At 38.2% G+C, this 72089-nt stretch overlaps 1 protein-coding gene across 1 annotated transcript; it reads left to right on the top strand.

Annotated features, from left to right (window-relative positions):
• The first annotated feature begins 23707 nt into the window (after positions 1-23707).
• LOC127872947 (uncharacterized) lies at positions 23708-69043 on the top strand. Its single transcript, XM_052416467.1, has 14 exons — positions 23708-23854; positions 35071-35317; positions 41360-41482; positions 42726-42845; positions 51307-51429; positions 52338-52460; positions 54917-55128; positions 55476-55521; positions 56230-56363; positions 58914-59039; positions 59445-59559; positions 61271-61405; positions 63209-63334; positions 64455-69043. Exons 1-14 carry the CDS (start codon positions 23804-23806, stop codon positions 64610-64612), a joined length of 1839 nt encoding a protein of 612 aa, XP_052272427.1. The 5' UTR covers positions 23708-23803; the 3' UTR covers positions 64613-69043.
• The last annotated feature ends 3046 nt before the right edge of the window (positions 69044-72089 follow it).

Here is a 72089-nt window from a genome sequence, read left to right as displayed (position 1 = left end):
TATCTAGGCGAGACATTTAAATAAAGATTGTTTGAATTTACTAAGATAGTTACACAATGAATGCAATTTTCAAAATGAATTATTATGTTAGTCATTCTTAATAAAATTGCAACATTGTTAATGTTTGATTAAACAAGTGTTTGTAAAGAAACAACTTCTTATCAAAGCACGTGACTTAAAGGGCAATTTAATAGAGCAGAGACTTTGATTGAAAATATGCCCTACAATATGTTTGTTTGTGTTTGTTTGTAGCTATGTGTTTGGAATGTTAAAAGTTATCAACACTTATTTCCGTGATTTATCGTCTGAAAGTTAACTTACTTACAATGACATGTGTACTCATTTAGCGGTATATTAACTTTTCCAGTCAAACATATGCATACAACTTTGTTATGCTATGTTTAGGCAACTGTTTTTCTCGTTTTTACTCTTTTTAAAGGAAGTCTCTTCTTAGCGAAAATCCAGTTAAATTAGAAAGTGTCATCCCTGATAAGCCTGTGCAGTCCCGCTAATCTGGGACTACACGTTACGCACATGCATGAAGTCAATTTTTCCCACATCGAGACTGTTCAGGCTAATCTAGGACGGCACTGTACGCATGAGGCAGCACATGCTAATATAGGACGGCACTGTACGCATGAGGCAGCACATGCTAATCTAGGACGGCACTGTACGCATGAGGCAGCACATGCTAATCTAGGACGGCACTGTACGCATGAGGCAGCACATGCTAATCTAGGACGGCACTGTACGCATGAGGCAGCACATGCTAATCTAGGACGGCACTGTACGCATGAGGCAGCACATGCTAATCTAGGACGGCACTGTACGCATGAGGCAGCACATGCTAATCTAGGACGGCATTGTACGCATGAGGCAGCACATGCTAATATAGGACGGCAATGTACGCATGAGGCAGCACATGCTAATATAGGACGGCACTGTACGCATGAGGCAGCACATGCTAATCTAGGACGGCACTGTACGCATGAGGCAGCACATGCTAATCTAGGACGACACTGTACGCATGAGGCTGCACATGCTAATATAGAACGGCACTGTACGCACGAGGCAACACATGCTAATATAGGACGGCACTGTACGCACGAGGCAGCACATGCTAATATAGGACGGCACTGTACGCACGAGGCAGCACATGCTTATATAGGACGGCACTGTACGCATGAGGCAGCACATGCTAATCTAGGACGGCACTGTACGCACGAGGCTGCACATGCTAATATAGGACGACACTGTACGCATGAGGCAGCACATGCTAATATAGGACGGCACTGTACGCATGAGGCAGCACATGCTAATATAGGACGGCACTGTACGCACGAGGCAGCACATGCTAATATAGGACGGCACTGTACGCACGAGGCAGCACATGCTAATATAGGACGGCACTGTACGCACGAGGCTGCACATGCTAATATAGGACGGCACTGTACGCATGAGGCAGCACATGCTAATATAGGACGGCACTGTACGCATGAGGCAGCACATGCTATTATAGGACGGCACTGTACGCACGAGGCAGCACATGCTAATATAGGACGGCACTGTACGCACGAGGCAGCACATGCTAATATAGGACGGCACTGTACGCATGAGGCAGCACATGCTAATCTAGGACGGCACTGTACGCACGAGGCTGCACATGCTAATATAGGACGACACTGTACGCATGAGGCAGCACATGCTAATATAGGACGGCACTGTACGCATGAGGCAGCACATGCTTATATAGGACGGCACTGTACGCATGAGGCAGCACATGCTAATATAGGACGGCACTGTACGCATGAGGCAGCACATGCTAATATAGGACGGCACTGTACGCATGAGGCAGCACATGCTAATATAGTACGGCACTGTACGCATGAGGCAGCACATGCTAATATAGGACGGCACTGTACGCATGAGGCAGCACAGGCTAATCTAGGACGGCACTGTACGCACGAGGCAGCACATGCTAATAGAGGACGGCACTGTACGCATGAGGCAGCACAGGCTAATCTAGGACGGCACTGTACGCATGATGCTGCACAGGCTAATCTAGGACGGCACTGTACGCATGAGGCAGCACATGCTAATATAGGACGACACTGTACACATGAGGCAGCACATGCTAATCTAGGACGGCACTGTACGCAAGAGGCAGCACATGTTAATATAGGACGGCACTGTACGCATGAGGCAGCACAGGCTAATCTAGGACGGCATTGTACGCATGATGTTGCACAGGCTAATCTAGGACGGCACTGTACGCATGAGGCAGCACATGCTAATATAGGACGACACTGTACGCATGAAGGCAGCACATGCTAATCTAGGACGGCACTGTACGCACGAGGCAGCACATGCTAATATAGGACGGCACTGTACGCATGAGGCAGCACATGCTAATCTACGACGGCACTGTACGCATGATGCTGCACAGGCTAATCTAGGGCGGCACTGTACGCACGAGGCAGCACATGCTAATATAGGACGACACTGTACGCATGATGCTGCACATGCTAATCTAGGACGGCACTGTACGCACGAGGCTGCACATGCTAATATAGGACGACACTGTACGCATGATGCTGCACATGCTAATCTAGGACGGCACTGTACGCATGAGGCTGCACATGCTAATCTAGGACGGCACTGTACGCATGATGCTGCACATGCTAATCTAGGACGGCACTGTACGCACGAGGCTGCACATGCTAATATAGGACGGCAATGTACGCATGAGGCTGCAGAGTCTAATCTAGAACGGCACTGTACGCACGAGGCTGCACATGCTAATATAGGACGGCAATGTACGCATGAGGCTGCAGAGTCTAATCTAGGACGGCACTGTACGCACGAGGCTGCACATGCTAATATAGGACGGCAATGTACGCATGAGGCTGCAGAGTCTAATCTAGGACGGCACTGTACGCACGAGGCTGCAAAGGCTAATCTAGGACGGCACTGTACGCACGAGGCAGCAGAGTCTAATCTAGGACGGCACTGTACGCACGAGGCAGCAGAGTCTAATCTAGGACGGCACTGTACGCATGAGGCTGCAGAGGCTAATCTAGGACGGCAATGTACGCACGAGGCTGCAGAGGCTAATCTAGGACGGCACTGTGCGCACGAGGCAGCAGAGTCTAATCTAGGACGGCACTGTACGCATGAGGCTGCAGAGGCTAATCTAGGACGGCAATGTACGCATGAGTCTGCAGAGGCTAATCTAGGACGGCACTGTACGCATGAGGCTGCAGAGGCTAATCTAGGACAGCACTGTACGCATGAGGCTGCAGAGGCTAATCTAGGACGGCACTGTACGCATGAGGCAGCACAGGCTAATCTAGGACGGCACTGTACGCATGAGGCAGCACATGCTAATCTAGGACGGCACTGTACGCATGAGGCTGCACAGGCTAATCTAGGACGGCACTGTACGCATGAGGCTGCAGAGGCTAATCTAGGACAGCACTGTATGCATGAGGCTGCAGAGGCTAATCTAGGACGGCACTGTACGCATGAGGCTGCAGAGGCTAATCTAGGACGGCACTGTACGCATGAGGCAGCACAGGCTAATCTAGGACGGCACTGTACGCATGAGGCAGCACAGGCTAATCTAGGACGGCACTGTACGAATGAGGCTGAACAGGCTAATATAGGATGGCACTGTACGCATGAGGCAGCACAGGCTAATCTAGGACGGCACTGTACGTATGAAGCTGCAGAGGCTAATCTAGGACGGCACTGTACGCATGAGGCTGCAGAGGCTAATCTAGGACGGCACTGCACGCATGAGGTAGCACAGGTTAATCTAGGACGGCACTGTACGCATGAGGCTGCACAGGCTAATATAGGATGGCACTGTACGCATGAGGCAGCACAGGCTAATCTAGGACGGCACTGTACGCATGAGGCTGCACAGGCTAAAATAGGACGGCACTGTACGTATGAGGCTGCAGAGGCTAATCTAGGACGGCACTGTACGCATGAGGCTGCAGAGGCTAAAATAGGACGGCACTGTACGTATGAGGCAGCACAGGCTAATCTAGGACGGCACTGTACGCATGAGGCTGCACAGGCTAAAATAGGACGGCACTGTACGTATGAGGCAGCACAGGCTAATCTATGACGGCACTGTACGCATGAGGCAGCACAGGCTAATCTAGGACGGCACTGTACGCATGAGGTAGCACAGGCTAATCTAGGACGGCACTGTACGCATGAGGCTGCACAGGCTAAAATAGGACGGCACTGTACGTATGAGGCTGCAGAGGCTAATCTAGGACGGCACTGTACGCATAAGGCTGCAGAGGCTAATCTAGGACGGCACTGCACGCATGAGGTAGCACAGGTTAATCTAGGACGGCACTGTACGCATGAGGTAGCACATGCTTATCTAGGACGGCACTGTACGCAAGAGGCAGCACATGCTAATCTAGGACGGCACTGTACGCATGAGGCAGCATAGGCTAATCTAGGACGGCACTGTACGCATGAGGCTGCAGAGGCTAATCTAGGACGGCACTGCACGCATGAGGTAGCACAGGTTAATCTAGGATGGCACTGTACGCATGAGGTAGCACATGCTTATCTAGGACGGCACTGTACGCATGAGGCAGCACATGCTAATCTAGGACGGCATTGTACGCATGAGGCAGCATAGGCTAATCTAGGACGGCACTGTACGCATGAGGCAGCAAAGGTTAATCTAGGACGGCACTGTACGCATGAGGCAGCATAGGTTAATCTAGGATGGCACTGTACGCATGAGGCAGCACATGCTAATCTAGGACGGCACTGTTCGCTTAAGGCTGAACAGGTTAATCTAGGACGGCACTGTACGCATGAGGCTGCAGAGGCTAATCTAGGACGGCACTGCACGCATGAGGTAGCACAGGTTAATCTAGGATGGCACTGTACGCATGAGGTAGCACATGCTTATCTAGGACGGCACTGTACGCATGAGGCAGCACATGCTAATCTAGGACGGCACTGCACGCATGAGGCAGCATAGGTTAATCTAGGATGGCACTGTACGCATGAGGCAGCACATGCTAATCTAGGACGGCATTGTTCGCTTAAGGCTGCACAGGTTAATCTAGGATGGCACTGTACGCATGAGGCAGCACGGGCTATTCTTGGACGGCACTGTACGCATGAGGCAGCACATGCTAATCTACGACGGCATTGTACGCTTGAGGCTGCACAGGTTAATCTAGGATGGCACTGCACGCATGAGGCAGCACACGCTAATATAGGACGGCACTGTACGCATGAGGCAGCACATGCTAATCTAGGACGGCACTGTACGCATGAGGCTGCACATGCTTATAAAAGATGGCACTGTACGCATGATGCTTCACATGCTAATCTAGGACGGCACTGTACGCACAAGGCAGCACAGGCTAATCTATGATGGCACTGTAGGCACGAGGCAGCACATGCTAATCTAGGACGGTACTGTACGCATGAGGCGACACATGCTAATCTAGGACGGCACTGTGCGCATTAGGCAGCACAGGCTAATCTAGGACGGCACTGTACGCACGAGGCAGCACAGGCTAATCTAGGACGGAACTGTACGCATGAGACAGCACATGCTATTCTAAGACGGTACTGTACGCATGGGACTGCACATGCTAATCTAGGACGGCACTGTACGCATGAAGCAGCACAGGCTAATCTAGGACGGCACTCTACGCATGAGGCAGCACAGGCTAATCTAGAACGGGACTGTACGCATGGGGCAGCACATGCTAATATAGGAAGGCACTGTACGCATGAGGCAGCACAGGTTAATCTAGGACGGCACTGTACGCAGGAGGCTGCACATGTTAATCGAGGACGGCACTGTACGCATGAGGCAGCACAGGTTAATCTAGGACGGCACTTTACGCATGTGGCAGCACATGCTAATCTAGGACGGCACTGTACGCATGAGGCTGCACAGGCTAATCTAGGACGGCACTGTACTCATTAGGCTGCACAGGCTAATCTAGGATGGCACTGTTCGCACGAGGCAGCACAGGTTAATCTAGGACGGCACTGTACGCATGAGGATGCAGAGGCTAATATAGGACGGCACTGTACGCATGAGGCAGCATATGCTAATCTAGGACGGCACTGTACGCATGAGGCAGCACATGCTAATCTAGGACGGCACTGTACGCATGAGGCTGCACAGGCTAATCTAGGACGGCACTGTACGCATGAGGCAGCACAGGCTAATCTAGGACGGCACTGTATGCATTAGGCAGCACAGGCTAATCTAGGACGGAACTGTACGCATGAGGCAGCACATGCTAATCTAGGACGGCACTGTACGCATGAGGCTGCACAGGCTGATCTAGGACGGCACTGTACGCATGAGGCAGCACAGGCTTATCTAGGACGGCACTGTACGCATTAGGCAGCACAGGCTAATCTAGGACGGAACTGTACGCCTGAGGCAGCACATGCTAATCTAGGACGGCACTGTACGCTTGAGGCTGCACAGGCTAATCTAGGATGGCACTGTACGCATGAGGCAGCACAGGCTAATCTAGGACGGAACTGTACGCATGAGGCAGCACATGCTAATCTAGGACGGCACTGTACGCTTGAGGCTGCACAGGCTAATCTAGGACGGCACTGTACGCACGAGGCTGCACATGCTTATATAAGACGGCACTGTACGCATGAGGCAGCACAGGCTAATCTAGGACGGCACTGTACGCATGAGGCAGCACATGCTAATCTAGGACGGCACTGTACGCATAAGGCAGCACAGGCTAATCTAGAACGACACTGTACGCATGAGGCAGCACAGGCTAATCTAGAACGACACTGTACGCATGAGGCAGCACAGGCTAATCTAGGACGGCACTGTACGCTTGAGGCTGCACAGGACTAATCTAGGACGGCACTGTACGCATGAGGCTGCACAGGCTAATCTAGGACGGCACTGTACGCATGAGGCAGCACAGGCTAATCTAGGATGGCACTGTACGCATGAGGCAGCACAGGCTAATCTAGGACGGCACTTTACGCATGAGGCAGCACAGGCTAATCTAGGATGGCACTGTACGCACGAGGCAGCACATGCTAACATAGAACGACACTGTACGCATGAGGCAGCACATGCTAATCTAGGACGGCACTGTACGCTTGAGGCTGCACAGGCTAATCTAGGGCGGCACTGTACGCATGAGGCAGCACATGCTAATCTAGGACGACACTGTACGCATAAGGCAGCACATGCTAATCTAGGACGGCACTGTACGCATAAGGCAGCACAGGCTAATCTAGGGCGGCACTGTACGCACGAGGCAGCACATGCTAATCTAGGACGGCACTGTACGCATGAGGCAGCACATGCTAATCTAGGGCGGCACTGTACGCACGAGGCAGCACATGCTAATCTAGGACGGCACTGTACGCATGAGGCAGCACAGGCTAATATATGACGGCACTGTACGCATGATGCTTCACATGCTAATCTAGGACGGCACTGTACGCATAAGGCAGCACAGGCTAATCTAGGGCGGCACTGTACGCACGAGGCTGCACATGCTAATCTAGGACGGCACTGTACGCATGAGGCAGCACAGGCTAATATAGGACGGCACTGAACGCATGAGGCAGCATAGGTTAATATAGGACGGCACTGTATGCATGAGGCTGCACATGCTAATCTAGGACGGCACTGTACGCACGAGGCTGCACATGCTAATCTAGGGCGGCACTGTACGCACGAGGCTGCACATGCTAATCTAGGACGGCACTGTACGCATGAAGCAGCACAGGCTAATCTAGGATGGCATTGTACGCATGAGGCAGCACATGCTAATATAGGACGACACTGTACACACGAGGCAGCACAGGCTAATATAGGACGGCACTGTACGCATGAGGCTGCACATGTTAATCTAGGATGGCACTGCACGCATGAGGCTGCACATGCTAATATAGGACGACACTGTACGCACGAGGCAGCACATGCTAATCTAGGACGGCACTGTACGCATGAGGCAGCACATGCTATCTAGGACGGCACTGTACGCATGAGGCAGCACATTCTAATCTAGGACGGCACTGTACGCATGAGGCAGCACAGGCTTATCTAGGGCGGCACTGTAAGCATGAGGCTGCACATGCTAATCTAGGACGGCACTGTACGCATGAGGCAGCACAGGCTAATCTAGGACGGCACTGTACGCACGAGGCAGCACATGCTAACATAGAACGACACTGTACGAATGAGGCAGCACATGCTAATATAGGACGGCACTGTACGCACGAGGCTTCACAGGCTAATCTAGGACGGCACTGTACGCATAATGGCTGCACATGCTAATCTAGGACGGCACTGTACGCGCGAGGCTGCACATGCTTATATAAGACGGCACTGTACGCATGAGGCTGCACAGGATAATATAGGACGGCACTGTACGCATGAGGCTGCACATGCTAATCTAGGACGGCACTGTACGCACGAGGCTGCACATGCTTATATAAGACGGCACTGTACGCATGAGGCTGCACATGCTAATATAGGATGGCACTGTACGCATGAGGCTGCACAGGCTAATCTAGGATGGCACTGTACGCATGAGGCTGCACAGGCTAATCTAGGACGGCACTGTACGCATGAGGCAGCACATGCTTATATAAGACGGCACTGTACGCACGAGGCTGCACAGGCTAATATAGGACGACACTGTACGCATGAGGCAGCACAAGCTAATATAGGAAGGCACTGTACGCATGAGGCAGCACAGGTTAATATAGGACGGCACTGTACGCATGAGGCAGCACATGCTTATATAAGACGGCACTGTACGCACGAGGCTGCACAGGCTAATATAGGACGACACTGTACGCATGAGGCAGCACATGCTAATATAGGACGGCACTCTACGCATGAGGCAGCACATGCTAATATAGGACGGCACTGTACGCATGAGGCTGCACAGGCTAATATAGGACGGCACTGCACGCATGAGGCTGCACAGGCTAATATAGGACGGCACTGTACGCATAAGGCTGCACATGCTAATCTAGGACGGCACTGTACGCACGAGGCTTCACATGCTTATATAAGACGGCACTGTACGCACGAGGCTGCACAGGCTAATATAGGACGGCACTGTACGCATGATGCTGCACAGGCTTATCTATGATGGCACTGTACGCATGAGGCTGCACATGCTAATCTAGAACGGCACTGTACGCACGAGGCAGCACAGGCTAATATAGGACGGCACTGTACGCATGAGGCTGCACAGGCTAATCTAGGATGACACTGTACGCATTAGGCTGCACATGCTAATCTAGGACGGCACTGTACGCTGCCTAGGACGGCACTGTACGCACGAGGCTGCACAGGCTTATCTAGGACGGCACTGTACGCATGAGGCAGCACATGCTTATATAAGACGGCACTGTATGCACGAGGCTGCACAGGCTAATATAGGAAGGCACTGTACGCATGAGGCAGCACAGGTTAATATAGGACTGCACTGTACGCATGAGGCAGCACATGCTTATATAAGACGGCACTGTACGCACGAGGCTGCACAGGCTAATATAGGACGACACTGTACGCATGAGGCAGCACAGGCTAATATAGGAAGGCACTGTACGCATGACGGCTGCACATGCTAATATAGACGACACTGTACGCATGAGGCAGCACAGGCTAATCTAGGACGGCACTGTACGCATGAGGCTGCACATGCTAATCTAGGACGGCACTGTACGCATGAGGCTGCACATGCTAATCTAGGACAGCACTTGTACGCATGAGGCTGCACATGCTAATCTAGGACGGCACTGTAGGCATGAGGCAGCAAATGCTAATCTAGGGCGGCACTGTACGCACAAGGAAGCACATGCTAATCTAGGATGGCACTGTACGCATGAGGCAGCACAGGCTAATATAGGACGGCACTGTACGCATGAGGCAGCACATGTTTATATAAGACGGCACTGTACGCACGAGGCTGCACAGGCTAATATAGGACGACACTGTACGCATGAGGCAGCACAGGCTAATCTAGGACGGCACTGTACGCATGAGGCAGCACATGCTAATATAGGACGACACTGTACGCATGAGGCTGCACATGCTAATATAGGACGGCACTGTACGCATGAGGCTGCACATGTTAATATAGGACGGCACTGTACGCACGAGGCTGCACACAGGTTAATCTAGGATGGCACTGTACGCACGAGGCAGCACATGCTAATATAGGACAGCACTGTACGCACGAGGCAGCACATGCTAATATAGGACGGCACTGTACGCATGAGGCTGCACATGCTAATATAGGACAGCACTGTACGCACGAGGCTGCACAGGTTAATCTAGGAGGGCACTGTACGCACGAGGCAGCACATGCTACTATAGGACGGCACTGTACGCACGAGGCAGCACATGCTATCTAGGATGGGATGGCACTGTACGCACGAGGCTGCACATGCTAATATAGGACGGCACTGTACGCACGAGGCAGCACATGCTAATATAGGACGACACTGTACGCATGAGGCAGCACAGGTTAATCTAGGACGGCACTGTACGCATGAGGCAGCACATGCTAATCTAGGACGGCACTGTACGCATGAGGCTGCACATGCTAATCTAGGACGACACTGAACGCATGAGGCAGCACATGCTAATATAGGACAACTCTGTACGCATGAGGCTGCACAGGCTAATCTAGGACGGCACTGCACGCATGAGGCTGCTCAGGCTAATATAGGAAGGCACTGTACGCATGAGGCAGCACATGCTAATATAGGAAGGCACTTTACGCATGTGGCTTCAGATGCTAATCTAGGACGGCACTGCACGCATGAGGCAGCACAGGCTAATATAGGACGGCACTGTACGCATGAGGCTGCAAACGCTAATCTAGGACGGCACTTTACGCATGAGGCTGCACAGGCTAATCTAGGACCGGCACTGTACGCACGAGGCTGCACAGGCTAATCTAGGACGGAACTGTACGCATGAGGCAGCACAGGTTAATCTAGGACGGAACTGTACGCAGATGCATTTAACCACGTTTTCCCACATCGAGGCTGCACAGGCTAACCTAGGACGGCACTGTACTCAGATGCATTTAACCACGTTTTCCCACATCGAGGCTGCACAGGCTAATTTAGGACGGCACTGTACTCATATGAATTTAACCACGTTTTCCCACATCGAGGCTGCACAGGCTAATTTAGGACGGCACTGTACTCATATGCATTTAACCACGTTTTCCCACATCGAGGCTGCACAGGCTAATTTAGGACGGCGATGTACTCATATGCATTTAACCACGTTTTCCCACATCGAGGCTGCACAGGCTAATTTAGGACGGCACTGTACTCATATGCATTTAACCACGTTTTTCCACATCGAGGCTGCACAGGCTAATTTAGGACGGCACTGTACTCATATGCATTTAACCACGTTTTTCCACATCGAGGCTGCACATGCTTATATAGGACGGCACTGTACTCATATGCATTTTACTTCGTTTTACAAGAGCGCGGCTCAAATATATTTATTGTCCATATATTTGTATGTTTTCTTTAACATTTGTTTTTATTGTGTAAACTTAGATGGCTATGATTATGTTAGTTTCATAATATGATTTAAGAAAATAATGATATATAAATAACACTGAAAAGAGTTTGTGAATTCATAACAACGCGTGTAATGCAGTATTCAGCGAACGTTCGCTAACATCTGACGGCTCCTATTTCATTTGTGACCAAGACAATTAAGCATATGTGATTTCAGAATGTTAAATTGTTCTAGATGTGTTATGCGTAACAGTTGTATTTTGATTAAGCAGCGCCTTTTTATAAACTGATCATTTATGAGAAATAAAAGAAAAAATTGATGAAATATAAATGTGTCAGGTTTCAAATAATTGATATCAACGAAACGAAATAAATTTCAGAAAAACTGACCGTAGGCAGAATTTGAGCCATTTGGGATTAAAGAAAGAACTTAAAATCGTGAACGGAACCTACATATTATCTGAATAATCGTGCAATTTTAAGTTTTTTTGCATGTGACTGTGCATTAATCGTAATTTACGCCTCAATCATTGTGTATTACACCGTGGTCGAAATAATTGCATATTTCTAAAGAGCTCCATTGTTCTTCTGTTATAAAAGCAATTGAGCTATCGTTAATATTTTTTGTGGCAATTTTTCATGATATCCTATAATTTATGTGTCAGCATAATATCAGTGTCTTTCATTAGAATCTGTTGAACCACTGGCGTTACTGCCAGTAAAATATCAGCGTCTTTCATTAGAATCTGTTGAACCATAGGCGTTACTGCCAGTAAAATATCAGCGTCTTTCTTAAGAATCGGTTGAACCACTGGCGTTACTGCCAGTAAAATATCTGTGTCTTTCATTAGAATCTGTTGAACCATTGGCGTTACTGCCAGTAAAATATCAGCGTCTTTCTTAAGAATCTGTTGAACCATTGGCGTTACTGCCAGTAAAATATCAGCGTCTTTCTTTATAATCTGTTGAACCATAAGCGTTACTGCCAGTAACATATAAGTGTCTTTCTTTAGAATCTGTTGAACCATTGGCGTTACTGCAAGTAAAGCATTTAGGCAAGATGCATTTTCTAGACGTTACGTAACATATCTTTGTGCCTTTTATTAGAATCTGTTGAACCATTGCCGTTACTGCCGGAAAAGCATTCAGGCAAGATGTATTTTCTAGACGTTTCGTATATATCTTCGTGCCTTTCATTAGAATCTGTTAAACCATTGACATTACTGCCAGTAAAGCATACAGGCAAGATGCATTTTTCTAGACGTTACTTTACATATCTTCGTTGTTCAACTTCTTAGAATGTATCATATTCATATTACAATATATACCAAAATCTGAAAATAAATAGTCAAGAAAAATGGTTTGAAAGATGTCGTTAAATAATGGGAACCAAAGAGAATTGGATTTATGTGTAATCGAATCTAGGAACGCAGAGTTTTATGCGAAGTTATTTTTTCTTAAGAACAAAAATAACTGGAGTTTTTGTATTTCTTTTGATGGCACCAACTGAATAACACATCTTACCAAATTAAAAGAATTATCACGTTTCAAGTAATTATCAGATTTACCAGGCGTTTGGAAAAATGTAAGCACGTAGCAATAAAATAACTTAAAACAAAATACAAATATATGAAAATTCGGCGTTTTTTAAAAGCTCATTAGAGAATGAGATGCTGATGTCTATTGCTCATGTTGAGCTTATGTCATCGTTTTTTGTCCGTCTTTTGTTGTGCGTCATTCGTCGTCAACATTTGCCATGTGACCAGTCTAAAAGGCAGCTTGTATTGCCCAATCTTCGTTAAACTTGATCACAACATTTGCCCCAATGATATCTCGAGTTTTAAACTAGGTCACTAGTTCAAATTAAAGCAAATTCTTGTGAACACTGTAGAAGCCACATTTATTGCCCAATCCTCGTAAAACTTGTTCAGACCAATTTTCCTGATGATATTATTGCTGAGTTCAAAACTGGGTCACATGGGATCAAAAACTATGTTTCAAAATCAAATAAAATGGAAAGCCTGGGAACACTCTACAGGCCACATATATTGCCCAATCTTCAGTACACTTGCTTACTAATGGGATTGTTTACCCTCGGGACTTCGGTTATAAACTATTGCCCGAGCACACTGCTTAACATAAAACTCTGCATAAAAAAGCCGAAAACGGCCATAAAATGGACAGCCCGATTTTACTGGGCTGTACCATTGATATAAATAGAAAACTTTGCAGTGTTGGTGCGGTGCCTTAATAAAAATCTATTGGTTTAAAAATATCTAACCTTTATAAGAAGCGTTAAAATGACGCAGTACTTTACAATGCCTAACGCTGTTAAAAAGCGGCGTTTTTATTGGTTGATGCACTTATAAAACGATGGCGCTGATTGGCCGAAATTTCTTATTACACTTGCTTAGAACATGTTGTCCAATTATATCTCTGCAGAGTTTAAATCTGGGTCATGTGGGCTCATTAACAAGGTCACTAGGTCAAATTAAAGGAACAGCTTGTGATTACTATGGAAGTGAATTCTTCACAAAACTTGGTTAAAACATGTGTCCCCATTATATCTTGACAAAGTTTGTTACTGTGTTGCGAGATGTTATGAAATCTGTCACACAAAAATAAAAATTTAAGAGTATTTTGTTTCTAGTTAAATCTATGAAATCATACCACATCTAGCATAGAAATTTTGTCTTTTGCACAATTTTATTTACAATATTATTTATAATTGTTGATTTTGAGTGTTTATGGGGCTTAAAAAACATGAAACTTCAATCAATCGTGTCATTCTTGTGAAATGTCTAGAATGGTTGTAAAATAATATTGTAAAACGGACATTGCTCTACACAGATTACCCCCAATAGCCGGTACCTTAAAGTTTTGATGGAAAATAAGTTATAGGTTGTTTTGATATATTTTGGGTTTTTTTCACCTGAGCACATATTTCTCATGGGGAGCTTTTAGGATACCATATAGCTGTAGTACTTAACCCTTCCCCCCATAAGAAGCAAAGTGAAAATGGCTTTTTCAACAAGCATCAAACCAGAACAGCATGCGAGTAACTCTCAGTCTGTTCAGGTTGTATGCTGTTTGCTGTTCATCAGTATCTAAGGGTTGGAAATGAAGCCTTTAAAACTTGAATGTTTACATTCATCAATTTAAAGCATTTGATGACAAACTTCAATACATGCCAAAAAAAACTGGGAAAAGGTCCCTTTAAATACAAAGCTTGATTTCAGAATACTGTGAAACCTATATTGATGTTTGGACATAGTTTTTGTGGATTTTCATAGGTCCTGTCAACAACAAAATCAAATGTCCAATAAACGTTGAAGTCCAAAGTTTTATACATGTATCAGATATTATAAAAAATCAATACATTTTAAATGAAACAAAAAATGCCAGATTTTATGAAATCCTGGAAATGTCATGTCAATGCAAAATTACTGAATCTATAGTTATTAAAATGCCTTTATTAACCCTTGCAAAAAAGGAACATCTTGTGCTCTGAATGTGTGGGTCACATGTTTGTTATAATTATGAAATTTGTGAGAAATTGATTTTTAATAAATGGACTACATTTTGTTATGTTGAAGTATTGAAACAGGCATTGAGTTGTTTTTTTCTCATGTATTTAAGCAGACAGCTTTTAAAGCTTTACTGAGTGTTCATTATAAATGGCATTTTAAATTTAAATGTTATACTGCTTTGCAACAATACAAATCTACTTGTACAAATACATTCATAAACCAGCTTAATGTTGTCGGGGAATCTATTTTATTGCAAGCTTAAACCTTTAACACATTTTGCACAAAATTATTATCACTTTTTGTGTATAAGAAACATGTTTTTATATTTATAGTAAATATAAATAAATAAAAAATACCTAAGCTTTATAGATGCTTTGATTTTTTTTAAATTTACATCCATTTCTGTCCAAAACTAATGAACCAAACTCTTTGAAAGCCTGGGGCCCGTTTTATCAATCATCGTACGACATTTGCAATTTCGAAGCGCCATAAATACGCAACCGTCTTATTTATAATTACTTTTGTTGAACATTTCCATTCATTTCCAAAGAAGCTGTCAAATATCCTTTATATTTGAAACATACCATACATATCATAATCACTTATATTTTAAAATTATAAAATTGAATCGTAAGTTAACATTGTCGTCCGATCTTTGATAAGACGGACCCCAGGCTTTCAAACACTTTCTGCTTATATGGAATTTTCGGTTGTTAAGGAAGTCTCTTCTTTACAAAAATCCAGTCTAGGCAGAAATTGTTTTCCTTGATCAGCCTGTGTGTACTTAACCCTTTGCATGCTGGGAAATGTGTCGTCTGTTTAAATGTTGTCTGCTGAATTTCTGAAATTAGCATTTTCTTCGATTTTTTTCAAAGAATACTATCAGAATAGCAAACCGTTTGGATCCTGATGAGACGCCACATTCTGTGGCGTCTCATCTGGATCCAAACTGTTTGCAAAGGCCTTCAAAATTCGGTTCCAGCACTGAAAGGGTTAACAGGCTAATATGTGACAACAGTTAACGCAGACGCTTTTAAAACGGTTTTCTAAAAGCACAGCTCAAATAAGTGTTGCAAAATACATGTAATTAGTAGAACTGATTAATAATCATCAAGTCATTTTTTTCAATTCAGTGTTTCCTTGTTGTTTTTCTGCTTTCAAAAAGATGACATGTATCTTAAAAAATAACCTTAGTTTAAAAATAGGGAAAACATCCTTTGTATTAAGTCACTTGATTATTGTTAGTTCAATTGTTGTTATTAGTGTAGATGTGCTTCCTGTTATGGTTGCTGGATATTGTATTTTGAAATAAACTGTATAAGCATATGATTTGGGTTGTTTTCCATTCAAAATTAAATGCTACAATCTTTATCCTTAGTTAAATAAGTATCAACTATTTGCTTCAGGATCTTTATTTCCATCGACAATGATCAAGATCTGAAATTAACAATGATGATAATTATATCTATAAAATGATAATTAGAGAAATGATGCTATACTATCCTGTATCTCCCCCCAAGTCTTTGGGTATGAGATGTTCATATGAAATAATATTACACTTTAACTGAAGTTGAAACAAAGACTGATAACAAAAAGTACTGGGAACATTGGAGCCCACCAGGTCTACTCCCTTATAAAGTAAGAAAAAAAAAGAACTTTTTAACAACAAGAAAAGGCAAATGTCTGTGATGTGGTCAACTATATGAGTCTTTGTCAACAATCACATGACATAGTCTTTCTGCCACTCTGGGGCAGTTCTAGTTCTTCCTGATCGTCTGACTGGAAGGCACAACAGGTCCGTTGGCGGGGTTGTGCGGTTTGGTGTCTCACGACTTGGTCCTGTGTCCACGGAAACGTCTACTGGTCGACTGTCAGGACTCGGAGGCTCAGTATAGGCTAGCTGACGACGACTCTGCTGCAGGTTACCTCGGCTGGGTGTCTCACTGCTGCTTGGCGTTACCTTACTGGGTGACGCAGTAGGGTGAGGAGCAGAGTGAGTTGGGATCCCGGTGTTGGTTGCAGCCGGCGTAGATCTGGTTGCATGTGTTGGGGTCACTGCTGGTGTGATGGAGTGTCCTGTGGGATTTTCAGTTGTTGCTGCAGGTAGCCTGAGTGCTAGGTCACTATCAATGGACAGCCGTCGTGGTTGTAGTTGAACGGGGACATACTTTCGTAGGAACTTCCTATTGCGAAGGGTTACCCGTCTTGAGCCATCAAGTCGTACCACATACTGGTCAAATTGGCGAACTTCAATTACCACGCCAGTCTTGTCCCACTTACGAGGATAGAGTCCAATCTGGTTTTGCAGGCGAACATTGTCTCCCACAGCTAGAGGTGGTAATCTCTGAGTGTGCTCTGACAGTTTTTCTGCACACTGCATGTGCCTGTTTCGCAAGGCTTCTTCACGGGCCAGTGATGTGCTTAACCAAGTTTCATGAGGTTTATACTTTCCAGGTGGAATTGGTATGAAGTCTCGAATGGGGCGGCCAAATATGCACATGGCTGGAGAGAGTTTGGTATCCCTGTCTGGTGTGTTTCTGTACTGAAGCATGGCACGCTGGAAGGCATCTGTGTTTATGTCACCAGTGGAAGTTGTGTTATCCATAAGGAGACGCTTCACTGTCTTTACACCAATTTCGGCCCTACAGTTGCTGTGTGGGAAGGCTACGGAGGATAGGCGATGGTGTACACCCCAATCACTCAGGAATTGACGTGTGGCTACAGCAGTGAATTCAGGGCCACCATCAGAGGCAAGTTCATCAGGTATTCCATATGTCACAAAGATACGTCTAAGACATGTGATCAGTCCTTGGGCTCCGTTAGCTGACTGCTCTACAATTGGCCAGTTGGAATAACGGTCCACTACAACAAGGAAATGATGCCCTTGGTAGCTGAAATAGTCAGCACATAAGCACTGGAATGGATACTCTGGACTTAATGGAGGTACTGGTGGTGCGCTAGGATTTGATGGTGCACTACGGTTGCATTGTTGGCAACTGGTACGAAGAGCCGTAATGGCAGGTGTGATTCCTGGCCAAAATACTGATGTCTCTGCCCTAGCAACCATGGAGGTGACACCTTGACGAGCTGCGTGCAAAGCCTCAAGTACTTCGTCTCTCAGTGATGGTGGTATGACAATACGGTCTTTGTATAGGATGACGCCATCGACTGTAGATAGACCTTCACGGTACTGAAAGTAGTCTCTGAGCGATTCTGGCAGCTGGTGACGGTGTTCCGGGATACCAGATTCGATGATGTCGGTCAATGCTAGCATGTCTGTATCGCTAGCTGTGGCTGTGCGAACTCTGTCCCAGGTGACTGATCGAAGGTTGAGAGCATTGAGGGATGAAACAACACCTGCAATGACGCATTCATCTATGGAGTCTTCCTGATCTTCCTGCATTCTCAAACCAGTCATGAGAGTACTGCGGCTAGCTGGACACACAGAGGTTGAATTGATATGTGTCTCATCATCTGGCAACATCAGCTTTTCTGCATCACTGATTGGATGACGTGATAGACAGTCAGTGGCGCGATGTTTGACACCTGGGATGTGGACCATACGGAACTTGTAGCGTAGCGTTTTCTCTTTCAAGTTTCTTAGACGAGTATTAGAGATGTCCTCAAGCGATCGGTCTGTGAATATCTTGAGAAGAGGCTTATGGTCAACAGCAATGATGAGGTCTGCGCAGCCTAGGACAAAGTACCTGGCCTTGTCAAGGGAATCTGCGACGGCAAGAGCTTCACCCTCAACCGGCGCATAGCGAGACTCTGCTGGATGAGTGAATCTGCTGCCAACAAGTGTGATCTTCCATCCAGATGGGCAACAGAAGGGTTCCTTCTTTGAGCATGTGCAGTGCTTTTGAAGGAGCCAGAATCCAATACCCACTTTTGACCAGTCGGTCGCCAGACATGTGGGTCTTTTGGGGTCAAAGATACAAACACCTTCTTCTATTTCGCTGGCGATCAGTAGTTTTGACTCATCGAAGACGTTCTGGAGATGTTTATTCCAGTTGAATGGAGTGCCAGGTTTCAAAAGTTCCCTAAAGGGTAGCATTCTTTCGGCCATGCTGAAAGCATATGATACCTGGTTTACTAGACCAAACCAGGAACGCACATCTGTAATGTCTTTTGGCGTGGGGAAGTTAAGGATGGCTTGTAAGTATCTCTGGCAGGGTCTTACATCGTTGCGTGTAATTTCAAATCCTGCAAATTCCACAACATCAGCTCCAAACACAAACTTTTCTGGATTCAGTGTTATGCCATTTCGACCGCAAATGTCTAGCCAGTGTACCGCTTGAAAGAAACTGTCCTCGAGATCATCAGCCCATAGCAATGCATCGTCAATAAATTTGGTTTTGTGAGGGATGTCTGCAACAATCTCATCATAGCGTCGGGTGTATCCATCACCTGAAGCAATGTAGCCCTGAGGTGCAGTTTTGTAGCGATATCTTCCCCAGGGAGTGATGAATGTGGTAAGATGGCGGTCTTCCTCACACAGGGGTACACTGTGATAGCCGTTCCATGCATCGAAGACTGTTTTCTTCTTCCCATGGGGGACTGATCGTGCTTGATGAAAAGGTGATGGTGTGTGATGTGTTTCACGTGTGGCATGAGCATTAAGGGCCTGCAGATCAACAGTGCGTCTTGGCTGTCCACTTTTCTTTGCACACACAACCATTCGATGGCACCAAGTGACAGGCTCACCAATAGGGACAGGCTCAATGACGCCAAGTCGTACGTCTTGGTCAAGACCTGCCTTGACTGCATCTCGCCAGTGGATTGGAACTGGTACCGGTGTGTGGTAAGCAACTGGTTTAGCGTTGGGATCTACCAGAAGTTTCATTGGCGGACTGTCCATCAGACGAAGTGTTTGATGTTCACATGTGTTAAAGGTGCTGGCTTTGTAGAACTCAAGGAGGTACTGTTGAAGTTTGACACGGTTCTCTTCTGTTGGTGAGCATGGTAATGTACTAGGTGGAGCTGGCGGAAGTTGACGGGCAGGGCATCCACATGGAGCTTTGTCCTCACCATTCAATGCTGCTGCACTGTATTGTTGTGAGGCATGGATTTCCGGAAAGTTGTCTGTGATGATACCAAGATTGATACAGGCTTCTCGACTCAGAAAAAGTTTGTCCGATGAGTCAGTAACATATGTCATCTGCCTGGTTTCAACTACTTGACCACTAGAGTCCTTGCTCGACATCCGCAGTAATAATGCACGGAGAATTTTAATGCCATCGTTGTTCGCTGTGTGCATGCGCATTGTCACAGGGATTAGGTCAGATTCACGTAACTCAAGGTGATGGACAACTTTGAGACCGTCAAGGCAGCTCTGGCATCCGGTATCAGCCATAGCCGGTATCACTGTAGCTAGAGACGGTTTAGGAAGATTGATGCCAAGTGCCAAGTAGTCCTCTGGAAGAGCCTGTATAGACACTCTTACGAATGGTTGAGGCTTAGAGCTTCTGCGAATCCAAGTGTCAGAAAGGTTGTCATAGACATGATGATCAAGCGGGATGCTGTGTTATTATTGATGGTGTATTTGAGAGGAATCTACAGTACATAATGCGTCAAACAGAGCACTTTCCTTGTCAAGGTTTTTAGGCTGAGTGTGTGAAGGGCGCCTTGGATTGTCCACACTACGGCACACACTCTCAAAGTGGTGTTCACGTCTGCATTGTGCACACCTGTGGCCATAAGCTGGGCACTAAATCTTGCGTTCCTGTGCAGTTCTTTTCTTTTCGTGGCCACGTTTGCCACAGTAGGAGCAAGCTTCTTGGGTGTCTCTGCTGGACTGTTGCTGCTTTTTGTAACTGGTGGCTGCTCCAACAGCATGGGAGTCTAAAAGTCTCGAAGCTGACCTTTTTCCTGCTTCCTTGGCTTTCACGAATTGGAACACTTCCTCTAGCGACATGTTCTGGTTTTTATCACCAAGTAGGTCAAGCTGAATGTCAGGGTCTGCAACACCTCTTGTGAGAACATCACGCATGATTGCTTCAGTGTAATTAACTTTGGCGGCACAATTGTTGCAGTCAATCACAAATTTGCGAATGTCAGCCTGTCCTCTCAGACGTGCACCAAAGTTGCGGACAGATTCATCGCGATCTTGTCTCATGTTGTGGAGTGTCACTCTTGCCACCATTGTGTTTTCTTCACGCACTGCTAGCTTACGAATTGCTGCCAATACATTGTCCACCGATTTGTCAGTTAGATTGCCACCTGTTGTTCTCGTTAGGTCTCTCCGAAGAGGTTCATCACAACATTCCAACAACTGGATCACTTTGTCTCGACCATCCAGTTTGGTGGCAGCAACATAATCATTCCAGCGTGAAAGAAAGTAGGCCCAGTCCTCGCTGGATCCAGCGGCGGTAACTGTAGGACGCTTGACTTTCTCTACTCTGGCTGTTTTGGCAGGTGCCAATGTGTGTACGGCGCTGTGAACAGTTATGAGTGCCGCAACGATGGCCGGATCTAGATCGGCTGTTGTGTAGGCACAGTCAGGGAACGGACACTTTACTGCAGGCATGGTGTCGTCTTCACAGTCTTGATCATAAATAAGTATCAACTATTTGCTTCAGGATCTTTATTTCCATCGACAATGATCAAGATCTGAAATTAACAATGATGATAAATATATCTATAAAATGATAATTAGAGAAATGATGCTATACTATCCTGTATTAGTAAGAGTATACCAATCACATCTTCAGCATAGCTTGAGATACAGAATGAGGGAGAAGTCAAATGCACACTTGTTCAGCACTCTTAACCCTTTGAATGCTGGGAAATTTGTCGTCTGTTAAAATGTTGTCTGCTGAATTTCTAAAATTAGCATTTTCTTCGATTTTTTCAAAGAATACTATCAGAATAGCAAACCGTTTGGATCCTGATGAGACGCCACGTTCTGTGGCGTCTCAACTGGATCCAAACTGTTTGCAAAGGCCTTCAAAATTCAGTTCCCGCACTGAAAGGGTTCAACCCTTTACCATTCACAAGCAAATAGAAAATGGCTATATGCACCCAGCATAAGACCCAAACAGCCTGGGAGTATCTCGTTGAGGTTTAATGCTGTTTGTGAAGCCTTTTAGACTTAAATATATGAAGAAAGGTCGTAAATTTGATTTTGTTAGTGACTACTTACTGCTCAAAATTCTTGCCAGAGTGGTTAAGGTTTAAGGCTGTGTTTAACAGGCACAGAAACCACAGTTCCCGTATGTTTCATAATTATGGTCTATCAATCCACATCAGGACTGTTGCTCTTTCTTTAATATTTATGGAGTTACACCCCTTGATTTTCTAAAGCATAGCATAATTATTATGCCCCCCTTCGAAGAAGAGGGGGTATATTGTTTTGCACATGTCGGTCAGTTGGTCCATTGGTCTGTCGGTTGGTCCGTCCACCAGATGGTTTCCGGATGATAACTTTAGAACGCTTAGGCCTAGGATCATGAAACTTCATAGGTACATTGATCATTACTGGCAGATGACCCCTATTGATTTTCAGGTCACTAGGTCAAAGGTCAAGGTCACAGTGACTCGAAACAGTAAAATGGTTTCCGTATGATAACTCAAGAATAATTAGGCCTAGGATCATGAAACTTCATAGGTAAATTGATCATGACTGGCAGATGACCCCTATTGATTTTCAGATCACTAGGTCAAAGGTCAAGGTCACAGTGACAAAAAACGTATTCACACAATGGCTGCCACTACAACTGACAGCCCATATGGGGGGCATGCATGTTTTACAAACAGCCCTTGTTTTCTAGCGTTTTTAAGGGATACAAATCATATTGCATGGTGATACAATGGGGTGAAGAGAAGAATACAACGATTTTTTTAATTAAACAAATTATATATTTTGCTATAGAGTTATTGCCCCTGTTATTTTTATGTACAAATGGTTATATTAGAGGTTTTCAGAGGACAATAGACAAGTATTGTAGTTTACTAAAACTTTTTATGAAGATATACCGTCTGATAATAATACCGAGTTATTGCCCTTCTGTGAATTGCACTGGGCTGAGCATAATTTCATAACTATTGAAGCATTGAAATGACATGCCATAAATTGACAGTTGGCTATGGGGCAAAGTGAAGTGAACCATAAATCTTTATTTTAAGACCTGCTATGTTTCTTTTTGTTCAAAAATGACATGATTTCTGCTCACTTGAAACAAAACACAATAAAGGGTTGCATTTTTTCGCAACATCGTTACTCGAAGATATACAATTATTAGAGACAAGGCAATTAATATTATCTGATATACCACGGACTCGAGATAAGATATTCGCTCCGGGGATATACAATTGAAGAAGGGCACCATTGACTAAAAAGTAGTTTTTGTATTTAACATTATGGTAAGAATAAAATAAACAACTGCCAGTTTCAAATAAAAAGATGATAATTCCGGGACTAATTTATACTAATTGTTCCTTAATAATTAATTCATCGACCATCAATTCACGTTGGCACGATGTGTTCTTTCTATAACAAACTAGTGTAATGTAACCGATTTATTGTGGATTTTACGGTCGCTTGATTTTGACAGCACTTCTCATTGGTCGTTGGTTTGTGTCGACGACGTGGATTGGTCGATGTGCAATGTTTACATTAATTAGCTATGTACACAGGGATGCTGTAAGATGGTGTCATTCAGTTGTCACGAAAAACTATTGATCGTACATTCTTTCATTCTATGATGGATAGTGCTCAGCTTAAAATGAACAAAGTGGAGAAGGTAGCAGAGGTATGTCTTAAGATCACGTTGAGATTTTTAAGATTAAACTTTAACAGTATTTATAATTTATCACAATATACATTTTACTTCGTGAACATTTTATTGACTATTGTAAAACATAGTTTTATTGCACTAAATTAAGAATAGTTTGTTCTCGTTTATGATAAAAAGTCAGAAAATACAAAAGGTACATTTTAACTTAAGCCAATTTATGGTAGCCAGAACTACGAAACATGTTATCAAGAGTCACTAATAGTGACTGCTGACTAGTTGTTTAACATAGTTTCCTTTCAGTTCTTCTTGAATGCTATGAGCTTTTATAAGTACATACGAACAGCTCAGAGTTCTTCTTGATAACCCATTTTTTAATGCCAAAAAATTTGTGTCTCACGTATGTCTATAAAACCCAGTTTAATCCAGGGTTGGCACCAATCGACCACCCCCGGTTTTAACCGCCGGTTTTAACCGGTTAAAACCGCCCCGGTCAATACTCCCAAAGTGGTCAATACTGGTCGATTGAACTTTACCCCCAATTTTGATTTATATTCCATGCCTAATTAAACAATATTGATAATATAAATTAAACAGACATGTTGCCAACAATGTCTTAAGCTATTAATACCCACTATTTTATACCTGTTCATGCAATTTGTAGGCCAATCTCTCAAAATTTGCAAATTAGTCAAAGTTGGTCAATTGGATTTTTCTGGTCGATTGAACTTTTTTAAAAATTGTAATGAATTATGAATGCTCAGATAATTCTGTGCTTGATTCAACAAGAACCTGAACCTGTCAATTACTGTGTATGAGTTGTTCCTCATGCCCCACTGTCCCTACAGTCTTCTAACAGTCTTCTCACCTATACAGGTTAGGGTACCCAAAACTGATGATAGGGCCTTAAATGGCACCTTTTTGACATGATCCTTACTTGTCATGTATTTTTGCATTGATTTCTTTAAATACTTTTTAAACAAAATAGTGAAAAAATCTTTCATTTTCCATTGATATAAAAATAAAAAACATATTAAGAAATAATTATTAAAAGAAAAAATAATTTAAAAGAAGAGTAGACCCACAATTAGAAAACATTATTTTTTGGCAAAATCAAGAACTTTGATTGTTTATTCATTTGAATACCAATTGAACTTTTAAATATGAAAGGGAAAAAACCCTCTTAATACAGAAAGGAAACAAGTTAAAAGTAACTATTAAGTACAATGCAATCTCCTTTTGTGTGAGTGCCTAAGGGCAGATTTGCTTAATTGTCAATATCAGAGACATAACACTGCATGCATTTTATTACCAATTAAGGCTTAGAGGCCAGATTTATTACCCTAGAATACACAAGAGTTCTGTTTGTCCATCTGCTTATCAAATAGATATATCAATAGATAAGTGAAATACTATGGTACCTACAATAGTAATAATACTTTAGTAGCAGATGTGATACACTGAGATAAAGGTATTGCCTTAGTCCTTATGTATTTGTGGCTGTTTCCATAAATAATAAAGAAGTAACTTTTTACAGCTTTTAAGATTTTTTTTACAATAAATAACTCAGAAAAGAGTTTATCAATTACAGAATAATTATTCATTTAATATAAAATGGCTCCTTTTGATGTTTAAATGCTACAATTTTCAATCGACCAGTATTGACCAGTAATGACCAGTATTGACCGGTTTTAACCGGGTATTGACCGCCGGCCCGGTCAATACTCAATTGACCGGTCAATATGCCAACCCTGGTTAAATCACCCTAATGCATCATTACAAACGCAATTCAAGTTATTACCGATATCAATTTGTGAGTGAATTGTGGAGAAATACTCAAAACAAAAACTTTATGCAAAATACAAAAACCGTTATCAAACCGAAAGCAGAAGTTTTGAATTGACGATATGATTTATCTTACGGATGTTCCAGAGATAGTCGGTATATTACCATTGGTAGATTAGACACGAGATCTATCTCGCAGAGGATTCCGGAGATAGTCTATAGCACATTTTCGAATTCGGAATTACTCGGAATACTCAGCTTTGTCCATTGCAAAAACATATACATTTAAACGAAACGTTGACGTTTTTGAAACTTAGGATTAATATCAATATTATGCGAGCATAACATATTATGTAAGTTGTTTGAATTTGCGCATAATGGGTATATTTACGATCTATATGTGTTTATTTATGCCAGAAAATAGTTTGTGGGGCTTATTATATATTTCAGATTAAACTGCCACCAGGATTATGGGCGGCGAGTTTCTATGGAAAATCGGGTTGTCAGTTGCAACTCCCAGCGACCCGGATGGTCAAAAGCTTGGAGTTGTATTATTGCAACTAAGTTTCCTTTGTCAATGTAACTGTTTCTGTTTGGGTTCATCAACTACTCACTAGATATATGTATATGTCTTTATAGTACTAACTATTTTCACAACAACACATGAGGATGAACAAGAATGGTTTATTTCAAGAGTGATGTAAAGTTACAACCTGAAAATATATGATTTTAGATACAAGGATCAGTGAGTGTGCACCTGGTTGGTTAACAAGCTTCATAATTATAGGTACATAATCAATAAATGAAAGTAAATTACAAACTATTATATTAGGACAATTAAGAACATGAATATAATTAGAATCAGAATGGCATACAGCGTTCTTTATAAAGCACCAGAAAACAGCACTTTCTCAATTTAGTTCTTCTTGAATGGGATTATGCACTGAGCTTTTATGGGTACATATGTACAGCTCAGAGTTCTTCCTGATTAAACCATTTTCAATGTAAAAACATTAAGTCTCAAGTTCGTCTATGAAATAAAATTCAATCAACCTAAAACAGAGTAACAAACACAATACATGTTACCATCGGTATCAATTTGCGTGTTGTTTGAGAATAAATGCTCCTCACAAAAAGTTGAAAGTCGGTGTATTATGATTGGTTGATAAGACACAAGTTCTATCTCGTGGGGTATTTGGGAGATAATGGACAAGAAAGCATATTTTTGAATTCAGAAAACATTGTACTCTGCAATTTCTATTACAAAAACTTACACATTTGCATGAACCAATGGCTTGTTTGAAACTTTAGATTAATATCAGTATTATGTGAGCACACCACATCACGTAATTTGTTTTAATTTGCGCATAAGTGATATATATATATATATATATATATATTTACATGTATATATATGATCTGTGTGTGTTTATGATTATGCAAAAAAATAGTTTATGTGGCTATAACATTACGGATTAAAGTGAGGCCTGGATTCCATGTGGTAGACTTGACATGAAATATGCCGTAACTAGTTGCAACTCCCAGTGACCCGGAAAGTTGGATTATTGCAACTATTTCTCAATTACATGTAGGAAAAAACTACGTATTTCCCACTTGCTGTCAAAAATATGCCCAATTGAAGGTTTCAAAAAAAAAATATGGCTATATAAAATAAATAAAATGCAACATTTAGTTAGTTTCTTTATGCATCTCTATCAGAGTATGGCTTGAACCTAAGTAAATATAATATTGACCACTTGACAACATTAAGTTATCAATTTTAAAGTATTTGTGAGCAAAAAATCAAGTACACCAACTTTCCAATATGAAGACTTCACGAATTTCCCCAATTGGGCTGGTACAGGTACTTTCCCCAATTTGGCAAAAAATCGCTTGCATATTAAAGTCACAACTGAACATCATAAAAAAGGAAAGATATTATTAACAATTGACATAGCATTACAAAACATATTTCTTTGTTTGTTTTCCATTAAAAAGTGAATGCTACAGTGTCCAGCCAGGAATCCAAATAGGCAGAGTAGACATTTCTAAAGTTGACACTATTATGTGCACATTTATTTTTGCAGTGTAATATTAAAACATAAATGAATAAAAATGCCTCTGTCTATATCATGTTTAAGTATCGTGTAAACTGAACAAAAAGATATATGATTTATTTATTGCATTAGTTATTTTCCTTTGTACATTTGACACTGACAATAATAGTTGTAGTCGATACACAAACGACTCAAAATTGATCAAACATCCACAACAACATAAATGATAAGACTGAGAAGTGCAAGAAGCATTTACGGGGTACATCACCACTCCATGTAAAAGTATAATTATGATTCCAAAAATATATTAAGGAAGAAAGTAACACTGAAGATACATATAAGTGATTACTGTATAACTTGCTGCTGCTAATACTTTCTTCTGCTAATTTGATATTTATTTTATAGAAAAACTGCATTATCATGTCTTTCTTGTTAAAAACCCGGAATTCCCCTTCTTATAACCACCAATGGTATTCACCTTTTGCGGAAAGGTAGCACGGCTCTTCAGATAGGGATCTTATTACAAATGGGCAATCTTTTACTTTTAGACCAGTCTTACTACATGCTTAAGTTCTTCTTTAATACTTGTTTATACAACATTTATCAATGGGTTTACTACAAATGGTACATTAGATTTTGATGAAAACTACAGCGCCCTCACACTACTTTGGGGGAATAGGTCCGCAGCCCTTAGGAGGGGGACTTTTCGCGGCGTTTCCCTTTTTGGGGGATTTTTTTACTTACTCTCTCATTATTACATTTGTACATGTTGCACTAAATTCATTGCATTTTTCATAATTTAGTATGTTGAAAAGATTAAATTGAAATAGAATTGAGATATAATAATCATGAGATGCAGGGGTTTTTTACCTTATATAACAGACGCCGAATATCGGCATCTTCCCCCACCAAACTAGGCTGTTTTTTTCCCCTTTCAGAACCAAAAATTCCCCCTAAAAAAAAAAAAAATATTTTTATTTTTTATTTTTTTATAGACAGATGTGTCTCATGATTATAATATCTCAATTCTATTTCAATTTATCTTGTAAAACGTAATTAATTTTGAAAAAAACTATGAATATAGTGCAAACATGTACAAATGTATTGTAATAATAAGAGAGTAAGTAAACAAATCCCCCAAAAAGGGGAACGCTGCGAAAATTCCCACGCGCACAATTTTTCCCCAAAGTGGAAAATCCCGCGTAAAATTTCCCCCAAATAAGGGCTAAAGGCCCCTTCCCCCACAACCCAAAAAAAACCCTGAGATGAGACACATCTTTCTTTAAAAAAAAAAAAAAACTTTTTTTTTTTAGGGGGAATTTTTCCCCCCAAAAGGGGAAAAAGTATACTTTTCAAGTGGGGGACTGCCGCCAAAATTCGGCGGCAGATTTGATAGATTGAGGGCCCTGTAACTAGTTTGATTGAACTTAAGAGATGAACACAACAAGAGTTCCGCGGTCGGAGATGACCGCATTGAAGCCGGATTTTTGATTTAAATGACAGGAAAGTACCTTTCGTGTTTTTGTCAATGCAATACTTAAATTACTGAAATATTGTTCAAAGGTCAAAATGAAATGTAAGTACTTTTCAAGGCATGAGCAAACCTTGTGTTTTAACATTTTAACATTTAAGTTCACAGTGACCTTGACCTTCAAATGAATGACATTGAAATGAATGACCTTGAAATGACCAGTGGTCATCTAAGTGTGCTTGCAAACCTTTACGTCAAGTTTGAGATTCTAGGTCCAAGCATACCAAAGTTATAACAATTTTAACATTTTAACATTGAAGGTCACAGTGACCTTGACCTTCAAATGAATGACATTGAAATGAGCAGTGGTGATCTTCTAGTACTGGCCAACCTTTATGTCAAGTTTGAAGACTCTAGGTACAAGCATACCAAAGTTATAACATGGAATAAGAACTTTAACATTTTTACCTACCAAAGTTATAAGAACTTTAACATTTTTACATTCAAGGTCACAGTGACCTTGACCTTAGAATGAATGACCTTGAAATGACCAGTGGTCATCTAAGTGTGCTTGCAAACCTTCATGTCAAGTTTGAAGACTCTATGTCCAAGCATACCAAAGTTATAACAATTTTAACATTTTAACATTTAAGGTCACAGTGACCTTGACCTTCAAATGAATGACATTGAAATGACCAGTGGTCATCTTCTAGTACTGGCCAATCTTTATTTCAAGTTTGAAGACTCTAGGTACAAGCATACCAAAGTTATAACATGAAATAAGAACTTTAACATTTTTACATTCAAGGTCACAGTGACCTTGACCTTCAAATGAATGACCTTGAAATGTCCAGTGGTTACTTACTAGTTCTGGCCAACCTTCATGTCAAGTTTCAAGACTCTAGGTCCAAGCATACCAAAGTTATAACAACTTTAACATTTTTACATTCAAGGTCACAGTGACCTTGACCTTCAAATGAATGACCTTGAAATGTCCAGTGGTTACTTACTAGTTCTGGCCAACCTTCATGTCAAGTTTCAAGACTCTAGGTCCAAGCATACCAAAGTTATACCATGAAATAAGAACTTTAACATTTTTACATTCAAGGTCACAGTGACCTTGACCTTCAAATGAATGACCTTGAAATGACCAGTGGTTACTAACTAGTTATGGCTAACCTTCATGTCAAGTTTCAAGACTCTAGGTCCAAGCATACCAAAGTTATAAGAACTTTAACATTTTTTATATTGAAGGTCACAGTGACCTTGACCTTCAAATGAATGACCTTGAAATGAGCAGTGGTGATCTTCTAGTACTGGCCAACCTTTATGTCAAGTTTGAAGACTCTAGGTACAAGCATACCAAAGTTATAACATGGAATAAGAACTTTAACATTTTTACCTACCAAAGTTATAAGAACTTTAACATTTTTACATTCAAGGTCACAGTGACCTTGACCTTAGAATGAATGACCTTGAAATGACCAGTGGTCATCTAAGTGTGCTTGCAAACCTTCATGTCAAGTTTGAAGACTCTATGTCCAAGCATACCAAAGTTATAACAATTTTAACATTTTAACATTTAAGGTCACAGTGACCTTGACCTTCAAATGAATGACATTGAAATGACCAGTGGTCATCTTCTAGTACTGGCCAATCTTTATTTCAAGTTTGAAGACTCTAGGTACAAGCATACCAAAGTTATAACATGAAATAAGAACTTTAACATTTTTACATTCAAGGTCACAGTGACCTTGACCTTCAAATGAATGACCTTGAAATGTCCAGTGGTTACTTACTAGTTCTGGCCAACCTTCATGTCAAGTTTCAAGACTCTAGGTCCAAGCATACCAAAGTTATAACAACTTTAACATTTTTACATTCAAGGTCACAGTGACCTTGACCTTCAAATGAATGACCTTGAAATGTCCAGTGGTTACTTACTAGTTCTGGCCAACCTTCATGTCAAGTTTCAAGACTCTAGGTCCAAGCATACCAAAGTTATACCATGAAATAAGAACTTTAACATTTTTACATTCAAGGTCACAGTGACCTTGACCTTCAAATGAATGACCTTGAAATGACCAGTGGTTACTAACTAGTTATGGCCAACCTTCATGTCAAGTTTCAAGACTCTAGGTCCAAGCATACCAAAGTTATAAGAACTTTAACATTTTTTATATTGAAGGTCACAGTGACCTTGACCTTCAAATGAATGACCTTGAAATGACCAGTGGTCATCTGTTAATCCTGGCCAACTTTCATGTCAAGTTTGAAGACTCTAGGTCCAAGCATACCAAAGTTATACCATGAAATAAGAACTTTAACATTTTCGAGCACGCCGCCACCCCGCCCGCCCGCCGCCCGCCCGCCCCCCCCGCCCTCCCGACAACATCAATCTATAAGCCGAGATTTTTTCGAAAAAAATCCGGCTAAAAACTGCCTTCCTGTAAAAACATAAACATTGGGAGAGGTATTTTATGGTCATTATATATTACCTTTTGAGCAGTGAATTTGGGTCAAATTATTGCCCCAAGTTAAGCCATAAAAAATCACCGGTCAATCACACGCTGTATCAAAACAGTTATCACTATGTCATAAAAACAGTATACATGTAAATAGAAATCACTAGTTGTTAAAGTTCATAAGTTGCTTTTCTACAGGGGTATTTCTCAAACACCAACATACTATTTTTCATAAAAGGTCAATGAACTGTGGATGGTATCTTAAACTTTTAAAACTGTCTGCATATCATTTTCGATCAATTGCATCCTTAGGCTATAAACTGTAATCATTCATCACATTTTTTTGTAATTGTAATTCAGATTACAAATTGTTAGATAATTTGAATTTTTTATGTCAATGCGTTTCTGATAGATCTGATAATTTAACCAACAGCTGCTACAGTTCATCGAACAAAGAAACAAAGCACAACTACTGCGCCATTAATGTTCAACTGGTTTAAGTGCACGAACAATGAAACAAAGCACAAGAATTCTGAGAGAAAATTAGCAAGTACATTGTAATCATAGTAAGTACTGTAACAAGGAGACCAGCTGCAAGACTCCAGTAATTGTTGTGACATTGATTTTTCTTCTCTCATCTTAGCAGTGAAGCCAATGTTGTGTCAAAGGCATCATCAACCAGGCTTCAATAATGGTGATTTATTGGCTCAGTCGTTTACTGGCACGGCGCTTAAAAAGTGAAGTGTGTCTACTGTATACTGACATACCAAATATCTACCAATAAATACAAGAAAAAAAGCACATGTATGATTTTGAGTAATTAAATGAGTTGATATCATCATAACATAGATAAAAAAAAACATTTTATTTTACTGCTCTTATTTAAATGATAATTATCTAAAATAATTGGATGTATCTTTAATTTGACTTCAAAGTGTTTTTTTTTTCGTTCAAATTCTGGGCCTGTATTCAGCCCATTCCCAATTGAAAAAAGGATATATTTTTACCAAATGGGACCTACAAATTCCCAATTAAAGGTTTACAGAAAAGACATCTTTCTTAGATCTCCATATTTAACTCCCATCCAGCTCAATAAGTTGAACTTAAGTAAATGTAATATTGAAAACACTTTAAATCTAAATTTTAAAGCTTTTTTTAGCATTAGCAAAGCAACAACACTATTATCCCAATGTTATTAAAAAGCCACAATGTTTCCTAATCCAAAAGGACACGGCTCCATTCCAAAATTTGTGGACAAAAGTACTGCTTCCAAGAAATACAACAGGAATGCTATTTTTTTTCTTCTTTGAATGAACATGACTACAGTTGTCTCTTTTTGCACAAATCTACCAGTAGATAATTTTGAATCTATAGTTTATATCTGTGTTATATAATACGACTTGTAGTTACTTTTATTATGAATTTTATAACAATTTTTTCCTGATACGCAAATGTGTAGTCACAGGGATTATCAGACAGGCTTCCATAATGGTGATTTATTGGCTTCGTCGTTTACATAGTGATATCAAGCTTTTGTCTTCAATCTTAATTGTCTGTTCTTGGCAGCATTATGTTTTCAGACTGTAAATCAATGTCATCTTTTGTTGAACTGGAAAAGAGTATTTCAAACCCAGCTGATTAAAATGTTCATTTGATGTCCTGAGGCTATAAAATGAGTGACCATTAATGACAATCTAAATTCTATAATATGATCACTTTGGTTGAACCATTACTGCACCAACAGCCAAGCGTTGGCACCCGCTAGATCTATGTTACCCGCGGTGCTCTTGTTAAAAATTTTAAATAGTAATTATGTCACTTGGTTTTGACTTAATGTCACTGATTTTAAGTCTTTAAATCCTTGAATTTTAGTCTAAAGTATAGCCATGTGATATAAGAAGAGATTGCTCGGCTTTGAATTTCAGCTTAGATTCAATCATGTACGTATCATCTCAACAAGAAATGTCAATGGACAGGTTTTTTTGGGGGTTGTGGGGGAAGGGGCCTTGAGCCCTTATGTGGGGGAAATTTTACGCGGGATTTTCCACTTTGGGGAAAAATGTGCACGTGGGAATTTTCGCGGCGTTTCCCTTTTTGGGGGATTTGTTTACTTACTTTCTCATTATTACAATACATTTTTACATGTTTGAACTATATTCATTGTTTTTTTTCAAAATTTATTACGTTTGGCAAGATTAAATTATTAAGAATTGTGATAATATTATCATAAGACACATCTTTCTATTAAAAAAAAAAAAAAAAAAAAAATTTTGGGGGGGGGGGGGGGGGAATTTTTGGTTCTGAGAGGGGAAAAAACCAGCCTAGTTTGGTGAGGGAAGACGCCGATATTCGGCGTCTGTTATATAAGGTTAAAAACCCCTGATGGAGCATTAATTTTAGTGGCCACTTGGCCGTCCACCCATTAAGATTGTTTAATTTGAATTTTTGAAATTGTGTCTACCATATTACTACAAGTTTAATGTTTTATTACAATTTTTGCAGCTGTGTCTACCATATTTAGATATTGTAAAATTCGTGTTAAATTGCTTTTATGAAAGTTAATGTATTATAATAAATAAATAATACATGCAGTGGGTTTTGGTCAATTTTTTGGCAAAATTTAAATATTTTTCCGATATAACTTCCTAAAACTCCCTTATTGAAGGTTTCCAAAAAATAAATAAAAAATTCATGCTCATTTGTACATGTATATTGCAATATTTAGTTCCTCTCTCATCCACTTCCATAATTGAAACATTTGTAAATAATCTTTTTTTATTGTCAATTAAAATGTATTTGTTACATGTAGCATTAAAGGGGCCTTTTCACAGATTTTGGCATTTTTTAACTTATTCATTTAATGCTTTATATCGATAAATGTAAACATTGGATCGTAAAAGCTCCAGTAAAAAATCAAGAATAAAATTAAGAAAAGGAAAAGAACATTGTCCGGACCAGGTTTCGAACCAGCGACCCCTTGAGTCCTGCAAGAGTCCTGAAGTAAAAACGCTCTTGCCTACTGAGCTATTCCGCCGAGTACACATTCTTGACGTATTTTATACGTTATATAAGCAATCTTCGTAGTTTCACAAAATTTAACGACAAAAACAGAACTTTCCAAATTATTCAATCGTTTCGCGTTGCAACGCTTTATAATTTTTAGGTTTTAAAATCGTCAAAAGATGCATATAATGGCTATATTAGACCATGGTACATGTAAATGTTCAGTATCACTGTTTCCTCACAAATATCATAACTTAAACGAAAATTTGCGAATCTGAAACAACTTTTTTCAATTTTGTCAATTTACCAAAGCGTGAAAAGATCCCTTTAAAAACAAAACACCAATTTGCCAATTATAGTTAGAACAATATGATTTTTCCCCAATCGAAAGTGCTTTGCCCCCATGTCTAAAAATGGTGAAAAAAAAACACTGACATATTAATCTTTTTACAGTCATTCTGTGCCATGGAGAAATTTGAGATAAAAATAGAACGTCCGAAGCCAAGCCCTCTGGACGAGTTGATAGAGCTACTTCGGAAACTACTACGATGTTGCTTGAACTTTTTGACCTGCGGTTGTTATAACGGCAACGAATCTAGTCGAAGGTCGAGCATTTTTAATGGCGATACAGAGTTCAGCTCGATGCTTCTCGACAACGAACGACAGGCTGTGCAGAATTTACTGCTATATTTGGAAGACGGTGAGTAAAGATAACAATAGTGAAGTTAAAGCAGAGTGTGTTTTTTCATTAAAATTCGGGTGCGGTATTCGGCCCAATTCCCAATTGAAAAAAGTATATATTTTCCCAAATGGGATCTACCAATTCCCAATTGAAGGATTCCCCCAATTTTTTTTATTTTATTTTAGATTTCAACATTTTTTTAATCTCCCATCCAGCCATATCAGTGACAACCTTATTAAAAATAATACTGAAAAACACTTCTATTCTTAATTTGAAGCATTTTTAGCAGAACAGCAACAACACTTATTTGCCAATTTTATTCAAAACGCCGCAATTTTTTCCAAAGGGACCCGGCCCCCTTCTCAAAATGGTGAAACAAAAACATTGCAAAAGTTGAGGGGTTTATCATTGCATATCTGATTTTATCTCACCTGAGCACAAAGTTCTGTACCCATGGTGAGCTTTTGTGAGCGACATTGGTCTTTCATGTGTCGTCTAGATTGGCCTTGTGATTACATTCCTGAGGCCGCATTTATGGCCCTATCTTCATGACACTTGGTCTGACCATTTTTTCCAAATGATATCTAAGCAGAGCTCAAAACTGGGTCATGTGGGGTCAAACACTATGTTGCTAGGTCAAACTATAGAAAAAGCTTGTTTACACTCTACAGGCCATATGTATTGTCCAATCTTTATATGATACTAATTCAGAATATAATTAATGATAGCTCAGCAGACTTCAGAAATGGTTCTGGTCCATTTAAAAACATGGCACTTGTGGGTTTTGGGCCAATCAAATGTACGTGTGCATTCAGAATATTTTTCTGCCATCAAGAAATTGTTCTGTTGACATAAAGAAGCATCAATTGTTAGAAAATACCAATATACCATGCAGAAAACAATTAATTAATTTTATACCATCAATTTCATGCATCTGAATATTATTACTACCCATAAAATAAATTAACATTTTCTAAAATGTTTATTTTGGTTCTTTCGGAAGATGCTGACGATGATTACATATGAATACCCTCAATTAAATATTCTCAAAATAACTTAAATTTTTCTTATAATTTTATTAGGTTAAAAACAACTGCGTATAACTTAAATTGTGATTAATCTCTAAATTGTGATAAACCTCTTAATTGTGATAACCTCTGATCCCGATTGTTGTTAATCCTATCTAATCTTTCCAACTGACCCTGGCTTTGGCAGCAAAAATTAATACACATTTCAAGGATCTCTGGAAAATGCAAAAAACAAATAGTTTTTAAATAACATAACAGGGTGCAGAATCAGCGGGGTTTTCAGGGGGTTTCACACGGACTGGACAGAATGTAAACACACCGTTAAGGACTTAATTTTTGCAGATATCTCAAGTTATTGAAATACAATTGCAAAAATTGTTAGTACATAAAAGACCGTTTTTTTGCTTTTTGTGCCGATATCTTAACCTATAAGAATAAGTCATTGAATAGGTCTGAAATCCGTGACAAAATTGTGAAGCATTAACGTGCAGTACACATGGACTTTTTGAACAAGAACACAATGTCATGCTTATTAATGCCTTACACATGTAAGTAAATTAACCATTGCTTGTATAAAACCCTGACTTGAGTGCCAAAATAAACCACCCTTATGTCACTTAATTGAAAATTTCTGATCAGAAAACATGGCAAATGCGCATGATGAAGTTACTGTCTGTACAAACCTAAACACACACACATACAATAACAGACACACAAATGCACACTCATACACTCAACCATTTCAACAGCTATATCATTGTTTCTGAAGCTGTCTGAATAAAAAATATAAAAAGTTTGTAACAAACATTACGGTCCAGGGGTACTGGCCCAAAAAAAGTTGTCGCCACTTTTTCGCAGCGCGAAACTGTCAGTTATTCCGACCTTATTAATTATGACAATCATCTAAGAAACCTTACAACATCAATGTCATTGACTATATTATTACTTTTAAAAGTATGTAAATACATAAATAATAATAAGTAACTTCATAAGTCTTAATAAGCTTTATTTATACATAAAAACATGCCGAGTACTAATGTTCTGGCCGTGGCTTGAACGAGGATTATGTTTGTTTCGTGTGGCTGTACTGTACATCGACACTTAATAGATCGCTTCACAGACATAGAACATATTATACAGACAAACCGACAGACTGACACACAGAAGGACGCCGTCTCTACAGGGCAATAATGAGAAATAATATCTTCAATTCTCTGTTAAACATTTTTAGAGCACTGTGTGCTTGTGTATGTTGTTTTTGAGTTTTATGGAGTCTTTTCTCTGTATCATGTACAAACAAATACAATTGTAAATACAAACAACACAAATGTTAAGTTGAATAGGTTTAAAAATATTGAAAATGTCACAAACTGTTCCTGAGCTGTAAGATATTTGTCCCAACATTTTATTAACCTCGGTTTACCCCTTTAATAAGGAAACTGTATTTAGAGAGTCGCTAAATGATGAAGAAACAAGAGCTGTCACCATAGGATGACTTATGCCCCCCTATAAACGCTTGATAGAAGTTATGAACTTTTTTCGAAACCTAAACGCAGATTTTGAAACCTAAACGCAGACCCTAAGTTCAAGGTCAAGGTCACAGGGGTAAAAATTTGTGTGCGCATGGAAAGGCCTTGTCCATATACACATGCATACCAAATATGAAGGTTATATCTCAAGGGACATAGAAGTTGATGAGCATTTTTCAAAACATAAACGCAGATTTCGGAACCTAAACGCGGACCCTAACTTCAAGGTGAAGGTCACAGGGGTAAAAATTGTTGTGCATATGGAAAGACTTTGTCCATATTCACATGCATACCAAATATGAAGGTTATATCTCAAGGGACATAGAAGTTATGAGCATTTTTCAAAACCTAAATGCATATTTCAAAACCTAAGCGCGGACCCTAAGTTCAAGGTCAAGGTCACAGGGGTAAAAATGTGTGTGTGTTTGGAAATGCTTTGTCCATATACACATGCATACCAAATATGACGGTTATATCTCAAGGGACATAGATGTTATGAGCATTTTTCAAAACCTAAACGGGGACCCTAAGTTCAAGGTCAAGGTCACAGGGGTAAAAATTTGTGTGCATATGGAAGGCCTTGTCCATATACACATGCATTCCAAATATGATGTTATATCTCAAGAGACATAGAAGTTATGAGCATTTTTCGAAACCTAAACACAAAGTGTGACGGAAAGACGGACAGACAGACGGACAGACAGACGGACAGTCCAATCACAACAAAAACAACAACCAGATTAGCTTTGGGAACCGATATTCAGACCTGTGGCATAGGACGGAAAAGGCCTGTATAACAACTGATTATAATTTATCCCAAGTCTCTTGTTAAACAAACATTGTTTTTTAGTGCGAATCATTTATTTACAGCTGCTGTCAGCCAACTGCAGTTTTCAAGTCATTTTCTATGGATACAAATAATTTAATGCTTTATATGTCTTTGAAGTTATATATAGTTATACATATATATATATATATATATATATATATATATATATATATATATATATATATATATATATATATATATATATATATATATATACACATGCCTTCACTTAGAGAAATTAGCATACAAATACATGATACAAGATAAAGGATGATTGGAATTATAAAATGTTGTGATCTTTTCTCACCAGCAGCAAACAGCTTACCCTGTCGATTGTTAATGCCCTGATATATCCCATTGATAAAGTAAAACCAACCTGGGGCATTTATATAACATTTAAGTTGTGGTTAAGTATAATGAATATTTTAAATGAGACGTTTTAAGGTAGTTTCGTAACTTTAATTATATGCATGGCGTCTACTTCGCTACTAAACACCTGAACTATTACACCTAAAAAATCCATTAATTAAAAGCCCCAGCATTACCATGTTTCATTTGGTTTGAGCTATATAATCTGTATCACCACTCCTGGTTATAGTATCATGTTCCGATTGACAATGTTTTCTATTTGATATATGCATAAACTGGTACATACATTTACAAAACCGCTGTTTTATGATTACTGATATGATATTGCAAAGGTTGCTTTTATCATCATAATTAATGTAAGTTCTGGCTACCATAACTTTAAAAGTCGCTTTTTATGATTTTTGACTGGCGCGACATTTCGTAACCATATCAGCTATAATCTCTTTTCAGCCGAATAGAAACTGAACTGCCATGTCAAGTGGTGATTTAAAGAAATAACATTAAAAATGATACAATTAACAACGTCTGTAATATACTTTTGATAGCACATACCATATCAATTATGTTAATTCGTTTTGGATAGGTGGGTTTAGTTCAGAGGGATAGCATATTTTATGTTTGCATAAAAACAAATAAAACAATTAAAAAAACACATGCATTTTCCACTTGAAAAGAAACCTACAATATTTAGACAGACTAAATTATAACAATTTGTCATCGTGGCATGGTGGATATGGTTTTGGTCTATCAGCTGTAAGGTTGCAGGTTCAATCCCCATGGTTGGAGATTTCTGGGAAAGAAAATCTTTAGATCTCCTCTAAAGACACCTAGTAGTGGTTCTGTCTGGAAAGGGAACGGAAAGCGTTTCAATAAGAATTGTGCTTTTGAAACAATAAAGCTTTAATAAATGTAGGTTTAATCTAAAATGTTAAAACTATAAAATTATATTACGGTCAATTAAATGGATGCAACAATTTTTAAAATGCTTTAGATTAAACATGTTTTTTTTATTTTTGAATACATAAAAGATTGTACAATTGTATGCTTCCCGACAATGTTCGGGTAGCATTTAATTGCCAGTTTGAAGTTCCTTACTTCCTTCCTTCCGTTACACTTTTGTTACAGTTTCTCATAGGGCCTTCAATATTTTACTGATCTCATACATATTTGGCATGTAGGTACCTTGCATGGACCTCTACCTTTTGATGAGGTTTGAGGTCACTGGGGTCAAGGTCACCGAGGCTAATAATAGATATTTTTCCATCACACTTTTGTTACAGTTTCTCTTAGCGCCTTCAATATTTTACCGATCTCTTACATATTTGGCATGTAGGTACCTTACATACCTTAAGCTTGTGGTATTTACCATTTGTCACTTACCCGTCTTTATCCTAATAAACGCGCCCAAGCACAATGCAAATCACAAAGAGGGCGCGTTTATTTCACCCTCCGTTAGGTATAATATGAGCCAACACCTAAAATGTGTTAACCGGTATTTGCGAAAAGTTCCGAGTTCATTAAGCAATCGTAAACATATCACAAATAGTTTTATAAGAATACTACGCCTTATTATCATGTGAAATGAAAGGGCTGTGTCGATATGACCGTAGTGAGAACTGTCACAGTACGCGTGGCCAAGATATGAACAGTGTGAATTAGAGAAGGTTTATGGTTAAGGTAGCTTCGGCCCAGTGTACCGCATATTGAACAACCTGGGTAGATCCGTATTTTAAATGCACGGTGACATTAAAAAAATGTAACATGAATTCGACATTTCAAACTGAAAACACCGATACAATAATACAATCGCCTGCATGTTGGAGTTTAATTCTTACATCGATCTGTTCCAAATATATATGCTATTATTATTTAAGTTTTATTTCTATAAGGTTTTTGCAAATTACCTTGATGATAAACAAATTTCTGTCAATAAAATGCAATTACTTTACCCCTTAGCAGCCGAGAAATGGGGGCGCTATTATTTTGATCACTCCTTCATTTTATTATATGATAGGGGCGCGTTTATTAGGGCATGAGCGTTTATTAGGATAAAGACGGTAGATATGTATTTTATCACATTTGTAGTCCCTTAGAAAGTTAAATTTTATTTAAGACTTTTTTTACGAGATACAAATTTTGAAGGCTTCAATCCAAACCCTTAGATGCTGATAAGCAGCAAACAGCATTAAACCTGAACAGACTGCGAGTAACTCGCAGGCTGTTCTGTTTTTTTGCTGTTTGCACATAGCCATTTTCACTTTGCTTCTGAGAGGGAAAGGGTTAACCTATTTGACATGATTTCCAGAGGAAACCAAGACTCCAGTGCTGGATGAGCATCACACGAGGGCCCTCGGCATTCTCACGTACTCCGATAACATGGAACTGCAAAAGTCTGCTGCTCTGTGTTATAGTGAAATCAGCGGGAAAAGTATGTTATCACATAGCGTTTTTGTGCGTTTAAGCCTCATTTTTGAACAACTGGGTTTAATTCATATGCGTAAAGTGTCGTCCCGTATTAGCCTGTGCAGTCTGCTCTGGCTACTAAGGGGTGACTCGCAGCCTTAACTGAATTTGCTTTAGAAGAGACATTCATGTAAATGAAAAATTCCATAAAGATGGACTGCAGAGGCTGATCTGGGTAAACACTATGCACACGCATTAACCTTTTCAGTGCGGGAACCGAATTTTGAAGGCATGTGCAAACAGTTTGGATCCAGATGAGATGCCACAGAACGTGGCGTCTCATCAGGATCCAACTGTTTGCTACATGTATTCTGATAGTATTCTTTGAAAAAAAATCGAAGAAAATGCTAATTTTAGAAATTTAGCAGACAACATTTTAGCAGACGACAAATTTCCCAGCATGCAAAAGGTTAAGCCCAGATTATCCAGAATAAGGTTGATTTTATGTGTGAAATAATGTGAACAAAAAAGATCCATTAGTCATTTAATGTGAACAAAAAAGATCCATTAGTCATTTAATGTGAACAAAAAAGATCCATTAGTCATTTAATGTGAACAAAAAAGATCCATTAGTCATTTAATGTGAACAAAAAAGATCCATTAGTCATTGATGGTACTAACCTATAACATACAGTTGTAATTGATTTGACACAAATACCTATACAGTTCTATTAAATTACTTCTATTGAGAATTGAAATAGAAATTAAGGTAAATTAAATTGATGTTAATTAAGAGCATTTGTTAAAAAGTTTTCATATAAATATCTTTTGAAATGAGAGACTGTTCTGAAAATAAAACTGGCGTTAGTCTAAAGTATTACTGATTTTAAAGAAACCTCCACTTTACTGGTAAATACTTCCTATTGAAATGCAAAAGCAAATACATTGTGAAACTTAAGTGAAGGACATTGTAGGCATCATTTGGAATGATTTATCACCTTGGATAAAAACACAAATGAAAAAGGACGCTTTGATGTAATTTATAAAGTGTCTGCCTTGAGACTAGGAGGTCATGGACTGGATCCACACCGTTGGAAGCATTCTTTAGATTTCCCTCTTTAGAAATATTATATGCATGTATTTAACAAAAAACTTAAGGCAAGTTTCTCTGGCAATCAGCATCTTTGTTCTAAATGTTCCTGGTAAGTGACAATTTGAATTAATTATTTATTGATATCTGCATAATGCCAGTTCTCTCATTTTTCCAGTGAAGGTCCCTATTTCCAATGCTCTGGCCACTCCGCTGGTGGCGTTACTGCGGTCCCCACACTGCGTCGTTCAGAAGCTGTCCTCTCTCGCAATCAGCAACTTTGTTCTCAACGGGCCTGGTAAGTGACGATTTAAAGGTTAGTTTAAACCTATTTATTTGAGCTCGATTGCATGGAAAACGTAAGGCTTTCTTGAAACGCACTGAGTCCGTTTCTTTGGAACTAGTCTTCTTTATAACGAACACACTTGTGTCCACCTGTTAACAAAAGCAGTTGAAATCGGATCGTTATCAAATTTAATGATAATGTTTGCAGGCATGGTATCATTACGAAGTTTGATAAACTGCTTGAAGCACTTCTGAATTATGGCCCTTAAATTACAAAAAAAAGCAAAATTAACCTTGCCCACTTTCTTACTGAAACATTTAAAATCAGATCATCAACGAACTTGGTGATAATCATTGTGAGCATAATATCTCGATAACGTTCCATAACAAGCCAAATATTTGGAGCACTTCAATTTTTTAAAGGCTCTTGAATTAAAAAAAGTTTAAATATTAACCGTGCTTTCACTCTCCATGAAACTTTAATGTTTTTCTTTAACCCTTTCCCACTCGGAAACAAATTGAAAATGGTTATATGCAAGCAGCATAAAACCAGAACAGCCTGGGAGTAACTCGCAGTCTGTTCAGGTTTTATGCTGTTTGCTACTCGTCAGCATCTTATGGTTGGAAATGAAACCTCTTAAACTCGAATCTAGTAAGAAATTAAAATAAGCCTCCTAAGGGACTACAAATGCGGCAAAATACATATCTAAGTGGTAAAGGGTTAATCATTGGTTTATTTAGTTTATTATACAGCAATTTAATTCCTTAGCACTTAATAATAAAAATTTTAGAAAGAAGTTAAACATCTACTTGAAAACAATTGATGTACTGTTATTTATAATCATATTAATAATGTTTAAGTTTTCCCAATTTCATGGTTTATTGCGCTTTTTTCCCGATCAAAAAGGCACAGGCTATAAAATATAAAGCAAAAAAAAAAATCACTGGGAAATGGTACTTGAACGCCACAGGTTATCGATTACATTACAAGATACATGTAGTACATGTATGCCTAGCACAAACCAACACGCCCAGATTGTTTTAAGATACATGTAATATGCCTGTCACAAACCAACACAATATCCCATGTGATGGCTTGATTTCAATGTCTTACTACTTTTAATTTATTTATTTTAATTAAGATTGGTGAACATGACATGTTAGTAATAGCAACTTAAAAAAAATCTTGAATGCACTTTTATTATTATGTCCATCGTTGATTGTCCGTCATCAACATTTGCTTGGTAACTCTATAGATGCCGCATTGTCTGATCATCATTAAGCTTCCAATAATATCTTGGCCCGGTTTGCAACTGGTCATGTGGGGTCACAAACTAGGTTGCTAGGTTAAATTAAAGAAAGCTTGTTATGCAATTTTTTTTTAAGAACATTGTTGATCATTAAATGTATTTCCCGATGATTTTGGGAAGTTTCACCTTCAAATTGGGGTAAATGGTCAACATATCGGATTGGCAAGAGTATTGTTTTGAGGTATTTACTTAATATTTAGGAATAAACGCTATATTAGCCTGTATAACAGTTTTTTTTCAACTTCTTGGGAAGATAGCCCATGGCTTTGGAATTTGGAATTTTATTGGCATTTTCATGAAATTGGGGAAAAAAAATTCATTTGCCTTTTTTTTCCACACGAAAATTCCACTGATTAGGGAAATACAAAATTTGATATAACTCTTTATACATTGTAATCATTTAAATTAAAAGAACAAAATCATATAATACTTCGTTAGATGTAATTGAATTAAAATTGAGATAAAATAAAATACGCATTAGACACTTCTTTCTATAATTTTTTTTTTGAAATTTGAAATTGGGAATTTTTTGCCACATTTTGGGAAAAAAGTATACTTTTTGAGATTGGGAACATAGCCAAATTTCGGCTATAAAATCGGGCCAAAAAACCCCTGTATAAAGTTCAGATACTAGCATATGGAACAGATGTACATGTATCACAGAATAGGATGCACAAAATGTAGCGCTGAAAGAGTGACATTTTCATATGTACATGCAATTCATTCAGATTCAAGACTTATAATTTGTTCATAATAAAATTTCATACATGGACTTAATATTGCACTGATAATGTTCAATGCGTAACCCTGTGAAAAAATTAAATTAACTTTTATGTAGAGCGGCTTCTCCGAATAGGGTCTAAGTCTGTATGCTTTTAGCCTATCCAAAATAAGTTTACATTTCACCTCTTGGAAGTCATTATCTACGCATGAGCAGAAAGCGGGATCTTTCTTTTCCGGTTTTGCCAAGTTTCAAGGCGCGGACATTTTGAAAAACTAGAAAAACAATCACTTGTTCTGAAGGTAAGAATTTTCTTTAACGTTTTAACTGGGTATGCTAAGCAACCTTGATGACATGATTAACGAATAATATTGTTTAAATTAAAGCTTGACAGCGTACAAGTGAATTATGTTATGTAAAGAGGTTACAGTCATAAATGACAAGTATAAATGTGACGTCACGCGATTTGTATGGGTAGGACGTAGGAACATGTATACGAAAGAGCCGACATAAAATTCAAAAGTCGGCTCTTCTGGATGCCTGTTTTTTAGAATGAAGCTTGATACAAACGTATATAAAAACTTTAACTCATATTAGCAATTGATAGTCTCTTGACCATGTGTCAATGTAAATGGTTTTGACCATGTGTCAATTTAAATGGTTTTGACCATGTGTCAATGTAAATGGTTTTGAAATAAGGAAATTTTGTCTATTAATACCTTTCTGAGAAAAGAAAAAACACGAAAGTCAAATATTTAGATAATTCTATCAGCCTGGAGTGTTTCCTGACCCTGTTGCTATGTATTTGGTTAGTTGTTTAGCTCTTTCAGTGCTGGAACCGAATTTTGAAGGCCTTTGCAAACAGTTTGGACCCAGATGAAAAGCCACAGAACGTGGCGTCTCATCAGGATTCAAACTGTTTGCTATTTTTATAGTATTCTTTGAAAAAAATGAAGAAAATGCTAATTTTATAAATTTAGCAGACGACATTTTAGCAGACAACAAATTTCCCAGCATGCAAAGACTCTGTATTTTACTTTTAGGATGAGTCGTCAACTAAAGTATGACAAGACTGCCCTGGAAAATGCAGTAAGAGCAGTAAAAAGTAAATCTATGGGCTAGTTAAAGGCATCCAGGCTCTACGATGTACCTAGGTGTACGATATTTGACAAGGTTAAGGGTCATTCCAGCATCGAATGCACAATGGGGCCACATACATTTCTCAAAGATGCTGAGGAGAAGAGGATAGTCGAGTGGCTGACACAAATGTCACATATCGGTTATGGACGGACTAAATATGAACTGATAAGGACTGTTGGCAAATTTGTAAAGGAATATGGACACAAAACGCCGTTTAAAGATGGGGTGCCTGGCAAGGACTGGTACTATGCATTTATGGAGAGGCATCCTGAGATTAAACTGAGATCTCCCAGACAACTTGGAAAAGAACGTGCGGTGATAACCCCAGAGCGTGTTTAAGGATGGTTTCATGACTTTAGAGAGTACATTAATGAGGTTGTCGAGGACAAAAATATACTCTTAGATCCTACCAGAATGTACAACGTGGATGAGTCAGGATTTTCCTTGGCAGTTAAAACGGGACATGTACTAGGTGTGCGTGGGGCCAAATCCGTCTACAGTGTATCCGCCTCTGACAAATCCCAGATTACGGTTCTGGCTGGCATGAGTGCAGCAGCACACTTCCTCAGACTGATGATTGTGTTTCCAGGCCAGAGATTCACCAGGAATATGCTTGAAGGGTTTGATGATGCAGTTTAAGGCAGAAGTAGAAACAGATGGATGGAATCGGAATTGTTTGCCAGTTGGCTTGAAACTGTATTCATACCCGATATAGAGGAGCGTCAGGTTAGAAAACTGCTGATACTACTAGTTGATGGTCATTCGACACACCTTACTCTCGAAGCTTGTGATATTTTCCGAGATAATGACATTATTCTTTATTGTCTATTAGAGCATGCAAGTCATCTCATGCAGTCGTGTGACCTCCGTTTCTTCTGCTCACTTAAGGAATCCTGGAAGACAGCAATGCGCAACTGGCAGATTGATCATGTGGGCGAGTATGTTACAAAGTTTGAATTTGTAAAAATTTTCAAACATGCATGGTATGCTTTCACCAAGGTTGAAAACGCAGTCAACAGTTTTCCAGATGCGGGTCTTTTCCCCCTTGATAGCTCCGTAGTTCTAAATACGGATAAGTTTCAAACCTGTGTTCTGTTCCAGAATAGAAAAAATAGAGGAACGTAAAAACAAAGAAATAGAAGACACAGAGACTCAATCAGAAAATGTTACAGATGAATCTAGTTGGGCAGTATTGATCGTCACAGATGCAGTCCAAAATAAAACACCTGAAGACACAGAACCATCGGAAACGAATGTGTCTCAAGAAAGTGCAGCTGTTGGATCAACAAGTCAGTCCGAAGAATCTCAAAATCGACCCGTTGAACAACTTAGAACAGGAGAAATTGACCCTTGTACTTCAAAAGCTAAAGCAGAATCGCCAATGTCCAAGTATTTGAAAATCCCTACAATAAAGCCATCAGAAAATAAGAAATCAAAGAAGGTATTGTTGCCTAAAGCTGTAACTTCAGATAAATTCCGAGAATATCTTCTTGAAAAAAAAATGCGACAGGAAGAAGAAGAAAAATCTAAACTGTTGAGAAATGAGGAATGAGAAGAAAAGAGAAAAGAGAAGGAAGAGGCGAAGAAAATAAGAGAGAAAGAGAAATTGCGAAAGAAGAAAGAAAAAGAAGAAAATAAAGCTGCTGCAGCGAAGATGAAAAAAGGGAAAAGTAAGAAAAGAAAGTATGACAGTTTATCGAGTGATGAGGACTCAGACAGTGATATAAACACGAGTAAACTGGTGCAAGAAGACAAGAGTGATGGGTTTGAGGAAGAATTTGAGATGTGCCCTGCATGTAACCGGGGCTATCAACACCCGTATAGATAGGTTAAGTGTGAAAGTTGTCAAACACGTTGGCATTACATATGTGCCAACAGGCCGGAATATGAGTTGTTGGACGAGAAAGAAAGAGCAAAGATGGAGTTTGTTTGTCTGATGTGTGATTGACACGTTTGAAGTATCAGACGCAATTATAAGAAACAGTGATGCTTTTAAGTATTATCACGTGAACTTGAACAATGGTGTAAAAAGCGTAGGTTATTTTACATAATTAAAGCGTTACATGACTGAAATGAAAAGTTTTAACATGAAATAATTTCATAAAAGATTAAGCTAGTTTACAATATTTTCATACGAGTTAATATTGTCAGTAAAACTATTTGTATTTTTTGTATAATGGACAGTCTCAAGAAAGAAGTGAATAAAATTTGATAACGCTATGTTTAACTAAAGATTTTTCTGTGTTTTTTATCGTTTTATTAAAAACCTTATAGGTATCCGAAAGACCCAACGGTGTTCGAACTTACCCGACAATAGTTACGTAATTGTTCCTAGCATACTTGACATTTTAAAACGAGTAACGCTAAGCAATATAGACGAAATGGATGAAAAACGGCTGTTTTAGGTAACCAGCTCAAAACCGTTCGGCACTTTGGGATATTAAAAAAACAATCAAAAATAATCTTTAAAGTATCCAGAGACTGCCGACATCGCTCTATTTGTACGCAAAACATACTTGTTTTTTAGAATACCAGATTAACCCTTCTAGCGATGTACATGAAGTCTTTGGTAGTCTCTTTCTATGTTTTTGTCTCGTGATGTTTCTGTCATATATACTGCATTTAACCATATGCAAGAAACAATATATATATCATGCCTTTGGGTAGGTAAACATTTGTCATGAACTGACATTGAACCCTGGAGATGACTGGTCAATGGCATGTAGATAAAGTACAATAATTGGATTTGTTTATTTGATTAAGGGCTTTTGTGTTGTTTTGTTAAAGAGACTTGTCTATACATGTAGTTGATGAATGGACTATTGCGTAACTTTTTGTTGTACAGAATACACTACTGAAATAAAAGTGTACAGTGTATTTTAACTTTATTTGAATGAACCCTTAATAGTTATTGTAAACAAAGGATTAAGGTCAATAACACATTGGCCTATCCTAAAAATAAATATCTGCAGTGAATCACTCTTTCATACAAATACTGGTAAAACAGAAATTGTTGATGTGAAATGTGATCAATTTTCATTAGTACTTTGAATCAAGCAAGTCAAATATAAGCCTATTGGTTTTCTCATGTATTTATCATCTCTTGGTGTGCTTGTTATCATGTGAGAAAATTTTTGTATGTTATGTAACTACCAGTTACCATTGTTAGCAATGTAATTTACATCAAATTGTCATCAATGTTTAACAGATCACATCTGCTCCATGAAAACACACAATGTAATATTTTTTTATCTTTATAAAATTGTCATCAAACAGATGACATCTGCATCCTTAAAATTCACAAGGTAATCTTTTTTATCTTTCTAATATCATAACTTCTCATAGTAATAAATAGATGCTTTAATTGTCGTAAAACATTAAAGTGGCTTTTGAAAAACTTGTTGACTGTTTTTATTGTTAGTATGTCATTATTAAGCGTTGGTAGTCTTTTTATCAAAAAGAACAGAAATGCTCAAAATTGTTCCAACACTTAAGGTAACAAACTCAACTGAAACAAACTTGTCAACTGCAACGCTTTTAACACATGAACGCAAAAGCATCTATTCTTGTCATGTCCCTTTAATGGCCCAGTGCACAGTGTCGCATCTGTGGTATTATCATTTGAATGACTGGAAACATATGTTTGGGCTATTTTTTCACAGGTTAGTGATGTAGTTCGTCAATTCAGATGGTGACATGTGTTCTGTCTAAGATATAATATAAACAATCAATTAGACATAGCAACATGTGGTCCTTGGTTAAAAGAAGGCTGTATTCCTCACTAAACATTATTCATATGTTCTACATCATGTTCTTATTTCTGCCCTGGCTTTTGCATAAGTTGAAGATGTGATATTTTCTCAATTTTTTTTCAACATCATAACCAAAGTGTGCTTATATTTTAAAGTTATTTAAGCAATTGCGCATTATGCCCTTTTTGGCTTTCAATTGCGTGGCACTGGCATTATAAGGAAGTTGCTTTCTACAAAAAATGTCTAATTTATTTTACAAATAGTTATAAACTTTGCTGGGTCTATATGCAAAAGAACACTTTTGGTGAAACCTGTGGGGGGGGGGGGGGATTTTCTGCCCCTGAGGCAGTTCTTAAATCACACCCCTGATAATCCTGTCAATTTAAGAACAGCGATAATCATATAAATAGCTAGGCAACAAATAAACTTGTTATGATTTCACTTTTCAGCCAACAATTAAATGATCCTAATTGAGGCAGATTCCCATTATGATTGCATCCAATTGCCCATAATTGTGTGATAATTACCTCCCCCCTCTGTTCAAGAAGTGCCGAAAGACCATTATCAACCTTTGAGTGTAAAGCTGTTGTAACTGTTTAACAAGTCTTTATTTGATAGGTCACTCTCACCCCTCAATATGTGCAAAACTGTAGTAAAATTTTTTCTTAATCCCCATTAAAGTGATAGTTACTTAGCTTGAAATAAACTGGTTCTTGTGTACCCATCAATCAGGTGCCTAACCCTTTCAGTGCGGGAACCAAATTTTGAAGGCCTTTGCAAACAGTTTGGATCCAGATGAGACGCCACAGAACGTGGTGTCTCATCAGGATCCAAACTGTTTGCTATTGTGATAGTATTTTTTGAAAAAAATCAAAGAAAATGCTAATTTTTTAAATTCAGCAGACGGCATTTTTAGCAGACTACAAATATCCCTGCATGCATTGCACATGTTAATCTGGGATGACACTTTGCTTACCTGTTCATTCATAAAGCTCAGTTTCCCAGTTTGAGGCTCAAATGGTTATCATTTCTGTTTTGAAGCCATCAATTGGAACTGGTTGAAGCATGCAGCGATTTTTTTGTCCAATTGGGAAAAGTACCCGTACCGGTCTAATTGGGAAAAATTAAGTCGTGAAAGCCTGAAAATTGGGAATAATCGAGTCTCGTGAAACCCTCAAATTGGGAAATTGGTGTATTTGATTTTATGCTCCCAAATACTTTAAAATTGATAACTTAGTGTTTTCAAGCTGTCAATATTATATTTACCTAGGTTCAAACCATTGAGCTGCATAGGGAAACTAACAAAATGTTGCATTTAAAAAAAAAAAAAAAAATTTTTTTTTTTTTTTTTTTTTTTACCTTAAATTGGGAATTTTTTGGACAGCAATTGGGAAATTTGTAGTTCTTTCGTAATTGGGAAAGTGCCGTTTACAGGTACTTTATAAAGAAGGAAAAAAAACACTAGCACGTGCCCAGAACCATCCCATAGGATGCTGTACATTTATAGATTTATAACAACAATTAAAAATAGGTTTACATTACTGTTTGCAGCCATCAATCGTGTGACGCTGGTTGAGGCAGGTGCCCTTAAGGATCTCATCCCGTTACTGTACAGTGATAACGTGGAGGTCCAGTGCAATGCTAGCGGCTGTATCACCACACTGGCAACCACAGGTAGGTGAACCTGTAGTCGATTTTTATAAAAATGAGCCGCGTTCTGAGAACTAGGCTTAATGCGTACGTGTATATATAGGATCTTGCATGAGTGGTCGTTTTGTATTGAATTTATTAAACGAGTCATCTTAATAAAGATAAACACGAGGCTTGCCGAGTTTTTATCTTTATTTAGATGACGAGTTTAATAAATTCAATACAAAATGACAACGAATGTAAGATTCTATTTATAACATGACCAACACATTTTCTTTTTTATGCTCTTTTCACCGTTTATTCACATTGTAAAAGAGTTTAACTGAAGAAATTCGCTGGAATAATGACGTCATTTCGTCACAAAAATGACGTCATTTCACAGTTATATAACTAGTGAAATAACACTCGTGTAATAAACAAAATTGAGCATTATGTTATTTCACTCCTGGAGCGTAGGTCATGTTATAAAGTGATGTATTGGATAAGCCTGTCGAGGCTAATTGAGAACGACTTTTATAGACTGTTTTGTTTAAAAGAATTCTTTTTTAATAAAAAATCCAGTGTTGGCAGAAAGTGCTGATCTGTGATGACACTAAATGCACATTGCACTCGGATTTCCCCCATATGGTTTTTGCCCCAATAAGACTTGTTCACTGGTTTCTAGTAACAACCATGTGCTCTTTGAATGCCAGGTGTGCATTATTTAAACAAGGTGTAAGTCTTAATTTTCTGAAGTTTGATTTTGGATTTTTACTTCTTTGTCTTTTGTAGTCTTGAGAGAATGGGGCACAAGTATAGGGCAAATCAGAATTTTAAAAAAGCTTATTGTAATGATTGTTTAAAGCCAGTTACTCATCAGCAAGTTTTTACATGTAAGTTCATCCCAATAAACAGGTTTACAAATTAAATATACCACACTGTTTGTTCCTTAGATGCAGCCAAGAGGCTAGTGTCGATGGAGAATGGTATACCAGCCTTGCTCCTGTTGGTACAGTCTGCAGACATCAGGGTGCAGAGGAATGCTGCTGGGGCTATTCTCAACCTTACACACATAGGTAACATTGCACTAATTTAATTGATCATCGATTTTTGTACTTTTGAACAATGTTATTAAATATGTTTGCAAACAAATCTACAGTGTTTGAATAGTCTTAAGTAATTGAAATAGAAAACTTTTTATGTCCCTCACCACTATAGTGGGGGACATATTGTTTTTGCCCTGTCTGTTGGTTGGTTGGTCTGTTGGTTTGCGCCAACTTTAACATTTGCAATAACTTTTGCAATATTGAAGATAGCAACTTGATATTTGGCATGCATATGTATCTCATGGAGCTGCACATTTGAGTGGTGAAAGGTCAAGGTCATCCTTCAAGGTCAAAGGTCAAAAAAACTAAATCAAAGCGACGCAGAAGGGAACACAATGTTTCTGACAAACACATTTATTGTTTTAAAAATTGCCTTGCCAAGGATTTGAATCTGGGCCCTCAGGAAGCCAAAGCTTGTTTACCACCACTTGCACACGTGGTACTACATGTACATGTATTTTCCAAATAATCAAGGAAAAGTGTTACAAATGCCCAACTGTTATACTGACTTTGAATGACAATAATTCATTAATGTACTTATCAGTTTATCATTTTTCTTAGTCAAAAGTGTTATTTAATTTGCTTTTTTCACCATAAAGTGTACATTCTTTTTTTGAACCTACAACAAATATTTTGAAAATCGTCATTTCAACGAACTTGAAGCAAGTTGCTTAAAGCTTTCAAACTTTGAAAGCCATTACTGATGAATAAGTTAGTTTGTTGGCACATTACATTTTTATATAATAATTCTTGAACTTATTCTCATCTCTGATATAAAGCTATAAGTAATTGATTTCATTTGATGTCATTGAACTGTTAAGACTACTTCTTAGGGTATGAATTATTTTATGAGGGTTTTGAGGGTTTTGGTTGTCCTGAACATAATAATTATAAAGACAATTGCTTAGTGTACACTTCACAATCTAAAAACCCTAGCTGATTTTTGAAAGTAAAACAGAAAATATCGCAGAGACAGGGCCAAAAAAAATAGGTCCATTTCGGGTCTCCCGACCGTGTCTCCCGAATTGGCGCAGACCCTCAACATTTTTGGGGGGTCTTTTGTTCATATAAGATGTAATATCAAGCAAACAAAGCATATATATACATGTATTACTTATTAAAAGCTTTATTAGCCTGCCATTTTAGTACCCCCCGCCCCCCAAACCAAAACAAATAAAAAAATAAAAATAAAATCCCTACCTACCGACCCTGTTTTTTCCCCAAGGAGACCAGAAACAGACCTATTTTTATTTTGGCCCAGGTATAACAACAGCTATTTCAGAAAAAAAAATTTCCACAAACTTTTATTTTATAGGAAAAACAAATCCATGTCAATCTTATCTTAACAACTCATTACTGCAGATCATTGCATTGATCAAAAGCAAAGTGATCAATTTGGAATTTTGGAGCAGGATTTGGGAAAAAGGATACATGTACACTTTGCTATTGGGAAATGTGGTTGACATCGAAATGTGTAAAAAAACTTTTGGTTAAAAACTGGCCACGCCCCAGGGGCAAAATTTTCATTGTTACAACGTGATACATATTACTACATGTGGTGTTGTGATGTTGAGGGTGGAGATGGAGGGGGGGGGGGGGGGGGTCAGTTTGAATGGGGAGATGTAGTGGGAAGATGGAGAGGAAGGGGGGTGGAGGGGGATATTCATAACTACTGTGACAAGTTTTTGTTGATTTAAAGGTCAACAGATAAAATTAACAAAGTCACAAGGGCTAAGGAAATGAAAGTTTCATTATCGTACATACCCATACATCCATCCCATACTGAGATAAAGATTGAAATTACTGCCTAAGGCTATGCATTTTCGTTGACATTTTGTTTGACTTAAAACAATTGGTCCAACCAGTAAAATTTTTAAAGCTGTCAAGTTTTAAAAATTGGTCATTTTTGCGTTGAACTTTGTTTACACCTGAAATAAGATTAATTTTACTAATGTAGAACAGTGTGCTTATGACATGAGGAAAATTGATAGCCCACATCTACATGTATCAAACTATGAAGTAAGATGTCTCAAGTTTAAGTCTATACTTCATTTTCAAGTCAAAGAATGGGTTACTTAAATGAATTAAATCCATGATCCCTTTCCCCCTCAGAAGCAAAGTGATAATTGCTATGTGCAAACATCATGAAACCAGAGCAGCCTGCGAGTAACTTGCAGTCTGTTCAGATTTTGTGCCATTTCTGTTCATCAGTAGCTTAGGGTTGGAAATGAACCCTTACTTGAATCTAGTAAGAAAAGTCTTTTAATAAATTGACCTTTCCAAGGAACTACAAATGCCTTAAAATATGAATCTGAGTGGTAAAGGGTTAATTCGCCCCATTGATGCAAAAAGGTACCATGTGACATTGAAGTTAGTAATCACATCGTATCTTTTTGCTCCAATTGGGCGAAATTATCTCTTTTCAGAGGAGAATCGAAGTGATCTAGTGGTAGATGGCGCCATACCAATACTCATAGCCGCGCTCCAGTCCACTTTCGACCACGACGTGCAATACTATTGTTGTGCCGCCCTCAGTAACCTGGCGATTATAGAGAAACACCGGATAATGATGGTTGCCGTGGGTTACAATGATGTCATTATTCTCATGATACGACTGCTGGCGTCGAAATTCGAGCGAGTATGTCTGTTTGTTGTTTGTGAAGAAAACTTTGTTCAATTTGACTTAAAACCAAATTAGTAGTTTTAAAGATTATAAATAATTAAGGGTAGTTTTGGCCAAAAAAGGGCTTTAAATAAAACTAATTAGTGTTGTTTTTTTAAATCTTTTCACAGAATGTTGTTTTTTTTGTTTTATTTTAAAATTTATCAAACTTTATGTAAAATCTTTTTCATGTTAAAGTGTTCTTTCTACATGAAAATATTTTATAACTCAATGTTAACCACTAAACTTAATTTGCATATATTTTATAACTCAATGTTAACCACTAAACTTAATTTGCATGAAACGTTATTGCATGTTTTCAGATAAAGTGCCAAGCATGTTTTGTCCTGAGGAATTTAGCTTCTGATGGTATGTACACGATTGGTGTTATATTTGTGAAATGTTTAATAAATAATAAATTGGGCTTATGAATATTTCTGCAAAATAAGAGAACAAATGAATCACTATACTATAGAGAAATATCATGACTCTGCTGGATTGATGCTCCGCTGAATGGGGGGTTTGATTATAGGAGTGCACTTTGTCTGCCCATCCGTCTGGAACATATTCTGTCCATCTCATAAAGTCCTTTGATGGATTTTCATGAAAATTGCCTTAAATGTTAAGGGCATTTAGACGATTTGCAGAAAGCATGAGTCAGTTGTGCTGGAACAATGTTCAGGTCAAAGGAACTGGCAAGAATTTCTGGACTTTAGTGTATGTGTGTAAAAGAGATGTAAAGCAATTTGTTTTACTCAAGCTTCAAAAATTAGTTGGGCTTTGAAAAATATTTTGGCAAAAATAACTGAGAGATTACCTTGCCATGTAACTGGTCTTAACTGCGCTTCCTCTGGCTAGACATTGTCTTGAGCTAAATGTGCCTTCCTATCAACAGTTACTCTAATTTCATACCTTTCTGATAACCTTTAATTTCAGTTTTGTGCAATATAAAGTCGTGCCAGCTATTTCTCCAGCTTATTGAAAAAATTTCAAAATCTAGTTGAACACAAGAGCTTGATTGTGCAATATTAAGTCCCATCAGCGTTTTTAAATTATTACTGCTACACTTTATTCCAGTTGAACACCAGAGCTTGATTGTGCAATATAAAGCCCTGCCGGCTCTACACCGGTGTCTCAAGCATTCCCGTAAAGAAACGAGGTCTGCAGCCATAGCCTGTCTACGTAACCTCTCGATACACAAGTCTAATGAGGTATGTGCTATAAATTTTAGTAAAAAAGTTGTACCTCTCCATACAAAACTCTAATGAAGTATGTGCTTCAAACTGTACCTCTCCATACACACGTCTAATGAGGTATGTGCTTGAAGTTGTACCTCTCTATACACAAGTCTTATGAGGTATGTGCTTTAAATTTTACATCTCCATACACAAGTCTAATGAGGTATGTGGTATAAATTTTACCTCTCCATACACAAGTCTAATGAGGTATGTTTTATAAAAGGTACCTCTCCATACACAAGTCTAATGAGGTATGTGCTTTAAATTGTACCTCTCCATACACAAGTCTAATGAGGTATGTGCTTTAAATTGTACCTCTCCATACACAAGTCTAATGAGGTATGTGCTTAAAGTTGTACCTCTCCATACACAAGTCTAATGAGGTTTGTTTTATAAAAGGTACCTCTCCATACACACGTATAAAGAGGTATGTGTTATAAAATGTACCTCTCCATACACAAGTCTAATGGGGTATGTGCTTTAAATTGTATCAATCCCTTAGTTTTAACCTTTTTATTTAAGCTTGATTGCATTGAAAGCCTAAGTTTTATTGAAACACTCAATTCTTTTTCCTGGTTAGAGCTTGTTCTTGGTGTTTTGGAGGGAGATCTAAAGAATGCTCTGAAAGTGGGGATTGAACCCATGGCTTACAGGCGGAAGTTTTGGCACATATTAAATCTGCAAATCTCTGTTGATTCAAATTTAATATATGAAAATGAATAGGCCGTTTCACATTTGAGCAAAGACGTATTTGTTTAAGTACTTTTAGCTCAACTGATCATTGAGTGCTTGTGAGTTATTGTGGTAGCTGGAATTCCAGCATAATGTGCCATCCAAGAATCGCTTCAAACCACAACTCTTCATAAACTGCTGCAAGCATTTGAAGACCGTTTCATATATATTATTAGCTCGACTATTATAATTATATGAAATATATATAGTGGAGCTATCCTACTCACGTCGGCGTCTGCGTCAGTGTGCAAATGTTAAAGTTTTCGTACTACCCCAAATATTTTCTTTGTCCTTTGACATATTGCTTTCATATTTTGCATACTTGTTAACCAACATGACCCCAACCTATAAACAAGAGCAGACAACTCTATCAAAAATTTTGCCATAATTATGGCCCCTTTTTCATTTAGAATATGCAGCAAATGTTAAAGTTTTCGTACTACCCCATTTATTTTCATTGTCCCTTGACATATTGCTTTCATATTTTGCATACTTGTTTACCAACATGACCCCAACCTATAAACAAGAGCAGACAACTCTATCAAGCATTTTGTCATAATTATTGCCCCTTTTATACTTAGAATATGCATATTATTGATAAATCTATGTTAAAGTTTGTGTACTACCCCAAATATTTCCTATATCCTTTGACATATTGCTTTTATATTTTGCATACTTGTTTACCCACATGACCCTAACCTATAAGCAAGAGCAGACCACTGTATCAAGCATTTTGACATAGTTATGGCCCCTTTTACACTTGGCTAATTGAACATTTTGCTTAAATTGCCATAACTTCTTTATTTATGATCACATTTTATTATTACTTTGACAAAACAACACTAACCTGAATACCACAATGGATTCCACCCAAACAATACACCACGCCCCAACCCAGAATTTCCCCCCCCCACCTCCCCCCCTAATTTTTTTTTAAAACATCTTCTAATAAATTACCCCACACCACATTATACCCCCTCTAACCCGCCCCCCCCCCCTACCCCCCCTACCCCCAAAAAAATTGTTTATATATTTTTTTAAACATCATCTAATAAATTACCACACCCCACATTATACCCCCCTCTCACCCCTCCTACCCCCCCCCCCCCCCCCAATTTTTTTTTCCTTTTTTTATTTTTGAAAGATCGTCTAATAAATGACCACACCCACATTATACTGCCTCTCAACCATCCCCCCCCCCCAAATTTTTTTTTTCCTTTTTTTATTTTTTAAAGATCGTCTAATAAATTATTGAATATGAACAATTTCCCCATGATGGCTTACATAATAATGTCAAGCACTCGAATAGTCGAGTGCGCTGTCCTCTGACAGCTCTTGTATTTAAATCAAGTTAGTTGTGAACATTCTGAAAGTCTGTTCAGTGATAAGTGTGAAGATTCATATAATATCAAAGAAATCATTTCCATAAAAAAATAATTGTAGTTTGCAATTTCTCCATCTGTGTTATTAGCTTTGATCACTTAGCTTCAAACGTTTTTTTTACGTGCTGCAGCATTCTTACATATGATTATCCTGCCTTCTAAGCAAAAGAGCAACATAGTTCCTACTTGACCTTAAGGTTCTGTTAAATACATACAATTATGCAATTAGCTCAATGGGTGCCACCATATTTGAATTTCAAGAAAAGCTTGAGAAAGAAACAGAAGGTTTGAGAAAAAAATGGAACCAAGAACCATCCGCGTGATATGTATGTTGGTTTCTGCGATATAACCGAGTGCATTATATTGAATTTACAGTCTATTAATCTTGAGTCTTTATTGTGTTTTATAGGGAGCCATTCTGTGCAGTGAAATCCTCAAGGACCTGTTTGATGTTTTATGCGATGGTGCAGTACCAGAAGCACAGCGACATGCGGCGGGTACCATTCGTAATCTGGCAGTTGGAGAGCATGTCAAGGTACGCCACTGACTTGAAACGCTTTAAGTGACAAACTGTGATTTGAGACTTTTTAATTTTTAATTGAAATTAAATTTAAATTTTATTTTTTAACTCAAACTCCTATGGTCATTACAATCTATTAATATGATCATGATCCATTGAAATATTTGTTTTATTATTTAGGGTTTTGGTTAGTTATTTACTATTTAAATTTTCATTTTGACTGCAAACCATTCATAAAAAATTGAATTATACAGAAAATTGCACTGTTTTGCATTAAGGTATAACACGTTCCGAACTTTTAATTTTTCTGGGAATGTGAATGGGAAGAGGACCCCATATCCACTATGATACAGAGATCTTTGCAAAACACAATCAATGCCAAATGTGTCTGTATGAAATGTGTTTAAACCTTATTTCTAGGAATTGACAGACCTTGGCTGCCTTGACCGGCTGGGAACAGTATTACTGGATATTGAGACCAGTCATGCAGTATTAACAGAGGTGACTGCGGCATTGGCAGTGATGACGGATGAGGGTATATGATACTTGATTTTGATTTTTAAATACATGTATATGAAACTCATTCTGGGAAAGGGGGGCTTAATATATGAGCGTAAAGTGTTGTTCCAGACTAGCCTGTGCAGTATTCATAGGCTTATCAAGGTTGACCCTTTTAAGTTTTATGATCATTTTTGTTTAAAGACCTTCTTTTTAGAAAATAATTCTAGTTGAGGTGGAAAGTGTTGTCCCAAATTAACCTGTGCAGATTAAAAAGGTTTCTCTGGAACAACATGTTATGCACATGAATTAACCCTTTGCATGCTGGGAAATTTGCCGTTTGCTAAAATGTTGTCTGCTGAATTTCTAAAATTAGCATTTTTATTTTCAAAGAATACTATCAGAATAGCAAACAGTTTGGATTCCTGAACAGAACGTGGCGTCTCATTTGGATCCAAACTGTTTGCAAAGGCCTTCAAAATTCGGTTCCAGCACTGAAAGAGTTAAGCACTATTTACCCAGAACAAGACACAGTTTCAATTTACTAGAATAGTTGTGAGCATTTCTTGTTTTGCTTGCAACTGATTTGATTACTGTAATGAGCAAGTAAGGATGCATGGGATTTCCATTTGTGAAGATCTAAGAGTGAACTAACAGGATGTTGCCCCGTATAGACTTGAATCATCAACCTGTTAAATAATAAAGACTTTTTCTCAACCCACTAAGGCAGTTAGACTTTTTGTTAAAACACTAAAAAGGGAAGAATTTGATTAATTCCTCTATGGTCGGTAGACTTAGTTAACCAACTTAGGTGTGAATAGTATTAGTTAACCCACTAAGGTGTGTAGAGTATTAGTTAACCAACTAAGGTGTGTAGAGTATTAATATACCCACTAAGGTGTGTAGAGTATTAATATACCCACTAAGGTGTGTAGAATATTAGTTAACCAACTAAGGTGTGTAGAGTATTAGTTGACCAACTTAGATGTGTAGTGTATTAGTAAACCAACTAAGGTGTGTAGAGTATTAGTTAACCAACTAAGATGTGTAGAGTATTAGTTAACCAACTAAGGTGTGTAGAGTATTAGTTGACCAACTAAGGTGTGTAGAGTATTAGTTGACCAACTAAGATGTGTAGTGTATAAGTAAACCAACTAAGATGTGTAGAGTATTAGTTAACCAACTAAGGTGTGTAGAGTATTAGTTAACCAACTAAGGTGTGCAGAGTATTAGTTAACCAACTAAGGTGTGTAGAGTATTAGTTAACCAACTAAGGTGTGTCAAGTTTCAGTTAACGAACTAAGGTGTGTAGAGTATTAATATACCCACTAAGGTGTATATACCCACTTAGGTGTAGAGTTTTAGTTAACCAACTAAGGTGTGTAGACTAGAGGATTAATATGCCCACTAAGATGTGTTGAGTATTAGTTAACCAACTAAGGTGTGTAGAGTATTAGATAACCAACTTAGGGTGTAGAGTATTAGTTTACCCACTTAGGTGTGAAGAGTATTGTGTAAATCAATTGACAAGCATTATTTGCCATATGTTTGCCTGTTCCAATACTCTTAAAATTAAATGTGTTGTGTAATGTTTCCTAAGTGTGCATAATACCCTTAAAAAAAAATGACTAGAATAATTTCTACTGTGGATGCTTAAAATACTCTTAAAACAGTGTTTTTAAGTCAACTAGCATTATTTCCCATTTGTATGCCTAGCAGTATCAAAAGCATATGTATGCCTATTCCAGACCAGGTAAAGCACCGACTCATGGTGATGAATGAGGGCAAGGTGTTTGTGAAGTTGGTCACCATGGTGACACTCTCGACCAATCAGGAAGTGCAATATAACAGTGCAGGGATCCTGGGACAGTTAGCTATGATAGGTAGTAAGCACTGTTATTCTTGTATTTCATTGACATGCCATTTCTTGGATTTATAAAATGTGGTACATTGCTGCTTCTTGAATTAGTGGATTTAAAATGTTTGCCCAGAAAATCTGAAATTTGAATTTTCACATGTGTTTTTGTCCATTTTAATCCCATCTGGCCATCCTTTGACATACACTAAAACAACAACTTATTAGTTACACGCAATTCTCATCGCTTAAATCAGGTAATAATGTGTTCTCTAAAGCTAAATTTGTGGAATAATATGGGGACAAATAGTCCAATTAGTGGTACCCATCTTGTCTGATGTAATTGTTATGAAACAGGGGTGCTATTTATGACAGTTTGACATGACTCCAATTAACAAGGAATAAAGGCAAATATTAAATAATCCCGTCACATATTTTGCATTTTTTATTATTGTAAAGGGTATTCTCATTGTTAAATGACATTTTCCTATCTTAATGCCAGGATATATCTGCTACATTCAGTAATTTGTCTTTAAATCAGGGTAACTGGGGCTAACAGAAACTTCTCGTTAGGAGAAGCATATTCAAGTTTGCTAAAATGTGAATCAAGGGAGAGAACAAATTTACTGACATGTGAAAATTGAGTTGTTCCCCCTCTTAAGTTTTATATAATAAAGTTGTGGATATATTTCGGACAAAAACTGTTGTAGATCATTTGAATTCGTTGGTGAGTGGACCCACTGATAGCCAAGGAAATTAGTGTGCAACGAATAGTATTGGTTTCACAGTTATTGTCCCCTACTGGTTTCACCAGAGGAGACTTAAGGTTTGCGCTCTGTGTGTCCGTCAGTCTGTGAGTCTGTCACTTTTTTCTGGATCCTGTGATAACATTAAAAGTTCTTCATTCTTTTTCATGAAACTTGCAACATGGATAGATGGCAATATGGACGTTATGCACGTCATTTCATGTTTTTCTTATGTCAAAAATTCTGGTTGCTATGGCAACAAATTTATATAAAAAATATTTCTGACAATGGTGGAGCCGGTAGGTGACATATATTGCTTGACAATTTCTGTATCCTCTGATTATGATTTTCTTGCAAATCACTACTCTTTTTTTGCGATTACCCGGTACATGTTTTTGACACAGTTGTACAACAAAGAGAAGAATTCTGAACTAATATAACATGTTTAGATAGTTCCTTATAATACAAAATTGTATCTTGTTTTCTTTTTGATAAAATATCTCTTTAATAATATTATGTCAAGTTTTCTTTTTATGCCTCCGGTAGGGAGGCATGTAGCAGTTGAACTGTCCATCAGTCTGCCCATCTGTCTGTCCGTCCTAAAACTTTAACATTAGCCATTACTTTTGCAATATTGAAGATAGCAACTTAATATTTGGCATGCATGTGTATCTCATGAAGCTTCACATTTTGAGTGGTGAAAGGTCAAGGTCATCCTTCAAGGTCAAAAGTCAAAAATACAATCCAAGTAATAAGCTTTAAAAGGGAGATAATTTCTAAACCTGCCAAATAATATATTTAATTTTTATTTCAAAGCGGCGCAATATGGGACATTGTGTTTCTGACAAACACATCTCTTGTTTTTCTCAAAAATGTATAATGTTTATATAGCCTTTTATCTGTACAGGTTACAGAATCTCTTTATGTGAACAATAAATGCTGACTGTGTGTGGTACCAAATAATTTCCTGAATGATGTTGTACCCATCTCATAAGCATTTTATGGGCTATTTTACAGAAATCTACAAAATAATTTCCTGATAACATGATGTTCCCATCTCATTAATGTTTTATGCTATTTTGCAGATATCCCTTCTCCACTGAAGTCAAACAATCTAAAGGGAATTCTTCTGTTTGTTGACAAGTTTTTGAAGTCTTCAGATTCAAGCTTTGTACACATTGGTCTTTGGACTTTACTGCAGTTACTTAAAGGTATGGTTTTTTATGATAACATAGTAATGCATTTTTAACAATAAACAGTCAAATAAATAAAAAACATAAACTAAGAATAATTGTGAAATGTATATAAGTAAATAAAATAACTATAACAAATATGAAATTATGAAATGCATTAATTACGTTAATATATTAATTATAACTAAGACTTCTGAAACTAATAATTATAAAGTACATATAATAACTAATATTAATAATTATGAAATCCATTTAAATAAATAGAATACAACTTATAATTATAAAATTCACGTATGTATGTAAATACAATAACTATAACTTATAATTATGAAATGCATTTTGTGAAAAAAAAGCATTACTATCACTCATAAATATTTAAAAAAATGCTATAACAAATCTCTTAAATATTTTTATTGTTCTAAATAAAAAATTGACTTGATCAACATATAATTTCAAGAACAATTAAAGAAATCATTCATCAATCACAGTATCCACATGTCAACCAGGAGGTCCTTGAGTCGTCTTCCCATTAATTGCAGGGCTCCTCTTAAGCATGGACGCAATCTGACTATTCAATGAGTCTTGGGCCTGGGTAGAACCAGTACTTGGTGTCTTTGTGGAGATTAAAGAATGCTCCCCCAGTGGGGATCCAAACCGTGACCTCCAGATCACTAGGTGGATACTATATCCACTTCACCTTCATGCCCACTCTGGGAGCATTCCCAAGGTCTTTTTAGACATAGTATTGATTCTAAATAGGAAACAGACTCATACAATATAAGGAGTTTTAAGATTATGTGAGACGTGAGCTAAAATAAAAAGGGTTTACCCTTTTAGTGTTCACATGATATGCATATTAATTCATGTGCGTAAAGTGTCGTCCCAGATTAGCCTGTGCAGTTCGCACAGGCTAATCAGGGACGACACTTTCCGCTTTTATGGTATTTTTAGTTTGAAGGAAGTCCCTTCTTACCGAAAATCAAGTTTAGGGGGAAAGTGTCGTCCCTGATTAGCCTGTGCCGACTGCACAGACTAATCTGGGACGACACTTTACGCACATGCATTATGACCAGCTTTCACAGAACAAGGCTCATATTATCCAATATTTGCTAATGTCAGTTTATATCCAACATTTCAGACGAGTTTTTCCTGCAAGCGTTCAGAGACCATGCAATAGACCAAGTAGTCAAAAAGCTCACAGTTCAGGTTTTCCCTGCGTCCATTTTGGAGCTGGCTACTAAAGTCCTACATCGGCTCAGTGGAAGTCCAGACTCTTCGGCTTCAAGCAGTGATTGAGCAATCAAATGAGCCTCGCTTTGGGAAAACGGGGCTTAATGCGTGTGCGAAGTGTGTCGTCCCATATTAGCCTGTGCAGAATGCAAAGGTTTATCAGGAGATACACTTGGTTTATTATTCAACTGCGAAAACGTGTTTATTTATTGTTAGCTAAATAAATATTTTAACATGCTTGGGAAGTAATTTTATTTATTCTTAGTGGAGTGATTATAGATCATTTACATTTTATCAAAGTAATATTGATTTATTTTTAGATGAAAGAAATTTATATACTTAAGAAGAAATTGTTATTTATTATTAGCTAAAAGAACATTCACCACTAATCAAAGTAATGATTATTTATGTATGACTCGAGGAGCATTTACCTGCTATTAAAGAAATGTTTTATTTATTTTAACTTTTTCAGTGCTGGAACCGAATTTTGAAGGCCTTTGCAAACAGTTTGGTCCAGATGAGACGCCACAAAACGTGGCGTCTCATCAGGATTCAAACTGTTTGCTATTCTGATAATTTTACTTTGAAAAAATTCGAAGAAAATGCTAATTTTAGAAATTCAGCAGACGACATTTTAGCAGACAACAAATTTCCCAGCATGCAAAGGTTTAAGCTTAACCTACAGTATGTAACATTCACCAACTATCAAAAACACCTTTACGTATTTTTATCTGAATTAAAATTCTTCTGCTAGCAAAGAAATGTGTATTTACATTCACTTGCTAATGTTAAAATGTTTATTTATTTTTAGCTGAAAGAAACTTCGTTTTAAACAATCTCCTGATTTGGTTTGATGACGCATTCAGCTGACATTATACTTGATATTTGCATACTTTCTTTTACAACGTATTTGTGATACAATTTGCTTCTTGCATGGCTTTAGTTGATTGTTCATGAAAGAAATATGAACTTTGATGTATAAATCATTTACACTGATTTTGCACGTTTATTCGTAGCAAAAATATTAACATCAATAAACATCAACAACATTGAATTGAAAATATAGTAAGTCAAGTAGAAATTTATATCATAAATCCATATCAAGTTGTTGAACTTATTTAGCAATAACTTTAGAATACCATGATTGCTATAATTAAAACTGTCAATATGTTTGGAAAAGAATATGGTAGAAGGGGATTTCAGATGGTTTTAATGATCTGAACTTAATAGGTAACCTCAGGTTATATTTATGTAAAATGTTTTTAAATAATTTGGTAAATACATAATTATCGGTTGTGAAAGGATGTTTCTTTCATAGCTTCTGCACGGTGATTTAATTGGCTTAAAAAAAACTACTGTATACAAATTAAGTCTTGGTTATGGTGAGCATTTAGTGTTTTATATGCGACATTTTTATTGATCACAATCAAGGTAATAATTATTCTCTCCCATTCCTGCCACTATTTACATTTACACTTTGTATTTGATTTTACACATGTTTTTTTTACCTTTTATATGCGATTTTTTTATTACAAAGGGCATTATTGTTTGTACTGGTGTTTGGATTTCTGTTGTATGATATGGTGTTGTGATTACCTGGTCTTAAATATAGGGCATATCGTAGGGGTTGTATACGAATTCATTGTGAAGTGCTTGTTTTATCACATTGTTTCTAGGTTTAATGATAATGATTTCAAGATTTAAATGTGCATGTTTCTACTCTACGATGTAATGTACTATTAAGTATGCAAAAACTGATATTAGATTGTTTACATATTCTACGTACATTATAAATTTTCTCTTACTAAACTCTGTTTTGTACTGTTTGTTTTTATTAACATATTTTTCTTTTAATTCGTATTTTTATAAATATGAAAGTAAAATGACTATGCATTTATCAGCCTGAACACTTTAAATCTTCGTGTTTTTTATCCATTTTTGAAGTACTACAGTACACGGCTTCTATTCGAATGTGAACGGTTTTACAGTTAATGCAATGTTTCTTTTGGTATATACATTAATTTGTCAATGACATCTCAGGAAAAGAATTGTGAAGTGTTTTACAATGCCATTTGTAGCAGTTTATATACATTGACGTGTGTTTTAATACTGTTAGTGTAGGTACATGTAATACAGTATGTAAGTATATATTTGGTGTTGTTTTGATAAAGTTAGATATAGTTGTTGTGGTCTTATTTATTGTAAAGTCGTAGTTGTGAACAACTTTAAAAGAGATGGTATGTTTTTATACGCCCATTTAAAAAAAAGGGATGTATTATAGTTTCACCTTTGCGGCGGGCGTGCGGCGTCCACAGCAGTTTCCGCTCTCTAATTAAAATAGTTTTTATCCGATCTTCACCAAACTTGGTCAGAAGTTGTATCTAGACAATATCTAGGTAAAGTTCGAATATGGGTCATGCTGGGAAAAAAACTAGGTCACATGGTCACTTAGTGCATTTCAAGCATTTAGCATTGTCTCTGCTCTCTAATTATGCCCCCTTTCGAAGAAAAGGGGGCATATAGTGATCGGACTGTCAGTCTGTCTGTCTTTCTGTCACACTTTGCGTTTAGGTTTCAAAAAAAACTCATAACTTCTATGTCCCTTGAGATATAACCTTCATATTTGGTATGCATGTGTATATGGACAAGGCCTTTCCATACGCACACAAATTTTTACCCCTGTGACCTTGAACTTAGGGTCCGCGTTTAGGTTTCGAAATCTGCGTTTAGGGTTCAAAAAATTCTTATTACTTCTATGTCCCTTGAGATATAACCTTCCTATTTGGTATGCATGTGTATATGGACAAGGCCTTTCCATACGCACACAAATTTTTACCCCTGTTACCTTGACCTTGAACTTAGGGTCCACATTTAGGTTTCAAAATCTGCGTTTAGGTTTCAAAAAATGCTCATAAATTCTATGTCCCTTGAGATATAACTTCATATTTGGTATGCATGTGTGTATGGACAAGGCCTTTCCATACGCACACAAATTTTGACCCCTGTGACCTTGACCTTGAACTTAGGGTCCGCGGTTAGGTTTTGAAATCTGCGTTTAGGTTTCAAAAAAGCCCATAACTTTTATGTCCCTTGAGATATAACCTTCATATTTGGTATGCATGTGTACATGGACAAGGCCTTTCCATACGCACAAAAAATTTGACCCCTGTGACCTTGACCTTGAAGTTTGGGTCTGCGTTTAGGTTTCGAAATATGCGTTTAGGTTTTGAAAAATGCTCATAACTTCTATGTCCCTTGAGATATAACCTTTATATATGGTATGCATGTGTATATGGACAAGGCCTTTCCATACGCACACAAAGTTTGACCCCTGTGACCTTCACCTTGAACTTAGGGTCCGCATTTAGTTTTCGAAATCTGCGTTTAGGTTTTGAAAAAAGCTCATAACTTCTATCAAGCGCTTATAGGGGGCATAAGTCATCCTATGGTGACAGCTCTTGTTGAAGTAGTTTTCATCCGATCTTCACCAAACTTGGTCAGAAGTTGTATCTGGACAATATCTAGGTTAAGTTCGAATATGGGTCATGCTGGGTCAAAAACTAGGTCACGGGGTCACTAAGTGCATTTCAAGCATTTAGCATGGTGTCCGCTCTCTAATTGAAGTAGTTTTAATCCGATAATCGCCAAAATTGGTCAGAAGTTGTATCTAGACAATATTTAGGTCAAGTTCGAATATTGGTTATGCCGGGTCAAAAACTAGGTCACAGGGTCACTTAAACCATTTCAAGCATTTAGCATGGTGTCCACTTTCTAATTGAAGTAGTTTTCATCCGATCTTCACCACATTTGGTCAGAAGTTGTGTCTAGACAATATCTACATGTTGGTCAAGTTCAAATATGGGTCATGCCAGGTTAAAAACTAGGTCATGAGGTCACTTAGTTCACTTCAAGCATTTAGCATGGTGTCCGCTCTCTAATTGAAGTAGTTTTCATCAGACTTTCACCAACTTTGGTCAGAAGTTGTGTCTAGATGATATGTAGGTCAAGTTCAAATATGGGTCATGGTCAAGTTATCAAGTTGTCAAAAGCCTTAAAACGGGCGTATCTTGTGACTGTTTGGCACTCTTGTTAAAATCTGGTGTTGTGAACGATGACTGTTATCGAACATGGTAAAATGTTGTTGTATTATTTATTATGTATGTACTATGGTTGCAGTAAGCCGTGTTGTATTTTAGTATTTATGAGCACATTGCATGTGTTTATATTTATGTACTTTTTGAAGGTCCAACAATAAACATTCCCTTGTGTGAAATGTTGTTTTGTACCTTAGTTTGATTCTTCACACATGTAACTGTTAAAGCTGGTTTTATGATAAGCAAGCTGTTCAATACATGTAACTCTGGGCCATGTCTTTTAATAAAGAAATCACATTCACGTGTGCATATATGGTAAGATGGGACATAATTTTATAGAAAAACGGTTATGTTTATGATCAGTAAATTATGAAATGAAGGAAATAAATGCGTTTTATCTCGATGCCAAAACCGTTCTGTCAATTGTATGTGTTTTACCTACATGTCAAATGCCTTCTGCAAATTGAATGTGGTGTATCTCCATGCCCCATAAATACGTGTGTCAATTGAATGTGTTATTTGTCCAAGTCAAAACCTTCCTGTCAATCTACCAGCACTGATTGTATAAACAGTTAAACCGGCGGTTAACCACATACCGGCGGTTAAAAGTCGGTAACATGTTGGTTACTGGTCGGTAAGCGTTTGTATAAAATTTGGTTAGTTATACCGATCGGTTAAAACCCAGTTTAAACATACCCTGCTTCCCTAGGTGGGTAAGTACAAGTAACCGAGAGGTAACTTAACAAAATCGCCGCGGCGCGCGACATTATAAAAGCTAACCATCGACGACCTTCACAATTTCGACGAGTAAACAACAAATTGCAGCGACTGACACTTTATTTGACCTTTTTTAAAGGGCAATACGATTTCCAACTTTGGACGACGAATTTAAGTACGCACAGAACGTGTTTCTTATATTCTGTTATGGGTATGCCGTGTGTGACCTGATGCATCAATGGCGCCCATGTTAAAATCATTTCTCCGAGAACAGGGAACAACAAAAGTACAAACAAAAAACAAAACACGTTCGAACTAGTATCTTACCTTTAATAACCCTTTAAAATCCATAAATAATCCATTTAATTCAATAATTGACGAGTTTGCATCTAGGGTCTTTGATAATTATTTTAGCATAGTGTTAAATAAAGAACCTTATGCCGTCATATCATTATATTCAAATGAGAACTCAATAAACTTTCTTCATCGCCACACGCTAGGCCATGTACTCTATGTACATTACTGCTGTTAAAATGAACAGGAGCAGTTTATCAAATGTGTCATGTTCTGAGAAAAATGGGCATAATGCATGTGCTTAAAGTGTCGTCCCATGTTAGCCTGTGCAGTTCGCACAGGCTAATCAGGGACGACACTTTCCACTTTAAGACATTTTTTGTTAAAATGAAGTCCCTTCTTAGCAAAAATCAATTTTTGGCGGAAAGTGCGAAATTAACAAGCTAATCTGGGACGACACTTTACGCACATGCATTATGCCCAGTTTTCTCAGAACACGACACAAATAATAGCCGTTGGTGAACTCGGTTGCATTTGCAGATTTCTGCATACAAAGATATATTTAAACTTGTACAATGTTTTATTTGTCTATGGTAAATTCCCTTATTGTACAAGAAAGTAAGTAAGTTTATTGTAAACATAAGATATACCGCAAAGTAACCTAACCGCGCATAGTGGAATTTAACCACCGGTAACTTTAACCAAAACATTCCCACAATGCATTTTCTAATGACGTAATTTTCGCGCTAAGTGTCACGCTTATAAACAGCGACATGTAATTTTTTTATCAAATTCATTTACAAATGAATTCACAATTAAATGAAGTGTAAATTTTAACTATGAGTTCATCAAAATGACCAGGGACAAATTGATAATGATGTCGGGATTTGCATCATTTAGCGGAATCCCTGGTGCTTCCAAACTGCAAGAGAGTGCTTACAAAGACGTCTTTTCTTCTAGTTGTACTATGCGCGGTCACAGGTGGTTAGCGTGTGGCTATGATATTAATTAGTGAAAACATCATTTTGAATGATAAATAATCATATTATAACGAAAAATTAACTTTTCTGACAAAAAAAAATTTCACTATCAAATATATATATAACAAGGTATGCAACTCAAAATCAGCCCAAAACGGGGTGCATCGCTTTGAACAGCCATATCTTCATCAATTTAGCAGCGATTTTCACGATCTCGGTCTTATTCAACGCAGAAATGAATTTCCTTTCTGGAAATGTATTGTCTTGCAATATTTTTACAAATGCTGGGTCAACTTTTAAGAAATAACACGATACACAACACGCATGACCCAGTTGACAGTGATCATGCTGTCTTTAAGACTGAAATCTTCACGGAGTAAAGGGCAACTTCCCTACAAAGTTCATGTAGTTCGATACCATAATTCAATAAAACGTATGAAAAAACATTATTACCGTTCTTGTCGTTACATTCTGCATCAAGACTAACTGTCCAGCGCCGTTTGAAACCTTTGTTTACATACATTTCAACTAACTGACATTTTAAACATACGAGTGATTTCATTGGTCCAATGCGGAGGTGTGTCTTTACAACTGGAGATTTCATTCATAAAGAATACATGATCACTGTCAACTGGGTCATGCGTGTTGTGTATCGTGTTATTTCTTAAAAGTTGACCCAGCATTTGTAAAAATATTGCAAGACATATACATTTCCAGAAAGGAAATTCATTTCTGCGTTGAATAAGACCGAGATCGTGAAAATCGCTGCTAAATTGATGAAGATATGGCTGTTCAAAGCGATGCACCCCGTTTTGGGCTGATTTTGAGTTGCATACCTTGTTATATATATATTTGATAGTGAAATTTTTTTTGTCAGAAAAGTTAATTTTTCGTTATAATATGATTATTTATCATTCAAAATGATGTTTTCACTAATTAATATCATAGCCACACGCTAACCACCTGTGTGCGCGGTTAGGTTACTTTGCGGTATATCGTGTTTATACAATCGAGTTACCTTGAAGGTTAATATACCTGAATAACCGCAAACTTACCAAGGTTTGAATGTTACCGAGCGGTAACTTAAACCAGCGTTTATACAATCGGGGGATATAGATAACGTGTAATTCAAGGATTGCGTTAACCAATGATTGGATGAGATTTCGGTTGTGTATGATAGCAAATGATTTCATTATCCAATCGATTTCCTTTCGTTCTTTGGAAACAGATACCCCAGGTGCACGTTAAGTCATACATGATCAATAATACCGCAATGGCGATGATATAACCTTAAGGCTCACTTTTGTTCTATAATAAATCCTAAAACTCGCGTATCGTTCGGAGCAGCGTCTAAGTTATTTAAATGTGGAAGTAGGTTTTTTCTTATCGAATATACAAATTAAATATACCGTGTTTGTTTCTTGAATATTATAATTGTATTGGCGCACATTAACAAAG

This window comes from Dreissena polymorpha, chromosome 3, assembly GCF_020536995.1.
Source record: "Dreissena polymorpha isolate Duluth1 chromosome 3, UMN_Dpol_1.0, whole genome shotgun sequence".
Lineage (NCBI taxonomy): Eukaryota > Metazoa > Mollusca > Bivalvia > Myida > Dreissenidae > Dreissena > Dreissena polymorpha.
This window is presented reverse-complemented; position numbering and strand designations above follow the sequence as displayed.

Coding starts and splice junctions, on each gene's coding strand:
- LOC127872947 (XM_052416467.1), top strand. CDS start 23,804: ATGATGGATAGTGCTCAGCTTAAAATGAACAAAGTGGAGAAGGTAGCA. Junction 52,461..54,916: donor TCTCAACCTTACACACATAG/GTAACATTGCAC, acceptor ATCTCTTTTCAG/AGGAGAATCGAAGTGATCTA. Junction 55,129..55,475: donor TGGCGTCGAAATTCGAGCGA/GTATGTCTGTTT, acceptor GCATGTTTTCAG/ATAAAGTGCCAAGCATGTTT.